The sequence below is a fragment of the Bidens hawaiensis genome, unplaced genomic scaffold (assembly GCF_021521415.1).
Source record: "Bidens hawaiensis isolate Kalapana, Puna unplaced genomic scaffold, B.hawaiensis_p1.1 tig00002617_1, whole genome shotgun sequence".
Taxonomy (NCBI): domain Eukaryota; kingdom Viridiplantae; phylum Streptophyta; class Magnoliopsida; order Asterales; family Asteraceae; genus Bidens; species Bidens hawaiensis.
Window position 1 is genome coordinate 2713305 of NW_027491142.1, and position 66565 is coordinate 2779869.

General features: G+C 37.6%; 4 protein-coding genes across 4 annotated transcripts; all 4 read right to left on the reverse strand.

The window, feature by feature from the left end:
• Nucleotides 1-21612: 21612 nt before the first annotated feature.
• LOC143620618 (uncharacterized) lies at nucleotides 21613-36693 on the reverse strand. The gene is made up of 6 exons (XM_077092274.1): nucleotides 36493-36693; nucleotides 35853-35948; nucleotides 35569-35781; nucleotides 35391-35487; nucleotides 22116-22178; nucleotides 21613-22042 (listed from the first exon to the last, which is right to left on the reverse strand). The coding sequence occupies exons 1-6, from the start codon at nucleotides 36691-36693 to the stop codon at nucleotides 21849-21851; spliced, it is 864 nt and encodes a 287-aa protein (XP_076948389.1). The 3' UTR covers nucleotides 21613-21848.
• Nucleotides 36694-37626: 933 nt separating this feature from the next.
• LOC143620619 (uncharacterized) lies at nucleotides 37627-38883 on the reverse strand. The gene is made up of 6 exons (XM_077092275.1): nucleotides 38761-38883; nucleotides 38604-38666; nucleotides 38477-38524; nucleotides 38340-38390; nucleotides 38174-38234; nucleotides 37627-37993 (listed from the first exon to the last, which is right to left on the reverse strand). The coding sequence occupies exons 1-6, from the start codon at nucleotides 38881-38883 to the stop codon at nucleotides 37890-37892; spliced, it is 450 nt and encodes a 149-aa protein (XP_076948390.1). The 3' UTR covers nucleotides 37627-37889.
• Nucleotides 38884-56717: 17834 nt separating this feature from the next.
• LOC143620577 (uncharacterized) lies at nucleotides 56718-58536 on the reverse strand. Its single transcript, XM_077092243.1, has one exon. It carries the CDS (start codon nucleotides 58255-58257, stop codon nucleotides 56866-56868), a length of 1392 nt encoding a protein of 463 aa, XP_076948358.1. The 5' UTR covers nucleotides 58258-58536; the 3' UTR covers nucleotides 56718-56865.
• A 310-nt stretch (nucleotides 58537-58846) lies between these two features.
• LOC143620578 (uncharacterized) lies at nucleotides 58847-60742 on the reverse strand. Its single transcript, XM_077092244.1, has 5 exons — nucleotides 60684-60742; nucleotides 59647-59751; nucleotides 59426-59548; nucleotides 59250-59352; nucleotides 58847-59165 (listed from the first exon to the last, which is right to left on the reverse strand). Exons 2-5 carry the CDS (start codon nucleotides 59739-59741, stop codon nucleotides 58929-58931), a joined length of 558 nt encoding a protein of 185 aa, XP_076948359.1. The 5' UTR covers nucleotides 59742-59751; nucleotides 60684-60742; the 3' UTR covers nucleotides 58847-58928.
• Nucleotides 60743-66565: the final 5823 nt, after the last annotated feature.

A 66565-nucleotide genomic window follows, 5' to 3' on the forward strand; every position in this document is an offset into this window, starting at 1 on the left:
CTCAACCTTTTTATAGAGTTAGTACACCTAACCTTTTTAATATCGTGAATATGTGAAATCTTTTTTAAAAGTATATACTCTTCTAGATTATGAAGGGTTATCTATATGTAAAGAGTCAGAAAAGTATTTACATGAGGGTTGGTTCAAATCCTCTAAAGCGTATTGATACAAGGTAGTATTATACACTCAGGATAAAATACACATGTGTTTGGATCCTTACATATATGAGTTGTAGCGGGCACACTACAAACATACTGACCATGAGGCAAGTAACTATCTCTAGGGCGCATAACCATCTACTAAGTAGTCTGTGCGTATGTTTAGTTCCGATGAGATGGGATTGAGACCCACTGAGTCATTGAATGCTGTTGGTGATTGTGTCATAACAAATTATGAAAACCTTTTATCGAGTCAGCGTTATTCACCAACATATAACGGACGTATTTTTAAAAGTGTTTTCAGATAACCAGAAGTAAGGTATAGAAGTGAATATACCCGGTGGAGATAGAAGATCGCTAGGCATAGAATACAACTGATGGCTTAGCTAAGTTTTGTAAACGAATCATATGTAAAACTTATTTTAAAGCAAGTGCTTTTGTAAAATGGCTAGGCCCATAAGGCCATGTGTGACAAATGGTTTCCGGTGAAACCATCGAAAGCTTGCTCAGAAACAGTTCTGTTGTTAGCCATTTGAATGTCTGGTAAACTTCTCGGGCTTGATAGTGATGAATTTTCCAGTGTAGAAGTAGACTCTGACGGTTGTTTTTCTGATGAACTACAAGCCTCAGAATTCAACGGAGAAAATCCAAGATTATTCAGTGGTGGTCCTTGCGAACGAAGATGTGACATATACCTGAAAAACACAAAAGACCAAATAAACAAACTCGAAAACTTAAAAATAAAACAAAAATAAACTAAACTTAAATTAGACTCCTACAACTCAAACAAAACAAATAAAGCAAATAGTACATATGCAGCGAGTAAATCTAATCGAAGTTAATAACGCAATCGTCAAGAATCCCCGAAAGTAGTCAAATAATTATTAACTAAATTATGCTAATCTAGACACTAAGTAATACTCTAGACTCTTTAAAACTCGACTAAACTACTGACCAGCAAGTGAACCGATCGACTCTAGTATAGCTAATTAAGTCCGGATATCGAACTATTGAGACTCTTTAAATTACGTATATTAACTAATTAGACTTAACAAACTGACACGACTATTCATTTTATAATTATTAAAAGGGGTTTTTTAATTAATAATATTAAACTGATAATTAAACTAATTAAGAAAAGACAAGTACTAAAACACAAGACAAATTAATTTGACTGATTTAGATGAGAAAGAAAACCACCTAGGCTAGAATCCCCATAAGTTGTAGTTATCGATTAATTGGAAAATACTTGTAATGGAACTAGGATTGTAAAATAGACACTTAAAAGAATATCCGAACATGACCCTTGACCCTTCTCAAGAAGACACCTATGGGTTTCTAATAAGTTGAAATTATGAACGAGTTGAAATATTAAACTCCCTTATGGTTATTTAATTAATTATGAACGAGTACCTTGATAACGAAATCTTACCTTACAGCGCGTAAATCAAAGGTAGCCAAATAAACTTAATTGACTCGCTAGACAATGTTAATTAGTCAAACCTAGACGGACTCCTTACGAAGAACTAAATCTAGCAATCTTAATCAACAAAGATCTAACAATAACCTCTCATCTTACAGCTTTTTAGGTTAGCAACACACTTTTATTCGTTTGATTAATAATATTATTCCTATAATCATATTACAAATCTATCATAAACTAGTCAAGAACACACAGTAAGGGGCTATTTGTTTACATCTGAATGGAACCATTCAGATGTAAACATCTTATTCATTCAGACTTCAAACTGTTTGGTTCCAAACAGAAAAACATATAAATGGTTGAAATTATGTCTGAATCATTCAGACTTACTGTTGTTGTTGAATGGGACAGACGTTCATTCAGATCTGACTCATTCAGAGTCAGATCTGAATGAACCAAACATCCCTTAAATGACCTAACAAAATCCTATTATATGGCAGCCAATCACCAAGGATAATATGGAACAATAAAACTCATCAAACAAAACCAAGCACACATATGCATCAATTAAATAAAATCAAACTGTTTACTGATTCATAAACCATAACGAAAAGCATAATCCAAATAAAATCCAACTTTAACAAAAGTTCATTGATAGCCTAGGCAGTCTATAATGTTTTGCCTGGCATCTTAAAATCAAATAAAACTATAATAAACGAAAACATGGTGAAAATAATATAAATGAAAGATTAAAGGCGATAAAACACGTAGTCTTCGATCTTGAACGTTAAGCTATTCACCGGGTGATTCCTTGCCTTCAAAACCGCCAAATAAATCCAAAATAAGCTCCAAGAAACTCCAATTCGTCTGGTAGTCGGAGGGTATCCTTCAGGTTAAGGTTAAGGTTAAGGGTGCTTATATAGTGAACCGGGTCCAAAACCTAACAAAATTACGAAACTTTCTGGAAAATCTGGGCTCTAGGCGACGCGCTACTAACTCTAAGCCCCCTGGCCGCGAGGCGCGACATACTCAAAAGGGGGGCCGATCCGACCGGTTCTTCTTCCGGTTTCTTTCCTGATGCATTCTGGCTTCTCGTTTAAGCTTATTTTGACTCGTTTTTTTTGCCTTTTTCAACTACAATCAACTTCCGGAACCTACAAAACACAAATATGTTAGTAGTATACAAATCTTAACTAAAAACAAACAAAAACTCTTAAAATATTATATTAAAATACACAAGGGATATATATATATATATATATATATATATATATATATATATTTATCATTATATTACTTAGACGAGAAACTCAGGATACAGTGAACCAATTTGGCTTCATGCCGGGGCATTCCACCACAGAGGCAATACACCTTTTAAGAAGATTGATGGAAAAGTTTAGGGAGAAGAAGCGTGACCTGCACATGGTGTTTATTGACCTAGAAAAGGCCTACGACAGCATGCCACGACAAGTGCTCTGGGAGTGCTTGGAGGGTAGAGGAGTCCCGAAAAAATATATAGAGATAATTATGGATATGGATACCAAGAGTGCAACAAGTGTCCGTGCGCCCATGGAGGATACTGATTTCTTCCTCGTAGAGGTAGGACTTCACCAGGGGTCAGCATTGAGTTTGTTTCTTTTTGCAGTAGTCTTGGATAAGTTGTCAAAGTCGATTCAGGGTCCGCTCCCGTGGTGCATGATGTTCGCATACGATATTGTGTTTCTTGCTGAGAGAAAAAAGACCTAAACAGGAGGTTAGAGGAGTGGCGAACAACCTTAAAGACAAAAGGTCTACGGATTAGTCGCTCTAAAACGGAGTACCTCCACTGTGATTTCGGTGGAGTAAATGACAATGAGGACGCCCAGATCACCATTGAAGGGCAAGCGGTTCCGTAGGTAACGAAGTTTAAGTATCTAGGATCATTTGTTTAGAGCGATGGGGAATTAGTCAGTGATGTGACCCATCGAGTTCAGGTAGGATGGTGTAGATGGAAAGCAGCCACAAGTATTTTATGCGACGAGAGTTTCCCAACTAAACTAAAGGGAAAATTTTATAGGGTAGCAGTTAGACCTGCAATGCTATATGGAACAGATTGTTGGGCCATCAAGAAGGCACAAGTGCGGAAGATGGAGTTAGCAGAGATGAGAATGCTAAGCTGGATGTGTGGGCACACAAGGTTAGACCGAATAAGAAACATTGTGTTTCAAGAGAGATTAGGGGTAGCTAACATATCAGACAATATTAGAGAGCGGAGATTGAGATGGTTTGGACATGTGAAGAGAAGACAGACGACGAACCCGGTTAGATCCGTAGAAAACATTACTATAGAGGGGAGGAGGGTAGAGGACGACCTAAATTGACGTGGGATGAGAGGATTAGGCATGTTTTGATAGACCTAAATCTCTCAGAGGACATGGTTAGGGATAGGAATTTTGGAGAAGTAGAATTAAAGTTAAGGATTTTTAGAGAGAAATGAATACCTTAGGGGACTCTATTTACCTTATTTTTGGTCACACACCATTATGGTATTTTCTTTCAATATATATATATATATATAGTATTATCATTTTCACTACGTGCTACTATCAATGATACTATAGTTGAACTTTGATTTCCTTTTATATTGCCGCATACATATGTAATCAAGAGCTGAGGGTCTCTCTGAAAGCCACCTCTCTATCCCATTGGGGATAGAGGTACGGTGTGCCTACATCCCACCATTCCCAGACCCTACTTATAGTTTTACTATTGGTGTACTCCACTGGGTATGATTGATTGATTGATTATATCAACTATGTATCGTTATTTTGATTTTTACATAAATAAAGTAATCATTAGAAAAATAAAAGAAAAATGATTTTTAACCGTTATAACCAAACCCGTAAACCACTAAATTTTGGTTTGTCGCTCTCAAAAATCGTATTAGTGATTAGACCCAAATTTTTCATCAAAACCCGTTAGATCATACTGCTAGATAAGGAATCACCATGACTAATTTCGGGTATAATTAAGCCGAATGAAGTCGGATTATATGCATCACATAACATCTTAAAAGATTTAGAAATTAATACAGAAAAATACAAAATTAATGCTATTACACACTAGCATGATTCGCTTATTAGAAGGATACAAACTTGGTTCATCTAAAACTTGAGCTGTGTTTATAAATAATTTCTTAAGCTTAAGCTCGGTCATTTAGTATTTATTATCAGTTTAACTTTATTCATTTTTTTAGTTTGAATTTTAATAATATGAACACAAACCAAGCTACATCTGGATAATGGGTAAGCGAGCAACAAGTCACTGTGGACCACCTTTTGCATCCGCTCCAATGAGCGAACCGCCTAGGGAGCTAGGGATCCAAATGTGTCGAAGGAAAATGGAATGAACACGTGTTGATTCTCCAAACACGCTGCCTCATGCTTAGCAACCTTCCAAGATTCTGCCCTCAAAACAGCCTGTCCCGGAACGAGGCCACTGCCTCTCAGCCCCACCAATGGGGACACCTGAGTGAGGTCGACATACGCATGCTTACCCCTTGCCCAGCCAAACACAAGAACGTCTGCAAGATGCCGAGTAGATCTTCCCTCTCGCGGATCAGTCAGAAAGTAAAAAGGTGCCTCTTTCTTGGCTGAGATCCCGGCACGCCTAAGCATATCTCATAATACATCTCTAACCCAGTCGTGACGATACTTGAATCCCGGCAGTTCCTTACACTAGAGGGCATGCTCACCAAATCTATCCAAACATGCTTTTATACAAATGGGGCATGCTTCGTCTGGAGGAAAAAGAGGAATCATAAGCTGGTATTTAAGGATGACTATGTATTCAACTGTCGACATCCGTTGCCCAAGACCTTTAATCGGCACAACGGTCAAAATATCCTGGGCATGAGCCCCCTTGAGACAAGCAAAAAACTGCATTTTGTCTTGGTGTCATATCAAATCGATCCACCAAATCGTGTACATGTTTACCATAAAGAGCACTCGCCAAGGTTTGTTAAGGTTTCTTGGGGGCGGTTTCCTTATCAGTAAAACCGCCTAGATCAAGGTCCGGGAGAGTTGTTCCATTATTGCCAAGTGCAATGGAGTAGTCAGGAGCTACCCCCATAACACCAGCGCTTCGCAGGATGTAGTCCTGCAATTTTCACGACTGGGCCCTGGAAGCCACAGAGGCATATGCGGAGACATCCTCCGCCAAGAGAATTCCTAAGCCTCTGCAACGCATAGCGAAGGAAGCCAACCTCCATTGGGGGTCCTCAAAATGCGGTCCCCCACACACAACAATATCTTCAATTCCCTCCCCCCCACCGCAGACCCGTATCAAAAATGGAAACAGCCTCTTTGACATGTTCAGGTTGACAGGTCCGAAGCCCAAACACTAACTTAGCAACCCTCATGCACGAGCGCAACAAAAGGAGCTCACTTTGGGGTCCCTCAGGTCCGGCAGGCGTTTCATAAGTTCAGCCGCCCTAAAAGCTCTTTTAGTTGCCAAAGACCAAATAAACCCTGCATCCCGACTAACCGCTCCCCCCCAGGAGTTTAACTCCCCTCACAGGCCTGCTAATCTCGCTAGGGAATAAACCCGGAACTTTCTTCGAACCATTGCAGGACGAACAAAAAATTTCCGTTTTCTGAATATTAAGCCTAAGCCTCAGAGACGCCCCCTCTGAGTGAATAATGCCCAACTCCCTAGAAACCTCCTCCGCCTAACCAATGATAGTGTCATCGTCTAAATACCAAGTATGGAAGGGCAAGGAAAATGTCCCCTGCATTCTAAGGATGAGCGGATGGAGGACGAGCGCAAAAAGAAGAGGGCCAATGGGGTCCTCTTGTGGTACCCCAGTAAAAGCCCCAATATGAGTATCCCCCACATATAACCTGGCGGGCTAGGCATATAAAAACTGGACCCATGGGAAGATGGATGGACATCTGCAGTTAACTTCCCTGAAAAGGTTCATCCGGTCCACCTCGATGAACGCGTTAGAAAAATCAACAGTGAGGATAGTGTAACACCCCGGCTAAAGCGGAAACGCCTGAGTGTGACGTACAAATTGCTCAAAACACATGTGACACTATTAAGTGACAATATTGTCATTAATTCATTCCAAAGCATCAAGTACACAAGTTATTTCAAATGAACAAACACAAAGAAGAAGGAACAAAAAAAATGTCTTCCTTGTTATTATTTAAATAACCTAACTTCTAGTATCTTCGCTAATTCATCCTCTAACGAAAGTACCTGTAGCATATATATATAAAATAAAGTCAACTAACAGAATAGTTGGTGAGTTCACACAGTTGAAAATAATATATAAAAACCATACAATTCCATGAAAACTTGTGAAAATCACATAAGGGTTCTTTACACTAGAAACAATGGTCCATGAGTGTAAAGAATAAATGAAGGTCTTTTCCAGTTGGGGTTGTGCACCAACGTACTCAGATCGGAGTCCCTTTTCCACCAGAAACAAATGGTCCATGGGTGCAAAGGGGGGCGTATGATCATACTTATCGAAGAAATCCATGCACGTAATAATTGAGCAAGTAACAAGTAAACACACAAGTCCTTGATGCGAATTGTAGTTTGTAGATAAAAAAATAAATAAATTGAATTTTTGATAGGATAAATATATGCTACCCCCAAATTAGTTAAAAAGAGTAAAAAGGGGGTGTGAGAAACTCACCTTGATGTTGAAGACAAACTTAAAATAAAACCGGAAGTACGTAAATGAAATCGAAGCAATTTGAACGTCACGAACTATAATTAAAAAGGAAATACAAAATTTAAAGACTAACTATTGGGATTATAAATGTTAAATAATATTAGTTTTAGGAATGAGGCATTAATTTTAGTATATATATTTCATTAACCTATGAAAAATGGGGACTTGGGGATTTGTAATGAGTTTAACAAAAATGAATAAAGTTTATATAAATCATTTGATGCTTATTAGTTGAAGAATGATTTGTAAATAAATAATTATAACTTATTAATATAAGATTAAATAACAATATTAAAAACAATTTATAATTAAACAATTTATGTTTATTCTAGTAACATAATTAATTAATTTACTAATTAATTAACTTAATTGTTTTGCATGAAATTCTTTTAAAGAAATTATAAATATTAGTTTATGTTGAAATAAAAAAAAACAATAATTAATAAAATTATTAATTTAAAGATATGAAGTATGCTATGTCTATTGTAAAATATTTTAAATAAAAGAAATTTTTATAAATCATTATATTTAAAAGAAAGCATATAAGTTTATGATGATCAACAAACCAAAAGATTTAGATAAATTTATATTCATGCTTGTTCTTGGACAATAACTAGGTTTTATCCAAGATTTAGAAAAATCAAAGTGTTTATTTTGGATATCCATGATCATAATGATTCTTAAGACCAAAATATAAAATTTTTATGATAAAAGTAACATGATCACGAAGAACAAATTATGAACATTCAACGTTAAATCAAAACAAAACTATAAAATGCATAGAATTATAAAACTTACTTGTTAGTGCTTTCAATCTTAAGAAAATAGTGGATTGAGGTGTGAAAATAATGGAGGATTTGTCCTCCTTTTATAGTAAAGATATGACGTAGTTATGTCTTATGGGATTTATGAAAATTAATCATATTTAATATAATTAAAACCAAAAATTAAAATGGTTTAAAAGGTTTTCTAAGTGTTTTAACTCTTTTAGTAAATTTTATTTAATTAAAACATTAATTGCTTTATTTTTATTAGTTAATAAAAAAATAACATATGAAAAAGATGGTAATAATAATAATCCAAGATTTATTCTAATGATTAGCATGGGAAAAGTTCATGAATAAATAATCTTTAAATGAGTATGCAATACTACAAAGATGGTAAAAAGTGTATTTGCATAGAAATGATCACATAAAATACATATAACGAAAATTGAGATTAATTAATAATATTATTAAAGTATATGAATTTAAATAGAAATAAAACCGAAAATTTAAAATGGGTCGGGTTTTCGGGTTTGAAAAGTAACGAATATTACAGGACTTACAACTTTTAGAAATTACGTCCCGAAATTAAAAAAAAAATAAATAAAAGAGAACAACTAATAAACGGAGTTGTTGGAAATTTTAGCAATTTTATACATGCATAACTAAAATAAAATAACGTAGATCTTTGAATGACCCGAAAGAACGCCACAAATAGGAAATATGACAAGGACACTTATATATAGGATGTACCAGCGGCGTATTGTAAGGCCCCGTCCCGGTAGCCCTACTTTAGCGTCGGATTTACTCATAAACACAGTTCTACAAATCAGAGTTTATTAAAACTTTCGCGGAATATAAAACATCAACCATCTGTTACAAAACATTTAATATTTATTTTAAAACCATAACATAAAACATCATATTTAAAACATCATTTCTTCTATCTTCAGATGCCAGCCGTTCAATCCATGCCACGTGTCATCCTCATGCCATCTCGATGAACATGTATACCTGCGTGCATACTAAAAGTCAGCTACGCTGAGTGAGTTGTAGTTAATCAGGCGACACACAATACACACGTATATCATACATACATACATACCCGAAGATACATATCCATACTTAGTCAATTACCCTACTACCATACATACCTACATATCTTCAATCACTAACCTCAGACTACCGAGAGTACATTCATAGTCCGCCGTCTATACCTGTACTCAAGGTCGTGAACACGTAAAAGGTCCACAGTCCTTACCTATGTTCACAAGTTTTGGTACGTGCAAGGTCCGCAGTCCTTCCCTGTACCATCCTATTATAACAACACGTACAAGGTCCTCAGTCCTTCCCTATGTTGCAACCTAAACCATAGCACGTATGAGGTCCACAGTCCTCTCCTGAGCTACCATAACACAAATATAGCACGTATAAGGTCCACAGTCCTTTCCTGTGCTGACGCCTATCTACAATACGTATAAGGTCCGCAGTCCTTATCTACGTTGACGTCCATTCCTACAACACGTATAAGGCCCACTGTCCTTATCTACGTTTACATCTATCATCTATATCACGTATAAGGCCCACAGTCCTTAACTACGCCATCACCTGCCAAGTCGATGTCCAACAGAAGTTAGAGGGATTTGCCATCCTAACTTACCACGTCAATCGTAGAACTCACGTACCATTTCTGTCCCTGCATAGACTTACTTCGCATATACAATAAACACATCATAGCATAAGAACACTCTAGGCATTCCTCAAATCATTCAATTAACAATCATGCTCCTTGTCGGTACGTGCAATATCCGAAGATAGTTCACGCCCCGACAAGCATCCATTTATAACGATCATACATCATTCATATATAACATTCGTATCTTCATTTACAACCTGACAGTACGCGAAATATCCGAAGATCGTTCGCATATTTAAAGTCAATCATTCATATCTATCACATATATTATATACGGCATACACTTACCACTTAAGGTAAGTGTATTAACTAAACACATCGAGTATGCTCACAGCCCCGAAAAACATAACAAGGAGTGGGGCTAGAAACTCACCTGAACCCGGTTACTTCTTCAGTTAATGGTTACTTCTTCCTTGAGTAGTGCACGACTAACTGTGTAACAATTACACGTATCAATTAACTATCACTACCCATATCGTATTTCTAGTTCAATTATTACCCACAACGAACGGGGGTCCGGGGGCAGCGGGGTTCTAGGGGCGGCAACCCCTAGCGGGGTCCAAGGGGCAGAGCCCCTGGCTGGGGTTAAGCTGCCAGGTCAGCTTGGAAAAATTTTATTTCCGTTAACTGTCTTAACACATTTTTCACTAGAATTTTAAGTTATTTCTCAGCGAGCTTAACTTTTGGAGAACTTAATATTAAGCGAATTTAACATTAAGCGAACTTATTATCTTAGCGAACTTATCATTTAAGCGAACTTAATCTCCAGCGAAGTTAAGCATTCAGCGAACTTAGCTCAGACGAAGTTAGCATTAAACGAACTTATCACCAGGCGAAGTTATAGCTTGGCAAACTTACTCAGCGAACTTGGCTTAGCGAACTTGGCTTGGCGAACTTGTGCAGCGAGCTTAGCTGCAGGCGAAGTTGCCCAGCCGCAGCCACTGTTCACTCTAATCCCCCCCATAATCATCTCCGTTTAACGCGAAATCCATGGATATGGTATCTAACTAACCCGCGACTGTTCCTATGGTCGTTTTCGGGTAAAACACGGCTCGGAAAAGTATAAAGTTTGAGCCTTTAAGATTAAAACGTTCAATAATAGGTCTAGGGTTTATTTTAAACGATTCATACGCAGCCGCGAGTTCTTTAAGTTCGTTTCTAACATCAAGTTCGCTACTTTAATACTCGTTTATACCCGATCTATCCTAGGTTCGGGTTTCAAGGCTAACCGTTCATAAAAACGTGAACTTTAAGGTCAAGAACATACCTTTACGTGTTTTACGGTTTAGCTTGGTTACGAACTTTAGGTCTTGTATCTATCTTGCACTATGAGGATCTATCAAGAATCGACGTTCGTTTGGCTCGGATCTCGCCTCTCTCTCTCGGCCGTATATAGTGGTGTAGGATGTGTGTGTGTTTTGAGTGTGTAGAGATTTATGAAAGATGAAATGATTGTTAGGGTTTTAGGATGGTTTAAGGGGATATTTATATCCCTTAAAGCCCATTGACCTAAGGCCCATTACCCTTTAATCCACCATAGTTAATCCAAGTCCATGATCTTTCTTCATTTAGTATTAATTAAATATTAACACTCGTTTTAAATCATAGGCCTCTTTTATTTATCGTTACAGAATTCGGGATGCTACACGTATCCACCATGCCCTTATCATATTGTATTTGCCCCGTTCTCCAAAAATCATTCCAAGTTCCGAGTTATATCACACAACCGGACTTATTATATTTTCCACGCGAGAACTTTGATAATTACGTGTCGACCCATAATTACCTCTATCGTCGGATGGTCCATATAACTTGCTCTATTATGTGGTTTTAAGACATGGACTTTATAATTACATAAAATTCTCATATAGAATGTTGAAAATAAAAAAAAAATAATGAATTTAAAGGGTAAGCATTACTAAAACGTATTGATAGACCATTCAGACCAAGGACGACGCGAAACACTAAGTCAAGTAAATAAAATTATCGAGTCTAAACCAAGTAAACGATTTAAAAAAACGAAATAAACGAGGTAATGAAGTTAAAAAATGAAGCATTTAGAATTATGAACATCGTAACATGCGATTGAAATAATGGGGTCGAGAATAACGTGGTATGTAAACGTGGCATTTAACCAACGAAATATGAATATGTAACTTGATAACGCATTAGGTTCGAGAATAGCTTAAATAAACGAAACTTTTAAGTATCAAAATATCATGATGTTTAACAAATGAAAATCTCCAATAAAACATAGACGTGACCAATGGCAACGTCGAGATGAATAAACAATTATATCTTTTAAACATGTAAATTGGTAATAACTCGAAATGAAATGGATAAACGAAATTTTAATATTAAAATATTGAAATCGATTAAGTTTGTGAAAAGAAAAATTTTCCAATAGTAACTTTGTGCTTATCAAGTATATAATTAGAACTTCAAAATTAAAATAAAGTATTTGTCTTAGATTGATGAAATCAAGAACAATATATTGGTTCAAATAAAACATTGAGATGAAATAAAGTGAACATTACAACATATAAATTAATAATTTGAAATAAAATAGATAAACAATATTCTATTATCACAATATGGAAATCCATTAAGTTTGTGAAAGAAAAGTTCCAATAGCAACCTTGAGTTTATCAAAGTAAACAATTGAAATTTCGAAATCAGAATAAAGCATTTGTTCCAAATTGATGAAATCAAGAACCACAAAATGGTTTAAATAAAACATCGAGTGAAAGAGAAGTACACGAATAAACAAAACAATTTGTGTAAAAATATAACGTAACATAAACTCGACATGTACATGGGACACAGTTCAGGGTTCTAAGTAAACGAATTCGTTTGGGGAGAACCGGTCACCGATAGTAAAATGTAGAAATAAAAATGAAAATACGGTTTCTATTAGGTAACTATGTACACATACATGTTCACAGTCCCAATTTCCACTTAAAGATTACATTGATGGGAAATTGGTCATAGATCCCGAGGTAACAAACGTAAACCGATTCACAAAATGCGACTAAGGATGATGTACGAATTTGCGTTTCGTAAAATACAAGCGAATATGGATCAAAGATTAATGAATAATCGAAATAACTTCATAAACAATATTCTAAAGAAGTGGACATAAAAATCACTTTGGGTAAGTTCGAAACATACGTGAAGAAGAAAATAAAGAAAAGTAAATGTAGCTTTCGACGTTTGTCTTCTCAAGTGTCGGTTTGTTTGGGGTATGAAAGTTGACGTGAGAGATGGTGCCATGATTTCTTAGCCGAAACTCATTGGCGTTAATGAAAGGGAAAGAAAGGAATGGACGCAACATATATTTTAATTTACAAAAATCGGTTGTAAATCGTGATGCCTTTTTTTTCTTTTTATTTTTTTTTCAACTCATGATAAAATAAAATTTATTCTATTTTACTTAGGCAAAAAGTTTTTAGCTATCGCTAAGATTTGTAAATTTTATGAAAGTTTCACATAAAAACAAATGTTTTCTTTTGGCCCGCGACCTAGGTAGAAAGGAAAGAAATGATCGTCAAAGTATCCGACTTGTTGAATGAAAAATAGCCTTATAGGGCTTAAGACTTGTTTTGAAATAAAAATTTACTTTAAATATGGTTTGAAATAATAATTACATTATTATTAGTGGTGATGATAATACTAGTAATAATAATATTACTAATCATAAAAATATTATTTAATGAAAAATAGTTTCAAAAGGGCTTAAAACTTGTTTGAAGCAAATATTTTACTTTAAATATTATTATATTAATAGTAGTGACGATGATACTAGTAATAATGATATTACTAATAACGATAATAATAAATATATTAACAATAATAATAACAAAATTTTTTTAATAATAACCATATTAATAATTACCGTAATAATAATAATGATGATGACGGTGATAATACTAACAACAATAGTAGTAGTAACATTAATAATGATAGTAATATTAATAATTTTAATAATAATAATAATAATGATAATAATAATAATAATAGAGGAAGTAAATTATTTTTAAAGAAAATCCATTTGACTGAAGGTTAAAATAACTAAGGATTTGAGATTAGGCGTGAGGTGTTAGTAAAAGAAATAAAATGTAGGAAAGTATGCAAAAGAAAATGTAAACAACTTTGATGAGTTTTGTAAAAAAAATCCAAAGTATTGAAACCGAAAAATCGCATAAGGTCGACAAAGGATGCGGGGTTAGGATATTGCATGGCGGAAACAAGTTAGGCCTTCCAATGTATGGCAGGTGTGCTAAGGTCACCACAATGTTAGTAGGCTTGAAGCATGAGGTTAAACATGCGATTGAGACAAATGGTTAGGTACAGGTCTTGCAGATGGGTGAGTGGCGTTGAGTTTGGGTAGATTTTGTCATTAAGTGGTAATTGAATCTACCACAAATAGAAGTATATCAACGCTTCAGGGAAGTAAAGTGGTGGAGTTTACACATACTATACAAAGGGTGTGTTTAAGTGCGAGACCTTTCGGTTGAGCTTAGTTTGTGTTTCCAAGAATGGTGCTGGGTTTGAATTTGAATTAACTATAGCGATGAAGGTAGGTGCGGTCAAACGTGGGGTGATCGGGATCGCGGAGTCCATTTACTTGATAACTTGGATTGTCATTTCGCGAGTTGAGTGTGACAACTAGGAAAACAAGGAAGCATGATACGAAACGTGAAGAATTCGCGTGACTTGAGACGTAAGTATGAAAACGACTAATAGATACAAGTAAAGAAAAGAAATCGCATGAAACAAATTTGAAATCGAAATTGGAATTCCCATGAAACGTCATGAGTTTTCACCTTTCAACAAACGAAAACCTCATAAATTATTGAATAATCATATGGAAAAAATATTAACCTTACAATAAATAATGTTCATAAACCACCATGACTTTTTAAATTTTCACTTCTAAAACATAATAGTAAAATAACAAAGGAATCTTTTGAAATTCGGTTATTACTTTGCAATCTTTTAAAAGTTTAAGCCGTAAATGAGCGTATAAATAAAGAAAACGTGTCACAATTTTTTTTAAACTTAATTATTCTCGTATAAAAATGCGTAATTAAATCGAACCGAAAGCTGGGTATTCGTCTATGGACTTCCAGTTAAAACACATTGTAAAAGATAGAGGAGTGCAACCATATTCTTTTCACAAAGAGAACATGGTCGCGTTTGAAAACTTAAAGTTGTTATTCATATGGCGTTGAAAGTGGTATGCTTTGGCTTAATAGAGTTCATGCTCTTTCCTAACTCTCCAGGTAAGCAACCGGGTCCAGTGTCTAATTAGGATTTATACGCATTGCTTATCCTTAGGTTTCAATAACCTTGGTGTCAAGAGTTTCGGAAAACAGGCACGTCCCCCTTACAGTTTACTACATACCCGCCATATAGAACCATCTTTAAGAAGAATAAATATCGGAACACCACAATAAAAATCAATAATTGAAAATGTTTGAAAACTCTTTGTTTTAGTCATAAGCCTTGGACTTGTGTGTGCTTATGTAATTGAAGTACTTGAATCATCAGTATAATAGTATTTGCGTACATGAGGCATAAACAAATTAATAATAACCAAATAATGTGCATTGAACAATCAAATTAGGCTCACATAATTTCTAATCATGCAACCTAAACAATTAAGCAAATAAACTATAACCAACTAGAACACTACGTCTAATGTCCTAACTTATAGTCACGGCTCTGATACCAATCTGTAACACCCCGGCTAAAGCAGAAACGCCTGAGTGTGACGTACAGATTGCTCAAAACACATGTGACACTATTAAGTGACAATATTATCATGAATTCATTCCAAAGCATCAAGTACACAAGTTATTTCAAATGAACAAACACAAAGAAGAAGGAACAAAACAAATGTCTTCTTGTTTATTATTTAAATAACCTAACTTCTAGTATATTCGCCAATTCATCCTCTAACAAAAGTACCTGTAGCATATATAAAATAAAGTCAACTAACTAAATAGTTGGTGAGTTAACACAGTTGAAAATAATATATAAAAATCATACAATTCCATGAAAACTTGTGAAAATTACATAAGGGTTCTTTACACTAGAAACAATGGTCCATGAGTGTAAAGAATAAATGAAGGTCTTTTCCAGTTGGGGTTGTGCACCAACGTACTCAGATTGGAGTCCCTTTTCCACCAGAAACAAATGGTCCATGGGTGCAAAGGGGGGCGTATGATCATACTTATCGAAGAAATCCATGCACGTAATAATTGAGCAAGTAACAAGTAAACACACAAGTCCTTGATGCGAATTGTAGTTTGTAGATAATAAATAAATAAATTGAATTTTTGATAGGATATATATGCTACCCCCAAAATAGTTAAAAAGAGTAAAAAGGGGGTGTGAGAAACTCACCTTGATGTTGAAGACAAACTTGAAATAAAACCGGAAGTACGTAAATGAAATCGAAGCAACTTGAACGTCACGAACTATAATTAAAAAGGAAATACAAAATTTAAAGACTAACTATTGGGATTAAAAAAGTTAAATAATATTAGTTTTAAGAATGAGGCATTAATTTTAATATATATATTTCATTAACCTATGGCAAATGGGGACTTGAGGATTTGTAATGAGTTTAACAAAAATGAATAAAGTTTATATAAATCATTTGATGCTTATTAGTTGAAGAATGATTTGTAAATAAATAATTATAACATATTAATATAATATTAAATAACAATATTCATAACAATTTATGATTAAACAATTTATGTTTATTCTAGTAACATAATTAATTAATTTACTAATTAATTAACTTAATTTTTTTGCATGAAATTCTTTTAAAGAAATTATAAATATTAGTTTATGTTGAAATAAAAAAAAACAATAATTAATAAAATTATTAATTTAAAGATATGAAGTATGCTATATCTATTGTAAAATATTTTAAATAAAAGAAATTTTTATAAATCATTATATTTAAAAGAAAGTATATAAGTTTATGATGATCAACAAATCAAAAGATTTAGATAAATATATATTCATGCTTGTTCTTGGACAATAACTAGGTTTTATCCAAGATTTAGAAAAATCAAAGTGTTTATTTTGGATATCCATGATCATAATGATTCTTAAAACCAAAATATAAAATTTTTATGATAAAAGTAACATGATCATGAAGAACAAATTATCAACATTCAACGTTAAATCAAAACAAAACTATAAAATACATGGAATTATAAAACTTACTTGTTAGTGCTTTCAATCTTAAGAAAATAGTGGATTGAGGTGTGAAAATAATGGAGGATTTGTCCTCCTTTTATGGTAAAGATATGAAGTAGTTATGTCTTATGGGATTTATGAAAATTAATCATATTTAATATAATTAAAACCAAAAAATAAAATGGTTTAAAAGGTTTTCAAAGTGTTTTAACTCTTTTAGTAAATTTTATTTAATTAAAACATTAATTGCTTTATTTTTATTAGTTAATAAAAAAATAACATATGAAAAAGATGGTAATAATAATAATCCAAGATTTATTCTAATGATTTGCATGGGAAAAGTTCATGAATAAATAATCTTTAAATGAGTATGCAATACTACAAGGATGGTAAAAAGTATATTTGCATAGAAATGATCACATAAAATACATATAACGAAAATTGAGATTAATTAATAATATTATTAAAGTATATGAATTTAAATAGAAATAAAACCGAAAATTTAAAATAGGTCGGGTTTTCGGGTTTAAAAAGTAACGAATGTTACAGGACTTACAACTTTTAGAAATTACGTCCCGAAATTAAAATAAAAAAAATAAAAGAGAACAACTAATAAACGGAGTTGTTGGAAATTTTAGCAATTTTATACATGCATAATTAAAATAAAATAACGTAGATCTTTGAATGACCCGAAAGAACGCCACAAATAGGAAATATGACAAGGACACTTATATATAGGATGTACCAGCGGCGTATTGTAAGGCCCCGTCCCGGTAGCTCTACTTTAGCGTCGGATTTACTCATAAACACAGTTCTACAAATCAGAGTTTATTAAAACTTTCGCGGAATATAAAACATCAACCATCTGTTACAAAACATTTAATATTTATTTTAAAACCATAACATAAAACATCATATTTAAAACATCATTTCTTCTATCTTCAGATGCCAGCCGTTCAATCCATGCCACGTGTCATCCTCATGCCATCTCGATGAACATGTATACCTGCGTGCATACTAAAAGTCAACTACGCTGAGTGAGTTCTAGTTAATCAGGCGACACACAATACACACGTATTTCATACATACATACATACCCGAAGATACATATCCATACTTAGTCAATTACCCTACTACCATACATACCTACATATCTACAATCACTAACCTCAGACTACCGAGAGTACATTCATAGTCCGCCGTCTATACCTGTACTCAAGGTCGTGAACACGTAAAAGGTCCGCAGTCCTTACCTATGTTCACAAGTTTTGGTACGTGCAAGGTCCGCAGTCCTTCCCTGTACCATCCTATTATAACAACACGTACAAGGTCCTCAGTCCTTCCCTATGTTGCAACCTAAACCATAGCACGTACGAGGTCCACAGTCCTCTCCTGAGCTACCATAACACAAATATAGCACGTATAAGGTCCACAGTCCTTTCCTGTGCTGACGCCTATCTACAATACGTATAAGGTCCGCAGTCCTTATCTACGTTGACGTCCATTCCTACAACACGTATAAGGCCCACTGTCCTTATCTACGTTTACATCTATCATCTATATCACGTATAAGGCCCACAGTCCTTAACTACGCCATCACCTGCCAAGTCGATGTCCAACAGAAGTTAGAGAGATTTGCCATCCTAACTTACTACGTCAGACGTAGAACTCACGTACCATTTCTGTACCTGCATAGACTTACTTCGCATATACAATAAACACATCATAGCATAAGAACACTCTAGGCGTTCCTCAAATCATTCAATTAACAATCATGCTCCTTGTCGGTACGTGCAATATCCGAAGATAGTTCACGCCCCGACAAGCATCCATTTATAACGATCATACATCATTCATATATAACATTCGTATCTTCATTTACAACCTGACAGTACGCGAAATATCCGAAGATCGTTCGCATATTTAAAGTCAATCATTCATATCTATCACATATATTATATACGGCATACACTTACCACTTAAGGTAAGTGTATTAACTAAACACATCGAGTATGCTCACAGCCCCGAAAAACATAACAAGGAGTGGGGCTAGAAACTCACCTGAACCCGGTTACTTCTTCAGTTAATGGTTACTTCTTCCTTGAGTAGTGCACGACTAACTGTGTAACAATTACACGTATCAATTAACTATCACTACCCATATCGTATTTCTAGTTCAATTATTACCCACAACGAACGGGGGTCCGGGGGCAGCGGGGTTCTAGGGGCGGCAACCCCTAGCGGGGTCCAAGGGGCAGAGCCCCTGGCTGGGGTTAAGCTGCCAGGTCAGCTTGGAAAAATTTTATTTCCGTTAACTGTCTTAACACATTTTTCACTAGAATTTTAAGTTATTTCTCAGCGAGCTTAACTTTTGGCGAACTTAATATTAAGCGAATTTAACATTAAGCGAACTTATTATCTTAGCGAACTTATCATTTAAGCGAACTTAATCTCCAGCGAAGTTAAGCATTCAGCGAACTTAGCTCAGACGAAGTTAGGATTGAATGAACTTATCACCAGGCGAAGTTATAGCTTGGCAAACTTACTCAGCGAACTTGGCTTAGCGAACTTGGCTTGGCGAACTTGTGCAGCGAGCTTAGCTGCAGGCGAAGTTGCCCAGCCGCAGCCACTGTTCACTCTAATCCCCCCCATAATCATCTCCGTTTAACGCGAAATCCATGGATATGGTATCTAACTAACCCGCAACTGTTCCTATGGTCGTTTTCGGGTAAAACACGGCTCGGAAAAGTATAAAGTTTGAGCCTTTAAGATTAAAACGTTCAATAATAGGTCTAGGGTTTATTTTAAACGAGTCATACGCAGCCGCGAGTTCTTTAAGTTCGTTTCTAACATCAATACTAGGTCTACTTTAATACTCGTTTATACCCGATCTATCCTAGGTTCGGGTTTCAAGGCTAACCGTTCATAAAAACGTGAACTTTAAGGTCAAGAACATACCTTTACGTGTTTTACGGTTTAGCTTGGTTACGAACTTTAGGTCTTGTATCTATCTTGCACTATGAGGATCTATCAAGAATCGACGTTCGTTTGGCTCGGATCTCGCCTCTCTCTCTCGGCCGTATATAGTGGTGTAGGATGTGTGTGTGTTTTGAGTGTGTAGAGATTTATGAAAGATGAAATGATAGTTAGGGTTTTAGGATGGTGTAAGGGGATATTTATATCCCTTAAAGCCCATTGACCTAAGGCCCATTACCCTTTAATCCACCATAGTTAATCCAAGTCCATGATCTTTCTTCATTTAGTATTAATTAAATATTAAAACTCGTTTTAAATCATAGGCCTCTTTTATTTATCGTTACAGAATTCGGGATGCTACACGTATCCACCATGCCCTTATCATATTTATCTATCAAGGCTTTGAATGTATCCCCTCCCCCCCCCCCCCCAACAGGCGCAACCCCGGATGAACACAAGACTTTGACCGCCGCTGTGTAATGGTCATCCGCTACCTTCCGGAGGCACTTCTTAATATTGTCCTGTCCCTCTTCTTTAATTTGGTCTCCCACATCACAGGGAGTTCAAGGAAGGGTAGCACTAATTCTTCTAAACCTGCCCCATCTTTGCAAACAGCCAAAGCCCACATAATGGAGTTACATTGAAGCGATTTCATGTTACCCGACCTTCGTTCCTGCCTAGTGGCCGGTTTGACAACACGTAACGTGCACCGAGGCAACAACAAAAGTTTAACCCAAACCTCAATAGACCTCGAGGCAACCACACTTTACGGAGCCCCCTAACAAAGCCTGGGCAAAAGCCATGCGGCACACGGGCGGGATACTCTTGACAGTAGCAATAGGAAGGGCGAGTATGCACTCAAGGAGAGCGACATCTACTATGATCATCTCAGACGGACCACTCCTAAGTTCCACCTGCGGATCGCGGGGTTGAGGGATCCCCACAATAAAATCAAAGTCGCCTCCTGCACGTGAGGTGCATTTAACCGCTTCGACAAAACCTATTCAAGGCATGCATGGCCATGCACTCCCCGCATAGCCAGTTCTTAAGCAAGCGCAAGGTTTCGACAACGTCATTGTAGAGTTCCAAGTCCGAAGCCAAATGCTCCTTTAACTGATCTATCCTTTGCTTTACATTGAAATGATCCCGCTGGAAATGCATGAGTAACCTAGAGTACACCTTGTATCATGGCATACCATCTTTGCAAAAATGAAAATTTTTAAAGGGGCAACACCAAATCCCCGTGGCCGAGCTAGGACCAGGCCCCCCACCACAAGCCCTCGTAAATCACTTAAGAAATTAAAAACTTTTTTTTTAGAAACATAAAAAAATGATGTTGGCATTTAATCAAACACTTGGCATGCATTAATAGCAAAACCTCCAAGCCAATATCGTTCATAACAAATCACCCAGAAACTGAAATGCTAGAAGACCAAATAAGCAAAAACCGAGAATGGGTGATGACGGTGGTAGATTATAATTTTGTTTGTATATACTTATGAATTTAATTTATATATAGTAAATACATTTATAGATTTATATAAATAATAGGTTGCTTGCAATACTAGTCCGACCCAGATTATGAAGCTTCAGCGTGTTTATACTAGATTATGAAGCTTCAGATTATGAATTTAATTAGGATGTCTTCTAATGTTTCTCAACTTGTGTGTATAATTGATCATCAGCACACAAACTTTTTGCTAGCTCCCTTTTTCTTTCCAAAGTTTATTTGACCAGATGTGTTGAGACAAAACACATTCCACTCATCACCATTATGCATCATTCACAACCATGGCAATGGGTGTGACCACATACCACATATTAAAAAAGATGAATTCCACTACTAGCAGCAAGCCAACAATACAAACAATTACACATACTTTCCTTATTTATAAGCAATTCCATAGGCATGAGGATTTATGAGTGATGCAGAAGAAAGGAAAACTTTCTTTATGTCGGTACTCGAGAACCCTGCTGCAGAAATACTGTCTCCGGTTTCCCTTGTAAGATGGCATCCATCAGCAACCGCCTGTTGCAGCGGATCTAAAGCGCGCTGTATAAATTTAAGAAACGTTCCATCTGCTCCAACAAACTAAAATGGTTACTTTTGCAACTGAAAGTTGTTAATAAGTAGGTTCAGTTTAGTTAGCACCTTCAGCAGCTACATGTTCCACAAATATGTAAAGCCCACCTGGTTTAAGCACCCTCTTGATTTCTGTACACAATGAAAAAAAATTTTTAAAAAATTGAAACTACTCTATTCCAAATTATCGTTTGGCTCGTTTAAAAGTAAAGCTCAAATTTTAATATATATATATATATATATATATATATATATATAAACTATAACCCAAATTTAATACATATAAATTATGAATTCTGCAGTTTATAACTTCTGCATTAATTATGTGTATGTTACTTACATGTATTATTTTTAGATATGTACATCAATATGTGTAAAATACAAAATAATAAGAATAATAGAATATTTAAAAACAAACGAACCGGCTTGACCAACACGAGCTGGCTTGAGCTTTAGACAAGCCTAGCCATAATTACTCTATGATGTAATTACATAATTACTCTACTTAATCCTCACAGTTAGCATGTGAAGAAACGTGGATCGACCCACTGGTAGACGATCAACTTTCCTCGGGTATGAGTATGCTATTTCACCGATGGTTCTCCGGAGTATGGATTCTTCCACCTACAAAACGAGCAGCACCGTGAACTTACCCCTCAGAAAGGGACAAAGGGGTCCTCTTTGGGGTAACCCTCCGGTGTGAGAATAAGAGATTGTAGGAGAAGATAATAATAATCTGAGAGTGAGTAAGGAATTGGAATGTATTTTCTTGCTTACCTCCTCTTGTGGAGGTGGTGTTGTATTTATAGTGCTAGGGTTTCCAATGATTGGGCTCAGATCCCATTAGGGCCTTTTTGGCCTCCTCCTATTGCTTTGCGCCACGTGTCCTTAGGACACCTGGTGCTTTTTCATTGATTATTCTCTGACCCAGGTATTTCACCTGACCCATGTGCAATCACGTGGTAGCACATGGGTTTTGCTGAGTTGTCCACCTTTCATTGGCAGCTGTCAACATCAGCATATTCTTATTCCTTAAAGGATACCTTCTGGAAGGTTGTCTGACGTGCACAATCAAGGTTGTCCTTATCCTGATTTGGATAAGGACGAGGTTGATTATGTGCATGTGTGATATGCGCCTATCCTGAGGATGCGCGAGGTCTTCTCTTTATTCTCACGCGCAGATGTGATATGCGCAAGCATATGTAATACGCGCCACGCGCAGATGCGCCACGCGCAGATGTGATATGCGTGAGCATGCGCAGATGCGCCACGCGCAGATGCGCCACGCGCAGATGTGATATGCGTGAGCATATATGGTGCGCGAGCATGTGATACGCGTGAGCATTTGTGATGCGTGAGCATATGTGATATGCGTGAGCATATGTGATGCGTGAGCATATGTGATATGCGCCATGCGCATAGGTTTTGGCTTTGTGCCTTCATGATATCTTGATTTCAAGCCTCTTGTTTATATCTTGTGGGTTGACCCGCTCCGCTCGATGTTAAGGCGGGTACATACCTCTTCAAGCCCCCCCAGTCTAATGTGTGTCTTGTCTCACGCGAGCGAGGTAAGATAGATATTAGACTTAATAGTTTGCTCTTTTAATAGGGTTTGTCTTTTCTTTTTATTTCTCATCGTTGCGCGAAATTCTATCCTTTTGGTTGAAACGAATCGTCCATGTACGTGGTTGGTTGGTGCTGACATGCGTCAGAGATGCAGACGTGTCAGACTTTTCGTGTGCTCGAGGTGCTACAGTTGCCTTTCATGTCCCCTCACACAGTGTCAGGAACACGTGTCGCGCTCGTGTTGGCCTGCACCTGCGAGTGGGGGCGCGTGAACTCTGATCAGTACCTGTTTCGTTCCCTTTCATGTCCCCACACACAGTGTCAGGGACACTTGTCGCGCTCGGGTTGGCCTGAACCTGCGAGTGGGGGCGCGTGAACTCTGATCAGTACCTGTTTCTCTCTCTCCTGGGCCTATAAAAGCAAGCCCTTTGAGTTATTATTCTTCATCTTCCTTGTTATTTCAGAGCTTTTTCCTTCCTTCCATTTTTATTCCGATTAAGTGCCTGTCTTTTGCTTCCAGACTTCCGTTCTTGAAGTAACCTCTGTTTGATTTACAGTTGTATGTCTGATAACCCAGACACCACAATCTCCCCCAGCAAACGCCGTGTAAAGTCATTAGTCATGTCTACTTTGAAGAAGACCGGCAAGGGGAAACGGGCTGCCGAGGCCTCGTCGGAGGAGGTGGGGAAGGTCAAGACAGTGAAGAGGTGGGATGAGATTCCCTGTAAATTGAGACAGTCTGATTTTGACAGTCTCATCGCCTCTCAGGGTTTTCTCCCTGAGTACGGCTGTATGCTCCCGGCGGCCGGGCAAACGGCGGCGGATCCACCCACCGGCTATATCTCCTTATATTGCCATTTTTTCACTCACTGCAACCTTCGTCTCCCGATGACAAGGTTTGTGGGTGCGCTGCTTCAATTTCATGGGATTCACATATCCCAAGTCCATCCTTTTGGACTTGTGCGCATGACTCATTTTGAGTTCATGTGTAAAGCACAGCGCGAGGAGCCCACCCCTCGGCGCTTTCAATATTTCTATAAGCCAAAAATCCAAGATTCTTGGTTCTCATTCGTTCCTCGCAGTCAGAAGGTCAAGTGCTGCACTGTTTCCTTCAAGAGCCTTCATGACTGGTCTGAGAAATTTTTTTATATTAAGGCTGGTGTGATTCCCATCCGCATGCCCATGCGCGCGATCACTTCTGCGCCCGCGGATGAGAATGTTCTTAAAAACCCAATTGGCGCATGGGTTAATAAGTTGACCGCTGAACCATCTCCCGCCAAGAATATTTGCGAGGAGGCGCTGGTGGGGGTTGGTATGAGCAGGAGGTGGGCCGACAGCGCGACTGAGCCTGTTATCCAAGTTGACGGCTTATGTGAGTTATTAGCTCATTGCATTATTTCTGCGCGAATATAATTCGTTTTGCTGATATCCTTTGTCTTGTTTTGTGCAGTAAGCAAGGAGTACGTCCACGCCGCCTATGATGAGCATATGGAGGGTAGCTCTGTCGCGCTGGGCGCTGGGGAAGTTGGCTTCCCCGATCGCTTCGATGACATGTTCATCCCTGTTGATTTGGGATTTTGCTTTGACAGCGATGCGCCTGGTAGGCCTTTGTACTTATGCTTATGCCTTTAGAATACCAAATTTGGTTAACATTTCTGTTGCACGTAATGTAGATGCGCTCGAGAACTATGAGCTGGAGCTCGCGGAAGAAGAGGTGGAGGAGGAAGCTGAGGTGCCCCAACTCAAGCGTAAAGCTAAAGGGAAAACTGGCGCAGGGGCCAGTAAAAAACAGAAGAAAAATGATGCCCCTGTTGCTCAGGATCCTCCTACTCAAGCGAAGGGACTTGAGAAAACCCAGGAGTTTACCTCCAAGTTTTCCTTGTCTTTGCCTCAAGGTGTGGGCAGACCTCCTGTCCACACGAGGTATGGTGCCGCCACCTCCTCTCTTCGCGCGGCGGAAAAGGGAAGCGGCGCTGCGCCTGCTGTTTCCTCTTCAACAGGTATACTTTGTTTATACTTTATGGTTTTATGAGCGTGATTCCGATAGAGTTATTAATGAATCTTTGCTCACTCAAATGTTTGTAGAGCCGGCGACCTTGGTGGATCAACCTCAGGCGCAACAAGGTACCGAGGCTGGGCCGAAGGTTGCTTCGAAGTCCCCTGTTTTACCCTCAAAAAGGGGGAAAATGGACTTCATGGCGATGTTTAACTCGCGAAAGGCGGTGCGCCAAGGTATATATTGCGCTTTTATTTTCTGACTTTTTTCTTTTAAATCAAGTCCTGAATCATCTCTTTGTTGGTTTTTTCATATGAATTATAGCTGGCACACAAGCTGCTGGCGGCACTGCTGGCGCCGGCGCCAGCGCCGTTGGTTCTGCTCCTGCTCCTGCAAGCACTGAATCTCCCCTCATTGGGATTACTAAGGAGCAAGAGGCTGTTTTACGCGCTGATCTAGCGGCGTCGAGACCTCCCTCACCTCCACCTGCGCGCAGCCCTCCTCGCGGAACTGGTTTTGATTTTTCCAGGTCGCAGGAGAAAAGGCCTGTTACAGAGGAAGATGAGGAGGTGCATTTTGAAGACTCCGATGGCGGCCGCGCAAGCCCTGTAGCGCCACGAGATTTCGTGGCCCTGACTTTTCTGCTTGCTCCCCGCAGGTATAAGTTCGTTTTGCTCCGCTGCGCGGACTTCCATATTAGTGTTTAAATGACTAGAACATTGCTTTGTGTTTGCAGGAAGCCGATCACATTTACCGCCCGAGATGGAATATTACTGAGGATAGCTCATTTCAGTCCATGGGTGTGTGTGAAGACTTCTGGGCTCATTCTGTGCCTCCAGCTGAAAGGAGGTTTCAGGAGGACCGCGCTCGCGTGGACTTGCTCAATGACCATCTTTTCGCTGGGTCAGCGTTCTTTGCTGCCTCCCAAGAGCTTCGCTATGATTACGTAAAGGTGCGTGATGCTCTTGCGGAGGCCAAGCAAGAGGCTAAGGTATCTGCTTGGAATCTTTCTGACGCTCGAGAGAGAGCTGAGAAACTCCAAGCAGAACTCAGCGAGAACCGAGCAAGTGCCAACGCTGCATTCGTGAAGCGCGGGCATGAGCTGCAGGCTGCGCGGGAGAAGCTGCAGGCAGCAGAGGCGGACGCGGCCAAGTACGCGCGGCGAGTGCACGAGTTGGAGCTGGATGCAGAGGCGCATGACCAAGCTCTTGTGCAGTCTATCACTGACAAATCTTCATTAGAGAGTGAGGTTGCGCGCCTGAAGAAAGAGCTTGAGGCCGCGCGGGCAGAGAAGGATGAAGCCCTGGCGACGGCAGCGTCTAGCCAAGAAGCGCTCGATGCTGCGCGAGCGGAAAGGAAACAGGCCTTGGCGGCAGCAGCGTCCGACAGAGAGGAGCTGAAACAGACCAAGGAAACTGTTGAGTTGTTAAACTCTCAGATTCCTGCTCTTGAGACGTCCGTTTCTTCCCTCGCGCAGGATCGCCAATGGCTAGTCTCACAGGGTATGACTCGTTGCGCTTATGCGATGAAATACTCAGACGAGTTTCAGACCCTTGTGATGGATTGTAACGCTGCCTCGCGCTTGGTGGGTCGAGCTGAAGGGTTTAAGGATGGCTGTGAATATAGCATGCTGAAGAAGAACCCATCCGACTACCCTTACCAGCTCGACGTTGTCTGCGCGGACATGGCCGATGTGGGGGAGAAGTATTTGAATACTCCCATTCCCATCCTTGAGCAGGTATTTTAACCTTAATGAGTTTACCTTGACTTATTTTCCTAGTCTTTTTGTACTCACACTTTTCCTTATGCTTTGCAGATAGCCTCGCTTGCTGATCAGCCCAATCTCGGCACTCTAAAGAAATTACTTGACGAGTGTGAAGGGGCTGGTGGCGGCAATGATGGCGCGGGCAATGCTGCCTCTGCTAGCGGCTCTGGCGTGGCCAAAGGACCCGCTCCTGACACTATTGTGATAGAAGACGACTCCGAACAGCTTGACTATGGGAAGTTTGGAGATGACGAGGAGCGGGCTGCGCCAGATGCTGAGGGTGGTAATGATGAGGGCGATGAAGAGGCTGACGTTGATATAGAAACTTGAGAAGCCCTTCATGTTTTTTTTTTATTTGTAGTTTGTATCTCATCATATTGTAAATTTGTAAACTTCTATGTTTTGGAATGAAATTTTGTTTTTCCCTTATTCGCATCTTGCGCATTCCCCATTCATCTCTTTATATTGCATGTTTGCTTGTTGAATATAAGATATGCTTGCACGTTGAAATAAGAACAAGGTTGTAAGGAAATTATTTTACTTAATCCTTGTCATATTTTAAGTGATTTTACAATATCCTGACTATGTTGACACGTGCCTTAGCGTTTCATTATTCCTCTTTTGCGCGACGTTATCGCGCATTTATTATAGGGAATTATGAGTTTTTTAGCCTTTACGTGTCAGTGTGTGTTACTCTGATATCCATTACAATTCCATGCGCGACCTCGACCTGAGACCTTAACAACTACGTTTTGGCATGTGCTTTGCCTTAGTTGTGCTTAGGTATTTTTATGGTCAGGCTGCGCAGCATGTAGGATGGATGTTGTGAGTTATTTGAGCTAAGGCTCATATTATTGGGCTAAGGCCCTGAGCTAAGGCTCATATTATTGGGCTAAGGCCCTGACGTTTTAGAGTTAAAACTCGTTAACGCGTTTGAGCTTGAAGCTCGCGCATGTATGTTTTACTTCGTTTTATTTTTGTTTTGATGTCAATACAATGTTGTCATATTGCTCAAAATTAATAAAGGGAAGTGTGAAACATGTATGCAAAAGGTAATAGAACACACATTAAGAGAAGATAGCGTGTATCATTATTCATAATGGCTTAAAAAGCCTTGATTACAAACTTGACAATTTTTACATGAAACATTTTCTAAGCTGTGCTGCGTTCCATGCGCGCGGGATCTTCTTTCCATTCAAATCTTTTAAAGCGTATGCGCCTTTTCCCAATTCTTCCGAGACTTGATAAGGTCCCTCCCAATTGGGGGACATCTTTCCCGGGGGTATCGCGCGGCTAGCTTCATTGTTTCGAAGGACAAAATCATTCTTCTTGAAGTGGCATTCTTTCACGCGCTGATTGTAATATTTTTCCAGTTTTTTCTTGTATATGGCTTCACTGATGATAGCCGCCTCTCTGCGCCCTTCAAGTAAGTTGAGATCCAACCTCCTTTCGCGCTCGTTATCAATCTTACTCATCATGAGCACTCTATGGGATGGGCATCCAATTTCTGCTGGAATCATAGCCTCCGTTCCATAGGTTAGGCTGAACGGGGATTCGCCATTGCTGGTTTTGCTTAATGTCCTGTGCGCCCACAGGACATTTGGTAGCTCTTCGACCTAAGAATGGGATTCTCCCTCCAACCTTTTCTTCAGCCCATTTAGCAAGCTTTGGTTCGCGCGCTCCACTTGGCCATTCCCCTGAGGGTGGTATACTGAAGTGAAGATTTGGTTGATGCGCAATTCCTTGAGCCAACTGGATATCTTCCTGTCGGTGAATTGTTTGCCATTGTCGCTCACAATTTCCATGGGAAGGCCAAAACGGCATATGATGTGGCTCCAAATAAATTGCTTCATCGCCTCGGCTGTGATTTTTGCTAGTGGCTTGGCTTCAACCCATTTTGTGAAATAGTCTACTGCCACTACCAAAAATTTTACTCGCCCTTGCGCTTGCGGTAGGGGACCCACAATATCGATTGCCCATTTGTGGAAAGGCCATGCGGAGGTCACCGGAATCAAGTTGTTCTTTGGCCGCATGGTGTTTGGTGCATAGCTCTGACACGCTTTGCATTTTTGGATCTCTTTTAACGCGTCCAAGTACATGCCTGGCCAATAGTAACCTGCGCTCATTGCCTTGGCAACCACCATGCGTGGGCCAGCATGTATTCCACAGATTCCTTCGTGTATCTCTCTGATCACATAGCTTGCTTCCTCAGCATCTAGGAATTTCATGAGTGGTCCAAGATAAGAGCGTCGATATAATGTACCATCAAGCAGTTCATAGTTCTGCGACTTGTGTCTTATCTTCCTCGCCTGTGCGCGATCGTCCGGTACCTTTCCCTCCTTCAAGAATTCCATTATTGGAGTTATCCATGATGAAGGTGTTGTATGAGTTACAAGGACAGACTTCGCTCCCACCGACGGGTTGCTCATTACTTCCACCCTGACATCTTTGCCAAAGTGATCGAAGCTGGTTGATGCCATCTTGCTCAGCGCGTCGGCAGATTTGTTTTCACTGCCTGGAATATGTATGATTCTGAAGCAGTCAAATTGCTCGATGAGCTTTTTCGCCTGCTCTAGATACAGAGGCATGGTGTTTTCCTTGGCATCATAAAGGCCATTGACCTGTGCTGCTACCAAGTATGAATCAACATGGGCCTCTAGCTTTTTAACTCCGAACTTGTGCGCGATGCGCAGGCCAGCCAGCAGGGCTTCATACTCAGCCTCGTTGTTGGTGCTCTTGAAATCCAACCTGATTGCATAAGTATACTCATGATTTTCTGGATCCACCAGTTTGAGGCCTGCGCCGGACCCTTCGTTGTTTGAAGCTCCATCAATGAATAATCTCCAAAAATTTTCTTCATTATTGGCTCGCGGAGGGTCTACCTCGCGCTGAGCCTCTTCAATTTTTCCTTCAGGGATTTCTGCAATGAAATCAGCTAAGACTTGTCCCTTTATTGCTGGACGGGGCTTATAGGCGATCGTGTGCTCTCCTAATTCCAGCGCCCATTATGTCAGCCTTCCTGAGAGCGCGGGACGTCGCAAGACTTGCTGGATGTTGTAACCAGTCAGAACTTCAATAGGATGACCATTGAAATATCTATGAAGCTTGCGCGACGCGTGTGTTAGTGACAAAACTAACTTTTCCATGATGGAGTAGCGCGTCTCAGGATCTGTCAGCACCCGACTCACATAATATATTGGTGTTTGGATTCCCTTGCGATCCACCAACAACACTGCGCCGATGGCGCGCTCTCCTGCTGACAGGTACAATGTTAGAGTTTCGCCAGGAAGTGGAGCTGTGAGCGCAGGCAGATTTATCAAACATTCTTTTATCTCACTGAAAGCTTGCTCGGCCTCAGGCGTCCACTTGAATTGGCTTTTCTTTAGGCAATTTCTCAATGTGTTAACAAATGGGGTAGATTTGCTTGCATGGTTCGCTAGGAACCTGTTAATTGATACCAATCTACCATTCAACTTTTGAACTTCCTTCATGGTGGATGGTGAGGGCATGTCAAGGATGGCCTCCACCTTCTCTGGGTTCACCTTGAAACCATCCTTGGTGACCATTACACCTAGAAATTTCCCTTCTTGTACGCCGAAAGTGCATTTGCTCGGGTTGAGCTTCATGTTTACTTCCTTTAGGCGCCAAAGGGTTTCTTCGATGTCTTTGAGCATTTGTTTTTCCTCCCTGCTTTTGATCACCAAATCATCCACGTAGACTTCTAGGTTTCTTCCGATTTGCTCGTTGAAAACCGCATCCATAAGTCTTTGGTAGGTGGCTCCCGCATTCTTCAAACCAAAGGGCATTTTTGTGTAACAAAAAACACCCTTGTCGGTTCTGAAGACAGTCTTGTCCTCGTCTTGTGGTGCCATTTGAATTTGGTGATAGCCCTTGTAGGCATCCAGGAAACATTTGAGCTTGAATGGCGCCACAGAGTCCACCTTCGCGTCGATGTTTGGGAAGGGGTAACAATCTTTTGGACATGCTTTGTTGAGGTCCTTGAAGTCAATGCACATCCTCCATGACCCGTTGCTCTTCTTTACCATCACCGGATTGGCTACCCATGTCTGGTATCGTATTGGGCGGATGATGTTTGCGCGCAGTAGATCCTCTACTTGCTCATTCATGGCCTTCGCCTTCTCATCCCCATGACTCTCTTCTTTTGAGCAATTGGCTCTACAGACTTGAACGTGTTGAGAGAATGTTGCGCCAGGTCTCGCGGAACCCCAGTCATATCAGAATGTTGCCACGCGAAGACCGACATATATGTTGTGAGCAATCTTTTCATTCTCAACCTCGTGTCGTCTGATATCGTAGCTCCAATTGTGATTGTTTGCTCTGGGAATTTTGGGTTGAGAATCCATTCCTCTGGCGCGTTGTCTGCCATTGGAAGTTTCATTCTCCCTTCCCGCGGTATACTTGTCACTGCGCACAAATGATCTCGGTGTACAAATGTTACACCTGTTGGTGTTGGGAACCCCAACGCGCCGTGCGCTGGCAACGTTATGGCGTTGAATTGGGCAATCGTTCCTCTACCCAAGATCATATTGTGGCATGAAGTGGTGGGCAAGACCAAGAAGTTGACAATTTCGGCTCGCTTGTGTTTCTCATCCCCCATAGTTAGTTCAAATTGTATCTGACCTAGGGGGTGAATGATTTCATTTGAAACACCAGAGATTGGTGCATTCACAATTTCGAGCCTTGCTTGGTCTGCTGGATCCAACTTCCTGAAACATTGCTCATACATGATGTCTGATTCACTGCCAGTGTCCACCAGGACTTTTGACACTTCATAATGAGCAATGTGTGTAGTGATGACTAGAGGACTGCTGATAGAAGGGCCTCCCCTGATTCTTGGGAAGATTACTTGTTGCTCGCGCCAATCTCCTTGGACTTGCGCGCTTCTCTTTCTCGATCTTTGCCCTTGCCTTCCTCCCTCGGCTACACAGATTCTTTTGAACTTTTTACTGGCTGAGGCTCCCTCTGGTTGTTCATTCTCTGGTCTTGGGTTTTTCACAAGGTGAGCCAACTTGCCTGATTTCACATCTCTTTCAATCGCATCCTTCAAATGGTGGCATGCATCGGTGTTGTGCCCTGTGGACTTGTGAAACTCACAATACTTGCCTCTGTTTGGTGGTCCCTTATAGTGTAGTGGCTTGGGGCTTTTGAACTGGACATTCTCTGTGCTTAACACTTGTGAAGGCGTTTTAGTGAGGGGAGTCCATATTCTTGGTAGAGGTCTGTTAGGCTCTCTGCCGCCTTCCCTCTTGTCACCCTCTCCGCGATTACGAATGTCTTTTTGGGGCTGGGGTGAGCTTGGTTGCGCCTGCTTTTCTGCGGGAGAAAAACTGGTTTGTTGCAACCTGGACCATACAGAGTTTTGTTTGCCCCTCCTTTCGTTGTTGCGCGGTGCTTCTGCTTGATGCCCTCTTTCTCTTGCTCTATCTTGGGCAATTTGTTTTTCATTTCGCGCGAAGACTCGCGATGCTTCCATTAGCTTAGCCCAAGTGGTTGGCATGCCATCTCTGCTCACGAGAGCTATGCGGAGTTGATCACTGCGCGCACCTTATATAAAGGCCACGCGCAAGAGTTGCTCAGTGATACCTCCAATTGCAAGAGATTCCTGATTGAAACGAGTTATGTAGTCTTCAATCGTTTCATCATTCCTGCGCACGCAGTGCATGTCATCAGGGTCGCGCGTGTGTCTGCGCTGCTGTACGAAGTGAGCTTGGAACTTTTCCAATAGCTCTTCGAACCCATCGATTTGCCCAGTCGGCAAGCTTTCGAACCAGACACGCGCCGCGCCCGTGAGGTAGCGAGCAAACATGTGACACCATGTTGGCATCGTCCAGCTTTCTAGGTTTCCATTGTTATAAAAACCTTGTAAGAAATCGTCTGGATCTGTTGTGCCATCGTACTTGCCCAACCCACTTGGCATCTTGGTTTTGTGTTGAATGGGAGCCTTCGCGATGCGCTCAGTGAATTTTGAATGCTTCACCAAGATGGCTGGCCTGTACGGTGTGGTTACGTCCACTTGCCCTCTCGCTGGTGGGTTGTACGGTGTGTACAGATCCAGATCGGCTTTGGCTCCAGGCGCCATGTTCATGTGCGCGCGGAGCTGTGAGCCTCCTGCATGAGTATCTCGCGTCTTCCTCATACTGTGCACTTCTTCATCACTAAACTCAGCGTGTTCAGTTTGAACTGAGTGACCATCTTCCGGCGCGCGCGCCCTTTTTGTTGTTCCTTGAATGGTTTGCTTATCAAACGCGAGCCTTTGTGTTAAGTCGGCTAACTTTTTGTGTTTGACCAGCTCATTGTATTTGTCCATTAAACGTCGTTGTTCGTTTATGAGCCATTCTTTAGGGTCATTGGTTTCATCTTTTGGACCCATTGGTCCTTTTTGTTTCGCGCCAGTAAGATTTTGGAACGTGAGATCGTCTGGATGAGTTTCAGTCTGGCTATGAGGAGTTGTGATGAAGGGATGGTTACTGGTGGTGCGCGCAGAATCACGCGGCACCCTCAGAAACTGCTGTCCCTCATTAACATCCTCACGCTCAATATCCTCCAGAACTTGATCGCTGTTTCGAACACCAGAAACCATGGTGAAGTTTTTCAGAGAGAACTGATAAGATTTTGTTGCCGTTGTAACAGGTGATGGCGCCAATGAAGAAACGTGGATCGACCCACTGGTAGACGATCAACTTTCCTCGGGTATGAGTATGCTATTTCACCGATGGTTCTCCGGAGTATGGATTCTTCCACCTACAAAACGAGCAGCACCGTGAACTTACCCCTCAGAAAGGGACAGAGGGGTCCTCTTTGGGGTAACCCTCCGGTGTGAGAATAAGAGATTGTAGGAGAAGATAATAATAATCTGAGAGTGAGTAAGGAATTGGAATGTATTTTCTTGCTTACCTCCTCTTGTGGAGGTGGTGTGGTATTTATAGTGCTAGGGTTTCCAATGATTGGGCTCAGATCCCATTAGGGCCTTTTTGGCCTCCTCCTATTGCTTTGCGCCACGTGTCCTTAGGACTCCTGGTGCTTTTTCATTGATTATTCTCTGACCCAGGTATTTCACCTGACCCATGTGCAATCACGTGGTAGCACATGGGTTTTGCTGAGTTGTCCACCTTTCATTGGCAGCTGTCAACATCAGCATATTCTTATTCCTTAAAGAATACCTTCTGGAAGGTTGTCTGACGTGCACAATCAAGGTTGTCCTTATCCTGATTTGGATAAGGACGAGGTTGATTATGTGCATGTGTGATATGCGCCTATCCTGAGGATGCGCGAGGTCTTCTCTTTATTCTCACGTGCAGATGTGATATGCGCAAGCATATGTAATACGCGCCACGCGCAGATGCGCCACGCGCAGATGTGATATGCGTGAGCATGCGATATGCGCCACGCGCAGATGCGCCACGCGCAGATGTGATATGCGTGAGCATATATGGTGCGCGAGCATGTGATACGCGTGAGCATATGTGATACGCGTGAGCATATGTGATATGCGCCATGCGCATAGGTTTTGGCTTTGTGCCTTCATGATATCTTGATTTCAAGCCTCTTGTTTATATCTTGTGGGTTGACCCGCTCCGCTCGATGTTAAGGCTCGTACATACCTCTTCAGCATGTTAATTGCATTTGTATTTGATCACCCTATAAAATATGACCCAAAGTTAATATATGTAAAATTATGAATTTTCTAGTGTATAAATCTGCTTTATGTGTATGTTACAAATATTACATTAGGTTTTATATAATATCAGTATGTGTAAAATATAAAAACAAATAAATAATTAATGAGCCGGCTAGAGCTGTTGATAAGTCGAGCCGAAGCTCAGCATTTCAGCTCGTTAAGATAAACAAGCTGAGGCGGTTCGATTACAGCCCTAAAAGATTATTTAAAAACTACCGTGACAGATTTTCTTACTCTCTCATATAAACATTAGTCAGTCATATTGATGCAGCTTATTAGAAAGAATCATAATGTGACAATGAATGGATAAAAACATAACCTGAAGAGTCTTGTTAACATCGTTAACCGAACACAACACTAATGTACCCACAACTGCATCCATAGAAGCATCACTTACAGGCAATGCTTCTGCAACCTGCATTAATTTCCCATTTTTATAAAGTTGTAACACAAGTTATATTAGTGATAACAAGTGAAGGTCATTAAGAAGACATACAGCATGAATAAACTTAAATTTGGTTTCAGTCAAACCGGAGGCTTGTGCTGCAGCTTTAGCATATTTTTCCATCTTTCTGTTTGGGTCAACACCGACTACAGTTGCACCCGAACCATAATATTTGAGATTAGGACCTGTTCCTATTCCAAGCTCTAGTATTTTTGCATTCTTTTCTGTTAAATTTGCAAAAAGTTGCGACTTATAACCTGCAATCTTGTTATATAATAACTGTCATTTACACAAACAAAAGCGAGTAATGATATAATTACTACATTGTTTCTAACCTCAGCCTCGTAAGATTTCATTGATGCATCCATTGCTGCAGCATAAAACTCTTCGTACCAGTCGGGTCTAGGAGGGTGAACCCTGTTCAGTACAGCCTTCATAAAGCATTAAATCCATTAAAAATCTCTTCAGTATTGATCAACAAAGTTAAATACTTGATACTTTGACAGAATTTGCTGCCTAATTGACCAAAATTAACTTGAACATGATTAGGGATGTAAACGAGCCGAGCTGGTCGTGAACTACTCGAGATCGGGTCGTCAAAAACTCGAATTGACCTGAGCTTAAACGAGCCTGAGCCCAAGCTCTAGTTTTTATTGAGGCTCAATTAATAAACGAGCTCAAGCCATATGTATCTCAAGTCTGCTTGCGAGCCTAACAAGCTTTTTATTTATATAACTTTTGTTTAGTATATTTATATAACAAGTATTATTATGTACAAAATTGTGATAAAAATAATTAAGTAATTTACATTATACTATATCAGATTTAAATATATAAGTATAAATATACGTGTAAAAATATATAAATATAGTAATTAAATAATTATTATGTAGAGAGTTATGATAAAAGCTTTAACGGGGTCAGGGGTGGTTTAGAAATCTGATGGAGAAGTAGTAATATGAAAGTGGTTGGTACCATGGGATCATCAGAAATGGAATGAGAGGCATTGGATTGGTGAAGTGGAATGAGAGGTGTGGAGATTACAAATGGTCTTCTGCCACATAAGCAGCTTCCTGCACATGATGATGATGATGATGATGATGGTGGCTTTGCATGGTTTCCGATTAATTGGGAGGAGGAAGATGGACCAGATGAAGATGATATACCAACAAACATTATCTACGCCTCTTTCCTTTCCTTTCCTTTCCTTCCCTCCACTTAATATATTCAATTCATTTCTTTAGAAGAAATTTTTTACGTGATTGGTTGGATTAAAGATGTGGCCCCACATACAGAGCCTCTTGCCCTGCTATTCGGGTAGTGATTTGCCGGAGGAATTTGTTGCAAAATGTGCGAGGTGGCTTGAGGAGTGTAGATCTACACTCAATTTCGCTCATTGAAACGATATAAGCAAAATGGAGAATTGCATTTTCCCTTTGAGTGAAAACCGCGTGTAAATTTGTGTTGATTATGAGAGTGACTTTGTCTTTGACAATGAAAGTGAAAGTTATGAGTGTTATTGATTAAATTGTCAACACTAATTATTGTCTGCCAATGAGTTATGCTTTATATTATTATAATCCAATTGGATCTAAAAGTTTAAATTATGTTCGTTTTAGGTTCTAAAAGGTTAACATTTACAAACAATCTATCTAATTTGTTAATGTTTGGTGTCCCTGTTTTATAAAAATAAACAATATATTGGATTGTTGGATATAAACAAACAATAACATACATGAACAAATCTTAACGGACATATTACAAAGAAAAAATATGTGTCGATGTTCGTTCATTTACCTGAACAAATAAACGAGCTTTAGTAATGTTTGCTTTAAAACACAATGCTTTAAGCATTATATCCAATGTTTCATTCCGCATCACTGTCACACCCTAATTCCTTTATACGAACTCAATAAAAAGCTAGAGAAAAACTTATAGCTTGGGAAAGATATAAAAACTAAAATAAAGTTGATAATGTGTTAAATTGCTAAAAGCTCTATGAATATTTGATTAAAACACCGGAAAATCGAGATTTGTAACAACTGATAGAAAAACTAAAATGACGGGTTCACGCCAAACTGCCTATCCATCAACGAACAAGGACCATACTTGAACCTAAATTCGATCCATTTTCCCATAAAAAAACAAACACCATACAACAGTTGCATTTAATATGAGTGAATAAATGAGAGAAGAAATTTATTCTGCCCATCATATATAAGAGACCACAAACAATATTCTGAAGATGGTAAAACTCTCAAGATACAAAAATGATAATAGTATCATCACTCAAGAATGTGTTTCTTGATTGTTGATTCTGAAACAATGGTACAAAACTCATGCAGATGTTATTCATACCAATCACAGAACACTCAGTTCGGATGGTCACGATCTTCAGAACAAGATTTGTCATCAATCATCACGTCTAAATCAGACCCTTGATCCTCTGAAGCAGCATGATCCGGGCTACCACCATCTACTAAAACAAGAAAAACAAAAAGATTCAATCTTTTAACAGAAAACTGCATGAAAAAACTGAAAAGATTCAATCTTTAACAGAAACCTGCATAAAAAAAAAGATAAAATATTTTATCATAAAACTACATTTTGAGTGTTGTTGGTTGCAGGGGCAAAAAGGTTATAAACTACAAAGTACCTTCGCCTTCATCTGCCGGGGCATAAGCTGACCTTGAACGAGTTTGGTGGTGTGGGGTCGGCTGCCAAGAAATATCAAGTCAGTAATATAATACACCTTTGACAAATTTTGGACCATTTAAACCTGTTTCATTTTTGCATTTATAACATGCCTAGTTATAAAGTACCTGTAATTTTGGGCGCAATGCTTCCAAAGGTCCTTTGCTCTTTTGTGAACCCTGGTGGCAACCATGGTATAAAGAAAGAAAGAAAGAAAGAAAGAAAACTAAAAAACAAATCAAAGGTATTAAAGTGCATTTAATACCTTTCCTAGCGCCCAATCTGCAGAATCAAAGAAAGCGCGATCATGGTCCTGCAAGAAAAGAAAGGTGTTGGTAACTAAAACTAAAAACCAAAAGAAGTAGAGAAATTTAGACTAGTAAAGAAATTACCTTTGAGATTAGTGGGGTTTTCCTTGGTAGTAACCCTCCATACTTTTTCTTTATTACTGCTTCCTGCACACATAGCAGCATTATTATTATTATTATTAGTGGGAGTACGCTTGTGTGTATAAACGCAAACCAAATATAAAAAAGAAGCGAAAAGTACCTCCTGGGCGGGTGAGGGCATGGGAATATCCTCTGGTTTTTCTTCTTGACAAGGGTGGTCATCAAGTTTTGGATCATTATCCGAGATATGGAGGTCTTTAGAACTCTCATTATTCTCAGACATCTTTGTGTGAAGGAACTAGCACAAGGCTTAATATTTATGACCTGACAGACATCATCCAATCATAAACAGTTTATCAATAATAAATAAACCTATCTATATATTTGATCAATTACTTTTAAGTTGAGAAATCAGAGTCATAGATGATTTAAAAATATAAATTACAAGATTTTAGCAAACAAAATAAACGGATTAGAAGAAGGAGATTGTGAAGTTACCTGAAAAGAAAAATGGTGTTGTGTTTGGGAAGAAAGAGAATCCAGGCAGACTGTGTTGTCCTGCGTACTTCAGAGGCTGTTTGCCTTCTTTTTTCAAGGACCAAAATATTTTTAATTGAGAATAAGCATATTATTGGATGCAATCTTATGTGCTTTGAAATTTTATTTGGTCAAATTTAATTCTAATGAATAAAAAAAAAAGAAAATAACTCTTTTAAGGGTGTGTATGGGAGCAGTGGCGAAGCTTGGACTTAGTTACGGGGGTGACTGAAGTCATGGACTCAAAAATTTTCGGGTCGAAGATTTGGTTCATGTCGGTGATTCGGGTCGGGTCGGATCAAACAACATGACATATATATATATATATATATATATCTAATTTTTCTTTATTTATTCAAACAATTGTTCTTACAATTAAAAAAAAAAGAAAATAATTTTTTAACCAACGAAGACCTAAAATATTAATGATGATGCGAGAGGAAGGGTGAGTAGGGATAAGCAAATTCGGTATTGATACCGATGTACATATTAGTTTTTTTTAATGGGAGAGGATCTCACGTGTAAACCTATCCCTTTGGAGTTATGTACAAAGTCGACTTCTCGACCGTATCCCTTGATGCAGGAACCGAATGAAATTCGTAAACTCTCGCCCCGTGTCAGGTTCAAACCCAAGAATAAAGTCTTGATTCTTCCCTTCAACCAGATATCATTATTAAACGAACTGCTCAAACTTGTCTATCTTGGTTAAGCTAAAGCTAACTAGGTAGGGACGGCCCATGTTAGTTAGATCGGGGTCTCATGTGACATTCGTCAATTTCGGGTCACTTTTGTATTTGTTTTATTACCCGACCCGTTTGTAACCCGAACTCTTCGATATAATCAAAATGATGGATTTTATATTACTATATTGTTTTATACTTGTCGGGTCTCAAAACACCCTTTTTGATTAAAACGCTTGAAAACAACCCTGGGGGCCAAAACTGCCAATTTTTAAAGTTCAGAATTTCCACCAGGTGACCTTAGCGCCGCGCTAAGGTCAAGGGCAGAGACCTTAGCGCCGAGCTAAGGGAGGTCTGCACAACAACACGTTTTTTTGGCTTTTTATGCTTTCTTGTGATCATAACCAACTCATTTTCATGCAAGACTCTTTATACTTAACCATTTCAACTTATCCTATATATACATGACCATCTCCTTCAATTTACACCTGCTCATACTCCAAATTATCTCTCAAATTCAAAGATCTTAAGGTTGTTCTTCATGTTCTTGGCAATTTGACTTTCCAAAGTCAAATTGACCATAGTCTTTCTTTTAATCAACTTGCTAACTCTTATTAATACTTGAAGCTTGTTATACAACATATATATAATATACACTCCTTGTTACCTTTGGTGGTCACTTCTCCGATCTCGGTCGGTGGAGTGTCGGGCCTCGTAAGGAAAGACTTCATGGAGGACTTACGTGGTCCTTGATATATATATAATTATCTAACTTGTTTATGTTTACTAACCATGCTTAACTTCTTCTCATTTTAGTTTGTATATCATATTTATAAAGTTCTATAAATATGAGACTTTGAAGAGACTAGCCTCGGTTTAACCGTAAATAGCCCCAAACCGTAAACCGAACTTGTTTACTAGTTTTATTATATAATTGTATAAACATGATTTATGTTAGATATAAGTTTCTAAAATCATTTTTATAAGTTCCATGGTTATGGGTTTGTGAAATCTAACCTCGGTCATAACCCAAAACAAGATCCGAACCGAAAACCGAACTTTCATTTAAAGACTTTATTGTTAACTTTTTGGTTGTAAAACTTAAGTATCATCATTTATAAATTATTATACAAGTTCTTTGATGTTGGGCATGTGGTTAACATTCTTGGTCTTATTCCGGGTTGGAAACCAAACCAAAATGAACTAAATCGATTTCACTCGCTTAAGACAAACAAGCGTGTTTCTAGCTATCAAGACTTGTATATTTCTTTAAAAATCATTTATAAATTAAAGTACATGGAATGTTGAATCCAACTTGATCTTATAACAAAGTTTGGACCGACAAAACCGAACACTCGCTTAACGGACGTTATTAGTTCTAAAACAATAGAACTACATACTTGGTTAAGCCTTCTTAAATTTTATTGAGTTATCTTATAACATTCAATATTTTGGAAAGTTGACTTTGGGTTTGACCAATTATCAACACCCGAACCAACAACATGAACACTCATTAAAAACCCGTTTTAGTATCTATATTATAAAGGGACTTGCATTCTTGCATTTTTACCCACCTTATTACTTAACATAGGTTGAGCAAATATTAGGGCTATATATTTTAACCCGGTTTCGAGTAAACTTATATTTTTAAAGGACTATTGTTATAATTTCTTAAATAATTACATTTTAAACCTTAAACTTTAATTGTTTACATTTCTTACCATTTATTATTATTTAAAGACTTCCAAAGAAACTTTTCTAATATGAGACTTCTTTACTTTTAGGCTTTGTTCGTTAAACTCGTCATTCCGGTTAATCTCCAAATCACCAATCTTTCAAGTTTATTACTTGAACGTGAGTACTTTCATTCCCCGTTTTCTATCTTTCGTTTTGGGGGTGATATTGCATACCTATTCAAATTAAATGTTTTATACTTGAGTCTTAAACCACAAACTTTATTGTATACTTTACTTAAATAAATGCTCGATTTGGTGTTATGCTTACATGCTTAAATGCTAATGTGTTTACCGCTTTTGGTTGGGTGATTCATAAATCCGAGTATATTTGGCATCCCCTTTTAGAAAGGTGTCGTTAATGTATTCTTATTAACGATTTCATATAAATCCTAGACTATTTGGCATCCCATTATAGCAAGGTGTTGTTAATGTATTCTTATTAACGATTTCATTATCTAAATTGTTGCTATTATTTATTGTTTTGTATACAAGTTGTGGAATTTCCTATTATATACATATTGTTTCAAAACAATGAAATTGCTCACCAACCTTTGTGTTGACAAATTTTATTTTATGCAATGTTACAGGTTTGACTTTAGGTTGACTCGAGGCTTGAAGAAAAACGAAATCAAGACTATTAGGCTATTAGCAAAATGAACAATATATTATTTGCTACGTTTCGAATTCGGTTTTTGTATGAACATGTTATGTGACTTCTTACGATTTTGTGAAATTAAATGAGTTGATTAAATATTGTCACTTTAATAGTGTCTTGTGTATTTGGGCAATCGGTTGCATCTCGGCATGTTCCGCCGCCTTTGGTCGGGGTGTGACATCTGAAGACCCCTTTTTAAAAAAAAAGAATATAATAGAGACAATAGGTTAACATTTTCCAAAGACCCTATAAAAACATTTTGATGGATCCCTTTGTAACAAAGTTATCTCTTATGTAGTGGTAAATTCTTTGCTTTCATCCCCAATGACCAGTTTTTGAGTTTTTTAAAGACAGTTATAGAAATTAGGGATGGCTAAAAAAACTCAAGCCTAACGGGTATATTTGAAACAAATGGGACGGGTATACCTAAAACCTGACGGGTATGGGATTAGGATTTAAATTTGTTTGTCAGTATGAGCTGACAAGATGAGTATGGGATTAGATGATACCCTGTCTGATTACTCGAAACCACATACTCGTTTACCCTAAACGTATACCCGAAGAATTATAATTTTTTTTATTTCCCCTAAACCTTTGTATATTAATCCTTCATTATAATAGGTTCATAGATAAAAAAAAATATTTTTATATATTGTAACGCTTATGGATATGTAGTGTATCATATTTGTTCTATGAATAAAAGCTATAAAAGAATTATAATGGTAAAAAACGTACTTGAAAATACCAACGGGTATTTTTAACAAACTAATGAGTTTACCTGGCGTCCGTGGGTATGTCCGATACCCAACGGGTAATTACCTGACGAATACCCGACGGGTAATAGGCCATGTATGGGACATGATTGACAAAAGGGTATGGGCTTGGGATTATCAATACCTGGCCCGAACCCGGCCCGTTGTCATCCCTAATAAAAATATCATATATAAGTAACAAAAAAATTGAAAGAAATCTCTAATAAGGTTAGAAATAAAGTTTGAGTCATCATCTTCTTTAAACAATATACTAGTCCCGACCAGATCTGAACGGAGACCGCCCCAAAAATTCTAGCGTTGGGCTATGAAAAATTCACATCGAAAAAATGGACCCCACTAGAAAAAAAAAATCGTGGTCCAGCAAACTTGGTTTGTTTATGGCTTTTGACATGCCTTGTTCTAGTTTACAACTTCACGGTTGATCCATGATTCATGCATGCATTGGTCATCTAAGTTTTGTGCATAATTCTTACCATCTCCACATGATATTTTGATGCTTGGTCTTTGTTTATATTGAGTCTCTTGATATTAATTATGCTTAAAGACTTTTAACTCGTACAGTTGATGAATGATGTGTGGTTTTGGTCTATGTTCAGTCACTTGATATTATATTTGATGACTCCATAACTTACAATTGACGTGTGGTCAAATGCTTGCCAGTTTTGGATTTTCTTTACTTTTTAGATCTTGTGGACATTTGTTAGTAGTGATTAGAGATGTAAAAATATATTAGTATATTTCCTTTTTAGTTGTATTTTATTGTAGTTCTAATAAAAAGTGTTTATAAAGTGTGAGCGTGTGACCATGTATGGCTTAATTATAGATATCTTTAATTATAGATATCTTCCTTCTCTTTATGGGGTCAGTATCAAGTTATTAACTCATTCTACCTTTTCTTTATGGGGTCAGTATCAAGTTATTAACTCATTCTACCTATTTTTTTCACTCGATTTGCATGTTTTAACGCTCGATATAATGACTTATGACATTGTATTTATAACAAACCATAAAAAAATAATAAAGGAACAAAAAAAGGAAAATTCCATCTCACATTGGTGGAAGAAAGAAAAGGTGAGGATTCCACCATGATATAAATAGGATTATAAGTCCTTGTCATACATCGCTAAATTACAAAACTAGTGAGTTCTTTATAAGAAAGAAAACTCATATGTTAATGTTCTTATAAGACATATCACACCCAATGGTCCTAGCGGAGGGTGCGAAGCACCCGAACGGGCACGGGCTCGGGCGAAGTGCGATGGGCGCAATGTGGCGCTTTGATGGCGCACTTTGCGTATCGCGACGTGGAGGTTACTCAGACGGGACACGTAGCCATAGCAGGTCTAGGGCTGATTAGCCAAAGCTATAAGATTCTTCGCAATACGCGACGCCCTTTGCGTATGGCCATCGCGCAACTATAAATAGATTGGCAACGGGACATTCAAATCTCGCACCAAAAATTTCTCTCTCTGAAATCTCTGAACTTCCATACATACATACATACATATATATATATATATATATATATTAAGATAACGGTATAATACCCGAGTATCGTAAGGATATCCTATCCGATCATAAGAAACATACGCGAATCCAAAAGCTCTGCCTATTAAGGTAAGACATTGTGCCATCGTGTAAAGTTTCTACGCTCGTGATTATCGTTTTGATTATTGTTTTTATACTAATCTAGATATACTACATTGTGTTTATCCTATGTGCTTAATACCAAGAGGCGTTTTCTTTAATTGTAAACTTGCAAGGTGAGATATTCGAGTTTTTGTACCACTCACAGTTGTGTGAGACAGCTATTTTTCCCGACACTGTCATGATGATTTCAAAACCTATAAAACTCATGACAGATGGTCTAAATGATTCCAAATATATTTTTAAAAGTATTTTAAATACATTATAGTGATTAAGTCTCTGTAGACTTACGAGATGGTTACTACTGATATTGTGGGGTTTTGTATACAAGGCTTGCCTACTGGGCTATTACACGTTACTTATTGGACAAGTGTTAGTCAATAAGTAATATGACCACAGTCATAGATACGGTCGAGTGACAAGTACCTTTCGGTAAAAATATCTTAATGTTGTAATTGTAAAATGTGTCATTTACAAATGAATGTACTCACCAGTATTACTTGCTGATCAAATATTTTAAACATGTTTCAGGTGACTTGTTAGAGACAAAGGAATGATGCATGCGGGCTTCCATCTTAAATAAGTGGCTTGTCACAAGAATAAAGAAACGTGTTTTTGTAAATTAGGGTTTATCCCTATAAAAACTTATGTTTGTACAAAAGATTAAATTCTCGGTTTATTATAATAATAATCATGGTGTTTTTATAACTCAGGTCATTTTTCCTAACTACGGTTCTGATGAAATATTCCCCTGCAAAATAATTTAATAAACACCGATACCACCACTCAATGTTCACGGCTTCCCTCCCAAGGTATAGGGGTCGGGGGCTGTGACAGCTGAAGTGGTATCATAGCCACTGGTTTCAACAATATGGGTATTTTAATAATACCTAATCTTAAAATTAAGAGTTAAGAAATACATGCATTAACCTATGTGTTAACCATACATATAAGATTCTAACCACACGTGAAAATAAATACTGTTTTCTTTTAGAGTTCGTTGTTTTATTGTTTTTGCTTAACAGTATGAGCGAGCTCATAGAAGCATTTGAAAACATATCCGTTAACACTACGAATATATAAGAAGGACAAACCAGTGAACAACACCCTGAACCCATGGTCTTTCAAGCACAACAACCAGTTGAAAAACCAAAGCCCAAAAGAAGAAGAAGGCTCAAAGACTGGCAAAGAGGGTTGAGAAAAAATAAGAAAGGAAGAACCTCAGCCACACAACCACAACCTGAACAACCAACTCAACCACAACCAACTGAACCACCACCAACTTTACCACCACCCCCTTCAACAATTCCAATGCAGGAGCAACTAGGCAGATGCCTAGATGAATGTGAAATCTTTTAACCGATATTCAACGATATAGGTGCAACAAGTTCCAGCAACCAAAATATGCCATCTCAAAACCTAAATAATACACTACTCTGTGATGATATTATCAACCAAGCCCAGTTGGAAGAATGGTGGACAAATGATTGGCAATATCAAACAATGATGACAAAACCTTATGCACCATTCCAGGCTGAACCGCAAACTACCCCACCATGACACCGACAATGACGGCTGAGCTCCGTCATTACGGGGAAGAACTAATAGATACTGGGAATAGAATAAGAAATATGGGGGGGGGGGACTTAACCTGGAAAATACTACGACCGAGAACCATACATATAAACAATATATATAATATTTATATGTTCATTATCGTAATTTATTTAAAAAAACGTGTGTATGTATGTAAGAAAAGTGTGTAGTGACGCATATATATATATATATATATATATATATATATATAAGTGTGTAGATGTAAAATATAGTGATGCATATATAAAAAAAAGAGTAAATGTCACAAAGATCGACGATTTTGACATATTCTGTACCTATGTGTTATTTTATGCTTATGTGTTATCAAAATCTTGTTTACCTTATTATTTGACTATGACATTAATAATTTCTTTCTTATATGTAATTCAGATGTAGCACAATCGTGAAAATGAGCACAATCACGAAAATGAGCATAGTCACGTAAATGAGCACAATCACGGAAACAAGCATAATCATGAAATTCATAATCAAGAAAATCGTCTGAATATGAATGCTATTGAAAATATGATAGCTCTGAAAATCACTGAAGCAATTCTTTTAATTGCTGATGCTATTAGGCAACCCGTTTATGTAATTAGGCATAAGACCAAGAGTAATAAGCGTAAGTCTAACAATGAGGCTAGTCATAGCGTGAATGGAGGAAATAGCAACCCATTACCCAAAAAGTCAAAAGTTCTTGGTTGTACTTACAAGGATTTCTTGGCTTGTAAACCAATCAAATTCTCTGGAAATGAAGGACCTATTTCAGTACTACGCTGGTTAGAGAAGACAAAAGCTATAATAAGAATCAGTAAATGTGCTGAAGAAGATAAAATAATATATGCTTCTAAACTCTTCATTAATGAAGCAATGGAATGGTGGAATACAGTCCTCCAGTCAAAGGGAAGTCACATAGTCTATACTATGACCTGGGAAGAATTTAAAGAAATAGTAGAAAGGAAATTTTGTCCTCCTCATGAAAGAGAAAAGATTGCTACTATGTTCTTAAATCACAAGATAGAAGGTGTGAAGTGCCATGAGTATACGACAAAATTCTTCGAATATGCAAGAATGGTACCAGCTTTGGCTTCGCCAGAATCAATACTAATTTCTCGTTATATTTGGGGATTAGTAAGTGAAATCCGCGATCTGGTAAAGTTAGCTAGACCTCAGACTATTGAAGAAACAGTTGAGCTAGCTAATATCATGACAGACGGATTAGTCCGAACTCAAGAAGAAAATAAAAAGAAAGATCTAGTCCAGAAGATTACCCAAGAATTATGAAAGAAAGGAACAGGGCAATCTTATGCTTTCTCCTTTCTGTAAAATTTGCAGAAAAAGGCATTCAGGGAGATGCTCTTTTAAGAAAACTAAGTATTGCAATTATTGCAAAATGGGTGGACATACGGATGAAGAATGTAGAAGAAAAGAGAGTCGTGTTTGCTACAACTGTGGAGAACCTGGCCACATCCGTCCAGAATTTCCAAAACTGATAAAGGTGCCCGACAACAAAGCGAAGAATGCAGATGGACCAAAGAAGAATGCACGAGCTTTTCAGCTTACTGCTTAAGAAGCGACAATGATTCCAGACGTCATTGCGGGTACGTTCCTTATCAATAACATTTACGCTAAAGTATTGTTTGATTCCGGAGCAAATCAAAGTTTTATAAACTCATCAAGTTTGTACGGTAGAAATGGCAGATGCAAATTCCATTCATATTTATGAAGTACTTCAAGAAGAAAACATAAATGTACTAGGCCACAAGTTTAAAGCAAACTTACTCCCAATGAATCTGGCTGGATTCGATGTCATATTAGAAAAGGACTGGTTAGCAGCTAATCATGCTCGAATCCTATGTAATACAAATTCTATTGAAATCCGCACACCAACGGGAAAAACCATTACCACTCAAGGAGATAAAATGCTCAAGCCTAGAAATTTCATATCAATAATGAAAGCGGCAAGCTATCTAAGAAAACAAGGCGTAGTATATATGATTTATGTAATCATTAGCGCCAAAGGAAAAGAGATAAAAGAAATTCCGGTAGTATCGGAATATTCTGACGTCTTTCCAGAAGATTTACCTGGACAACCGCCTGATCGTGTAGTTGAATTTAGAATCCATATAATACCAGGAATAGCGCCAGTCTCTAAAGCACCATATAGATTAGCACCAACAGAGATGTTAGAGTTAAAGAAGCAATTGGATGAATTTCTAGGAAAAGGTTTCATACGACTTAGCTCATCACCCTGGGGAGCACCGGTATTGTTTGTTAAAAAGAAAGATGGGTCAATGCGCATGTGTATCGATTATAGAGAATTGAATAAAGTCACAATTAAGAATCGGTATCCCTTACCAAGAATTGTTGATTTATTCGATCAACTCCAAGGAGCTCGATATTTCTCTAAAATTGATTTGCGCTCAGGATACCACCAATTAAAAGTGCAAGAAGAAGATATTCCTAAAACAACTTTTAGAACAAGATATGGTCATTATGAGTTTACAGTTATGCCATTTGGTTTAACTAATGCACCAGCTGCATTCATGGACATGATGAACCGAATATGTAAACCATATTTGGATAAATTTGTAATCATTTTTATAGACGATATACTCATTTATTCCAAAACCAGTGAAGATCATGTCAAACATATTCATAAACTTTTGACACTATTGAGAAAAGAGAAGCTTTACACTAAATTCTCAAAGTGTGAATTTTGGTTACAAGAAGTACAGTTTCTAGGACACTTGATTAACCATGAAGGTATTCATGTGGACCCTGCCAAAATAGAAGCTATTATTAATTGGGAAATTCCTAAAACTCCTACAGAAATTCGAAGTTTCTTGGGATTAGCAGGATATTATAGACGCTTTTTCAAAATTTTTCCCGAATAGCAATTCCGTTAACTAAGTTAACATGTAAGAATGTCAAGTTTGAATGGGGACCAAAGCAAGAACAAGCTTTTGTAACTTTGAAACAAAAGTTAACAAATTCCCCAATACTTGCATTACCAGAAGGAACTGAAGATTTCACAGTTTGTTGTGATGCTTCTAAATCAGGATTGGGATGCATACTAATGCAATGTGAAAAAGTTATTGCTTATGCATCTAGACAATTAAAGAAGCATGAAGAGAATTACACAACACATGATTTAGAATTGGGAGCAATAAATTTTGCCCTAAAGATCTGGAGACACTATCTATATTGTAGTAAGTTTACTGTATTTACAGATCATAAAAGTTTAAAATATATCTTTGGGCAAAAGGAGCTTAATGATGTATATAAAAATATACATCTTTTTAGCATCAAATAATCTCTAAAAACTGCAACTTCTATCGTATAATATAGTTAAAACAACTACTTATCATGTTTAAATGTATTTTCAGGTAAATCCAAGCCTCAAACGAAGAAACGTAAGAAAAGCCAAAGAAAAACCAAAGAAAACAACAAAACATGGGGCTGTGCTTCAGGAAACATGGGGCTGTACTTCAGGAAACATAGGGCTGTGCTTTTGGAAACACGGGGTTGTGCTTTCAGGAAACACGGGGCCGTGCTTTTGGAAGCACAGGATCGTGCTTACCTTTCAGAAACGACAAAAAGAATTAGCACATATTAGTAAAAAGCACGGGGGCGTGCCTCAGGAAGCACGGGGCCGTGCTTACCTTGCAGAAACTACAAAAAGAATTAGCACATGTCACTAAAAAGCACAGGGCCGTGCTCATAAAGAACGGGGCCGTGGCCACATCACAGAAAAGACAAAACAAATCTGGCACATGTCTTAAAAATGCACGGTGGCGTGCTCATCAAACACGCGGCCGTGCTTCACACTCCAGATTGCCTATAAATAGTGGCTCTTGTGCCATTTGAAGAGTGTGCCTTGAGAAGAGTTCTATCCGGTTTTCACTTATAAAAACACACACTAACGCTCACATAGAAGGTTTAGTGAAGAGTTTGAAGGCTTGGAGATCACCACCATCAACCATCATCATCAACCATCATCACCATCATTAAGAAGGAAGATTCATATACATTTGGTTAGATCGTTCCAAGTTTAATCATGTATTTGTTATCATCATTCATCTTAATGTTTATCATTAGGCTCATTATGAGCTAAACTCCATTTACCATCTAAAATCTATGAAGAAGCTTTGTTTTACTTGATGATTATATAAAACATGTGATTTAGTTTGGTAAAGTACATGGTTATCTTACAATTATCTTTTGATGAGAAATGTTTCACCATCTTAAAATACTAATTCAAAGTTGGTGACTGTCAATTATATTGGCAATCGTTCATGATCGATTCATGTTCTTGAAAGATAGAAATACTTTGATACATTATCGAAACATGGATCCTTATATTATACTTAGAAATGATGAGATATAAGTTATGATATCTCTAAGTCTTGGTAATCCAAAAATGGCTTTGCTTAGGATATCATGCTAGTTAAAGAAATCATATGTTAATGGAATGTGTAATTATAACCTACATAAATCAACCAAGGGGAGGTTGTGTATGTTAACTACAACCACTCGAAGTTGTTAGGATTGGTATTTGAGAAATCGAAGTCAATTCTAATCATTCTACTTTACCAACTGCTTGTCTACTTAAATTGACATTCTCGGGGTAGCATGCTATTAAGCATAGGATGGACTTGAAAATATGCATGCTATTATTCATTATGTCATAGAATGTGTTCACTCAAAAATGAGGATCGTAATTCTATCATATATTATTAGGATAAGTCTATCAGATGTTTAACTATTAATCATCAAGGAACAATGGAGTGGATTCTAGATATTAGATGGTAACCTTCGCATAATTGAACAACTCGTTTAGAATCTCTTTTCTTGGTCACCTATATATTATATATAAGTATTTATATTTTATAAGAAGTTTGAAGAAAATTAACCCCAAAATGATTAAAACCTCCGATTAAAGTAAAACAACGATTCACTATTAGAAATATTTGTGTCCACGGATCGATACTTGGTTCTTACCAATACTATTCTACATATACGATAGGTACACTTGCCTATTTTGTGTGTGTTTAGTCTTTGTAGAAATCACTTTTATAAATTTAAAAAAAAAGAAAAAATGTCAGTTTAGGCTCCTTCCCTTCCACCGCATAGCTGCGGTAGCAGGTACTACGAGCCCTCTGTCCCACGCGGCTGGCGTGGTTCACCGGTTCCACCGAAAACTCTCATTTGTTGAAGCGGAGCATAGTGCGCTTTAGGCGCCGAGCGAGAAAGGTCTCTTCTTTCGTTTCGGTTTATTCACTGATCTGAAACTTAGCACTTGTTTTCTTATTGATTCCAGGGGCGGCGGCATAGGAACCACGGGACCCCTACTAGTCAAGGGAAAACGGAAGTGCGCTACTGCGCACCAGCTGAAAAAGCCCTTTCCCTTTTAATAAAAAGAAGGTAAGCTTCATAGCCATCGTAACATAACATATGTATCAACGATTCCAAAAAAGGACAGGAAATTGGATCCATCCCTGGAGGCATAGGCATAAACGAAGAAAGCAGAAACATAGGGGTAGATGAAAGCAGGGATTGAATGAGGGATGAATCTTCTGAACTGCTTGAGAGCTGGAAGATTGGGATATCCCGACTTCCAATTCTTATACCCAACACGATATTGTGCAAAAGCTAAATATCCAATCTATCATATTTTATAAGACGCACGCGCAAGCACACATCACTTAACATGAGGCAAAGACGCTGGATGGAAATTCTTAGCGACTATGATTGTGAAATCCAATATCGCGAAGGCAAGACTAATATAGTAGCCGATGCATTAAGCAGAAAAGAGCATGAGAAACCTAAAAGAGTGCGAGCCTTAAGGTTAGAACTTCAAATCAATTTAATTGTTGAAGTAATGAATGCTCAGAAACAAGCAATAGAAGAAAATAATGTTGCAGATGAGAAAAGAAATGGTACCATTGATCTACTTGTCAAAGGAAATGATGAAATTCTTCGAATGGGAAACAGGATCTGGATACCAATCATAGGAGGATTACGAGAAAAGATTCTTTAAGAATCCCATAACTCCAAATATATAATGCATCCTGGAAGAAATAAAATGTATCAAGATCTAAAGAAAATCTATTGGTGGATAGGAATGAAAAAGGACATAACTAGTTGTGTTTCAAAATGCTTAACTTGTTCACAAGTTAAAGCAGAACATCAAAAGACACCATGATTACTTCAACAATTAGATATGCCAGAATGAAAATGGGAATTTCTAACAATGGATTTTGTTACCAAATTACCTACCACAAGAAGAGGTAATGACACAATCTGGGTAATTGTGGATAGATTAACAAAATCAGCTCATTTTATACCAATGAATGAAACTTTCAAAATGGAACAATTAGTTAAGCTGTATGTAGACAAAGTTGTCTCATTACATGGAGTTCCATTATCCATTGTATCGGATCGGGATAGCCGTTTTACTTCTCATTTTGGAAAAGTTTCCAAGTAGCTATGGGAACAAAACTAAACTTGAGCACAACATACCATCCACAGACTGATGGTCAAGGTGAAAGGACCATACAAACATTGGAAGACATGCTAAGAGCATGTGTAATAGATTTTGGTGGAAATTGGGATGACCATTTACCACTAATAGAATTCTCCTATAATAACAGTTATCATACAAGTATTAATGCTGCCCCATTTGAAGCCCTTTACGGACGAAGGTGCAGATCTCCAGTGTGTTGGGCAGAAATAGAAGGAAAACAATTATCAGGTCCTGAAATCATTCAAGAATGTACTGACAAGATAAATCAAGTTAAGGAGAGATTAAAAACTGCACGAGATCGTCAGAAGAATTATGCAGATCATCGACGCAAACCATTGGAATTTCAAGTTGGAGACAAGGTGTTACTAAAAGTATCTCCAGGACGAGATTCAAAAATAAGGAGGGGAGACTATAACAAACCATAAAAAATAATAAGGGAACAAAAGAAGGAAAATTCCATCCCACATTGGTGGAGGAAAGAAAAGGTGAGGATTCCACCATGATATAAATAGGATTATAAGTCCTTGTACCACATCGCTAAATTACAAAACTAGTGAGCTCTTTATAAGAAAGAAAACTCATATGTTAATGTTCTTATAAGACATATCACACCCAGTGGTCCTAACGGAGGGTGCGAAGCACCTGCACGGGCACGGCCTCGGGCAAAGTGCGATGGGCGCAATGTGGCGCATGATATACATAGAAATATACATCTTTTCGGCATCAAATAATCTCTAAAAACTGCAATTTCTATCAAATAACATACCATAAAAGGCTACTTATCATAATAAAACATAATTTCAGGTAAAACCAAGCCCCAAACGAAGAAACAAGCAAAAAAGACGAAGAAAACACAAGAAAACAAAGAAACACGCCCCCATGCCTCAAGAAACACGCCCCCTGCTTCTGAACACAAGAAAAGAGAAAATCTGGAAGCAAAAGCACGGGGCCGTGGATGTCTACACAGAAAAGACAAAAAAGAAATTAGCACATGTCACTAAAAATCACGGGGCCGTGCCTCTCAACTACGGGTCCGTGGTCACCTTTCAGAAAAGACAAAATAAATCTGGCACATGTCATAAAAATACACGGGGGCGTGCCCATCGAGCACGGGGCCGTGCTTCACACTCCATATTGCCTATAAATATTGGCTCTTGTGCCATTTGAAGGGTGTGCCTTGAAAAGAGTTCTATCCGGTTTTCACTTATAAGAACACACATTAACACTCACTTTGAAGATCTAGTGAAGAGTTTGAAGGCTTGGAGGTCATCACCATCAACCATCATTACCATAATTAAGAAGGAATATTCATCTACAATTGGTTATATTGTTCTAAGTTTAATAATGTATTTGTTATCATCATTCATATTAATGTTTATCATCAAGCTCATTATGAGCTAAACTCCTTTTACCATCTAAAATCTATGAAGAAGCTTTGTTTACTTGATAATTATTAAGACATGTGATGTAGTCTAGTAAAGTACATTGTTATATTACAATTATCTTTTGATGAGAAATGTTTCACCATCTTAAATTACTAATTCAAAGTTGGTGGTTGTCAATTCTATTAGCAATCGTTCATGTTCTTGAAAGATAGAAATACTTTGATACATTATCGAAACATGGATCCTTATATTGTACTTAGAAATGATGAGATATAAGTTATGATGTATTTCTCTAAACCTTGGTAATCTAAAAATGGCTTTGCTTAGGATATCAAATTAGTTAAAGAAATCATATGTTAACGGAATGTGTAATTATAACCTACATAAATCAACCAAGGAGAGGTTGTGTGATGAACTACAACCACCCGAAGTTGTTAGAATTGATATTTGAGAAATCGAAGTCAATCCTAATCTTTGTACTTTACGAAACTACTTGTCAACTTAAATTGACATCATTGAGATGGCATGACATTAGGAAAGAGTGGACTTTAAAATGCGCATGCTATCTCCTTAGTGCCAAAGATGCTCACTTAAGGTTTAAGGAGCTATCTATCATATATTGCTATGGCAAGTTTATCACATGTCCAAATATTAATTATCAATGCTAAAATGGAGTGGATTCTTGATCTTAGATGGTAACCTTCGCGTAATTGAACAACTCGTTTAGAATCTCTCGTCTTGGTCACCTATATATTATATATAGATATTTATATTTTATAAAAAGTTCAAAAATTAACCCCAATTAAAGTAAAACAACGATTTATCATTAGAAACATTTGTGTCCACGGATCGATACTTGGTTCTTACCAATACTATTCTACATATACGATAGGTACACTTGCCTATTTTGTGTGTGTTTAGTCTTTGTAGAAATCACTTTTATAAATTTAAAACACGATCTTGTGCAAAAGCAAATCATTCCAACCTTTTATATTTTACAAGCCGCACGCGCAGCACACATCAGCGCACTTTGCACTTCGCTCGTATCGCCGCGAGCCGCTTAAGGGCCGCCTTAGTATTTTTGTGGTAAATTACAATTTTTAATAATCATTCCATCGCGATACGCGACGGGTTTAGGTTAGCCTCATCGCGTAGTGCAATGACGTGTAACATTATCCAGAAACTTGGCGGCGTAGCGATACGCGATAACCTATTAAGGTGACACATCGCGTATCGCGACGTGGAGGTTACTCAAACGGGACACGTAGCCTGCCACGTGGCGTGCCACGTAGCAGGTCTAGGGCTGATTAGGCAAAGCTATAAGATTCTTCGCGATACGCGAGGCCCTTTGCCTATGGCTATCGCGTATCGCGATGGGGTCCAAAATCAGCTAGAAATAGATTGGCAACGGGACATTCAAATCTCGCACCAAAAGTTTCTCTCTCTGAAATCTCTGAAGTTCCATACATACATATATATATATATATATATATTAAGATAACGGTATAATACCCGAGTATCGTAACGATATCCTATCCGATCGAAAGAAACATACGCGAATCCAAAAGCTCTGCCTATTAAGGTAAGACATTGTGCCATCGTGTAAAGTTTCTACGCTCGTGATTATCGTTATGATTATTGGTTTTATACTAATCTAGATATACTACATTGTGTTTATCCTATGTGCTTAATACCAAGAGGCGTTTTCTTTAATTGTAACCTTGCAAGGTGAGACATTCGAGTTTTTGTACCACTCACAGTTGTGTGAGACAGCTATTTTTCCCGACACTGTCATGATGATTTCAAAACCTATAAAACTCATGACAGATGGTCTAAATGATTTCAAATATATTTTTAAAAGTATTTTAAATACATTATAGTGATTAAGTCTCTGTAGACTTACGGGATGGTTACTACTGATATTGTGGGGTTTTGTATACAAGGCTTGCCTACTGGGCTATTACACATTACTTATTGGACAAGTGTTAGCCAATAAGTACTATGACCACAGTCATAGATACGGTCGAGTGATAAGTACATTTCGGTAATTTGTAAACAGGCAGATGTAAAAACATCTTAATGTTGTAACTGTAAAATGTGTCATTTACAAATGAATGTACTCACCAGTATTTCTTGCTGATCAAATATTTTAAACATGTTTCAGCCTTTCAGGTGACTTGTTTGAGACAAAGGAATGATGCCTGCGGGCTTCCAGCTTAAATAAGTGGCTTGTCACCAGAATAAAGAAACTTGTTTTGTAAATTAGGGTTTATCCCTATAAAAACTTATGTTTGTACAAAAGATTAAATTCTCGGTTTATCATGATAATAATCATGGTGTTTTTATAACTCTGATCATTTTTCCTAACTACGGTTCTGATGAAATATTCCCCTGCAAAATAATTTAATAAACACCGATACCACCACTCAATGTTCACGGCTTTCCTCCCAGGGTATAGGGGTCAGGGGCTGTGACATAATTACATTACACTTTGGGTGGCTTTTAATACATTCAACTCGTTTCTTCTTTCGATAAACTTTTGTTATTTTTTGTTTGAAATAAACTACAAATGAATTAGTTAATTCATAGTCACCTCTCATAACTTAACATCAACCAAGTGACAAACTAATCTTTTATAACCAGGTATATATAACAGATACTATACTAATCATATCATGTATCAAGGATTTACAAACCAAAAGAAATGTTACAAAAGAAACATAATTATTACAAATGAAATCCAGTCCATCTGCGAAAATTCTTAACATCATTTCCTTCAGAAACTGCCATTCCAATACCCGTATGCCCTTCCCGTCCTTCTCCTTTATAATACAGTCTCCATTCATCTTTCTCGCCTTCCATATGAACCAGACATGGCGACCCGACTCCTCCATCATCCCAACAACCATTCTTGAAACCAGGCTCCAAAACGGGCCCACCCTCGACCCGATGCCAATCTTTTAGCCCATTTGAAGATTGGGCCAACCCGATTGACCTCCTTCCATCCCCACCCACCCCTTCATAAACCATGAAATAACCTCCATCTTTCTTGTTCCTTACAACACAAGGATTCATCACCCCATACTCATCAAAATTACCAATTTGCCCACCTCCCATGATCTTCCCAAGCTTCACCCACCTCATACCATCGCGTGATCGGGCCAGCCCGATAGCAAAATGACCCTTTTCTGAATCAAATGAGTGGTAATACATCCTAAGGTCACCGCTGGTATGTAATACAACTTGCGGGGATGCTATAAACGTTGAATCCCATTCGCCTTTGGGTCCCGAATCAAACAAAGATCCACTATGATGCTCTCCTTCAATTCTTGCCCAATGCCTACCATCATGACTCATTGCTAACCCCGGCAATGACCTACGCATCTTCCCAAATTCACCATTTTCAAGATTTTCTAAGCCGAATGCACTATAATCCTCTAAAGATTCAATCTTTTCGCTACTAAAACCCGTGTAGTACAACCAGTAAAGCGCATTGCTCCCTCTAGTCTTGGAACTAGACATAATAACAATTCCACCTGGCATGACACCATTTGTATCAAATGCCCACCAATCATTACTCGATTTCAAGACCAAACCCACATCACTATTGGACTGAACAACACCTTTGCCTCTTTCCCAGTGGATCCCATTACTTGAAACCGCCAACCCGATTGAACCCGGATCCAAATTCCCTTCGGGTCTCCCATGATACCACATGTACCACCTCTCTTCTTCATCACTCAAGAACCTCTTAACCACAGGAGACCCAACTTCTAAAGTATCCCAAGAACCCTCTGAACCCAAATCAAGAACCAAACCTCTCAAAACCGAAGAAGAATTTGAGGGTGGGCTTGCAAGATTTGAGGGTTTTTGTGGGTTTTGGATATCGGAATTGGAATCGGGTGAAAAGGTTGAATCTTGGTCTTTGATAACATTGTCTCTGTCGTCTGAAATTGTGGGTTTTGTAGAACACTGGGTTAAAAAAATTGTTTTTTTATGGTGGTTTCTAGGATTGAGAAAAGATGAGTATGCAGGATAACCATGGAAGGAATTTGATCTTTTGAAAGGTAAGATAATTGAGATTCTTGAACTCGGAACAGTTGTGGCGGTTAGTTCCATGTGGAGATGAGCGTTTGTTGCTTGTTTGAAAGAAAATATGAAAATATCAGACTTACAGAAAGGGGTTGGCGTGCAATAAAATGATGACACGTGGGTTGTTTTGATATTTTCCTTTGAATTATCTTTTTATCCTTCGGAATGAGGACGGTGGCTTGATATGTGTAGACAAGAAGAGTGGCCCAACAAGTGTGACTGAGAATTGATGGAAAAAGAAATGCAATAAAAGCTAAAGTAAACTTTGAAAACCAAAGTTATTCCAGAATATATATATGACAATTTGGTTTAAAATTTTTAAAATTTACAAACTTAGTATCGGTTTCTCTAATCAGTTTAGGTCTTAATACTAAGAGCATCCAGACTCGGCCAAACCCCAAGGGTCGTCACATCGTATAAGCATAGTCAATATGTAGTAAATGATACATAACTTGGTGATAATGTACATACACCACATGTTAAATAAAAAAAAAATTACAACCCACTTCAATTTTTTTACTAAAAGTATAGTCAACAAAGCAATTTGACAGATTCTGCAAAACATGCAAAGATACCAGAAACCTAGGTCTTCAAGAAGTCCATATTTATGGCCCACAAAAACTTAACAGTCTTAATGCACAAAATAGTTATAACTCTGTTTTTTTAAAAAGCACGGAGTAACATACGGATATGAGAGATTACGCCCTGCCTCTATCCTGCATCTCAGCGGCCTGCTGTTCCTTGAGGTTGTCAACAATTTCCAAGATTCTTGGATTGAAGAAACGGTCATGAACATACTTCTTTTCTTCAGCTTGTATCTCCTTTATAGCACTTGGATACGGGTTTTGAGGCGGTGTTGTTCCTCTTAGTTTTGCAATTTCTTTCAGACGTTTGTACGCCTTCTTTTTGGCTTTTTTCTGTAGCCGATACTCCATCTATAAACATAAATGTGGTATCTTTAAAGTTTAACCTCCAAAATCATTTTATTAAAAAAAAGTATAAAGTTTGTAGATACTTACATCTGCCGCATTTACAGCTTCCTCTTCAGCGACACCTTGTTCCTTCAACTCTAGCACTCGGCAACCAAATATACGTGACGGGGTCGGGTCAAAATCACAGATTCTAATAAAATTTGTGTCAGTACTTGTCATTCAAATTAGTTTATTGAATAAGATTCAAGGGATAACAGACATACTTCAATGGGTCTTCATGCAATGATTCAGGATGCTTCTTATAGAACTTATTAACATAAACGTCCTCTGGGAGACATATACGCTCAACTTTCTTTTCAGCCCGAGGAAATACCGCAGGTGGGGACCTATAAAATTCATGTCACATTGAAGTCTAATATATACTAAAGATATAAAGAAGTTATAACCGAAATTATATGCAGGGTTCGAAAAACAGAGTACATACTTTTCCATAGCTTTAAGCCAAACAGGCTTGGCCATGGCCAAACCATTTACCAGCTTTCTTGTTTTTGTAAGCAAGTCACCTTTTGTAAACGACATAGCTTTACTTCTGCACCGCAGATTCAAGGTGTCAGTTTCTGGTATCTATAATAACATGAGGCTATAAACTATCCCATTCCAAAAATTAAAACAAGCATAAAACTAATTTTATACGAAAATTTGATTATATCAAGCTTTAAAAGAACCTAATTCTCCACAAGAAGCTTAACAACAAGCACAACACCATTAGTTCTAAATTGACAGAAATAATACCTTTCTGACCTTCTATATCAGTAAATGTCATTATTTGGTGAGTGTTCTAATTGATATGGTTGTTGCAACACAACTTCTATAAATCCATGGTTTACTAATCACTTATTTCCACACATACATATATTATACACTACAATTCAGTAACACAATAAAAAATAAAATACACCTATAAGGCCAAAGGGAGTAGACTATAATGTATCACCTAACTAGAATAAGCCCATCCTGAAACAAACACAATCAAAAGTTTATCAAAAAGAAAAAGATTCCAGATTTTATCCATACAATTAATGGAAGGTAAGATAGTCGTTCGAACGATAATTCATAATATTACGCAAAACTCAAAAATGATTCACAGAAACAATAGTACTTGAAGAAACTGAAAATCCGATAAAGTTGTTTTCAAAGATATCCGACTGTTGACAAGATTGTTGAAAAAAGATAGATCATTTTGAGTTCATATCATGATTTCATTCAGACATTTTATCAAACACTTGGTCAAGTGTGCCAATTACATCAAAAAAAGAAAGAATCAATTCATTGGTAGGGCTGCTTCATCAAACTTAGAACATCATAATGAAAAATAAAACAACCCTAAAACTACAATATTATTGTGATGAAACCTAATGATATGAGGGGAAATGTTATTCGGATCAAGTGATTGCTATAAATAATGATTATTATTATTACTATTATTATTATTATTATTATTATTATTATGAGTCTTGTTACCTGATCTGAGTCGCCGGTAACGCTGACTGAGAGTGTCCAACACCGAACGACAGCGGCACCGCGTAGGAGTCTTGTAGTCTTAGTCTTGGATACTCGATTGGGCTGAAGCCCGGTTCAAAATCCAGCACAACCTAAACCAACCGAACCTCTTGTGAACCGTCGTTTATACGCGCCCGTTTAATATGTGAATGGACATGAATAAAAAGTTTCAATCAATATGCTTAACGAACGAACCTAAACACAGGTCGACATACAGTGTTCGTTCAGTTGTGACCGTAAATGTTCGTTTATATGTTTGTTTAGGTCCCTTTGTTAAAGTTTTTTTATGTTCATTCATTTATGTTCGTCCGTTTACGCTCATTTACGCCCATCCGGTTACATATACATGCTCATTTAATAGTTCTTTATTATCACTATTTTTATTCATTTATTTATTACCATTTTTGTACAATTATGTTTATGGTTACTATACTAAGCTTTTTTCAAGTATTAAGTGGTACACTTTAGGATATTTGGGGAACTTTGTATTGATTTAATGATTATTGTTCTTAAATTAATATGTGTTTGTTTATGTTCATTTGTGTATGTTATTGCCTGGTTACAAAATTAATGAACGTACACGAATGAACACTAACATGCTCAATCTCTTGACGAACGAATACGGATACAATATTTGTTTGGTGAGGTGTTCATAAACCCTCTGCTTAACGCTTAACGGACAAATACAAGCAATGTCTCGTCTAGTTCAATTCAATTCATTTACAGTTCTACATAAGAGCCATGAGTTACTTAAAACACCTATAGTGTATTAATAATTGTACAAATTATAAGCCCATTAGGCTCATGGGCCTACTAGACCTCAACAAGCGAAACTTGGGCTGGTGCTCGTTTGTTAACCGGGTAAATTTTAGTATGCATGCAGATGAGTAGAATGAGACAGCTGACTTGAGCGGGGACACATGACAGAAGAATAAGAGTCTGGCATCTGAAGACCTGTCATGTTTTATAAGTTACTAGTTTAAGACCCGTGTAATACACGGGCAATTAATGAAAATTTTAATATTTAAACATTAAGCAAAATACAATCAATAACACGGTTGACATATATTGTTAATACAATTACAAATTACACTAAAATTACAAGGATTACAAAAAAAAAAAAAAACATTACACAAGTATTTTATAAATAAGAAAAAATTTCCTTGTACACAACATTTGTTGTTGTATTGGTCATATTAACTTGTTTATCAAGAATCAGAATCTTTAGCCCACACCTGCTTGTAACTCTTGACAAGGCGACGTATAGTTGTCCATGTGAAAACACGGGTTCTTTTAAGTACAAACCTGCCCTTGATAACGATTGACCTTAGCTTTTGTTTATCGTCATCGCGAAACATACTGCAAGGGGAAATTGTCGTCTTTGAAACTTGTAGGCTATTTTGTTGTCTGATGGAGTCAGTGGCGATCTATAAATCAAAACTCTATGAACAATGTTAGTTCCAGAAATAATTTTAGCTTCAACTACACGAGTACCTAAAGATATAATCTGTAGTCGAGTACCGTTACATAAGCCTTCTTTCTGGTTAAGATTTCTAAGAAGCATAACAGGAACACCAAATTTTAGCACCAGTTTGTTGTTTGGTAGTTCGGATATTCTTATAGGTTATACTATTTTATTGAAATTTTAACAATTTAAAGAATATTTCATGTATAACCATTAGTTATAGGTTTTTTGTTATAATTGAGTAGTTATAGAATTTTATTTAGTTCTGTTTAAACTGAAAATTTGATATTCACCTTACTTCGTAGACAATTTTGGTTAAGTTTGATGATCCAATAATTTTAGTAAAGTCATATTTTATTAAATATATTAATTTAAAATAGCTGAAACTGATTGATAAAAAAAACCTTAAATTTTGATGTTGTATTTCTTTTAGACTACATCATTTTCTAAAAAACATAACATATAAAAAAAACTTATATACATAATGTCAATATAACGGATTTATTAAAATTAAAGATATTGAAACCGAAAATAGTGTGATTTGTTAAATTTGATATTACGTGATATACTTTTTAAAAGTAATTTGAAACTGTTTCCTAAAAATCTTCATTTTTGGTTAAAAAATGAGTTTCTAATTTAAAAAACGAAATTATTTCCTAAAAAATCTGTTTATTTTTTGTTAAAATGAGTTTCTAATTTGAATGTTTTTTCCTAAAGTCATATGAGTTTGACCACTCATATGCCTACCTAAAATGAGTTTCTAATTTGTTTGACTAAAATTAAGAAAAGTTATAATAAAAACAACATTTTAATCGTAACCTAATAATTTAACCAAATATAATATGTTGTTTTTGTTTGAGACTACATCATGTCTATATAACACATAATATAACGAATTATATTGAAATTTAGAGATATTGAAATCCAAATTAGTGGGAGTTGTTAAGTTTTATATTTGGCAATATTTAATTATAGGATTTTATTTAATTTTGTTTAAACTCAAAATTGGTTATACTATTTTATAATAAAAAAATGAAATATTTTTTAAAAATATCTTTATTTTTGGTTAAAATGAGTTTCTAATTTGAATTTCTTTCCTAAAGTCCTATGAGTTTGACCACTCATAATTTTTGTTAACATAACAGAGTTTCTAATTTGTTTGACTATGCATAATGAAAAATTATAATAAAAACAACATTTTAAACGTAACCTAAAATACATTGACTTTTTTAAAATAATTTAAAATTCTTTTCTAAAAAAATCTTCTAAAAAGTTATTTGAAATTTTCCTAAAAAATATCTTTATTTTTGTTTTAATTATTATTTAAAACTTAACATTACAAATCGGAATTACCCAACAAATAAAAAAAACAACTTACTTCTTCAACACATCTGCTTCTTCATGGCATTACGTAGCATTTACCAACTAATATTTTCAGAGTCCGAGCTATTTTTCATCATCCACTTGGACACAGTAACCGAGATCCACCAGTCGATGAGCTTCTTCTGTACACTGCAATAAATATTAAATGAAAAACTTTATAGTTTATGAAGCAAGAAAATAGATTAACATTATAATACTCACATTCCAACAAAATGAGCAATGACATGTCACCTCATAGCTTCCACTTCGAAGTTCAAACTCAATTGCATGGTCACAGCCCGGAGCAGGACACCATTTTGTCAATAAAAAAAATAAATATATGAAAAAAATCCTAAATTGCAGGAGCCAGGAAGAAAGGACACAAGCTACTAACAGTTTAAAGTAAATGTATACCTTTTTGCTGTCCTCAATATAAGATCTAAGATGGTAACGTATATATTTATTTTTATCTTCGTCTGAAGTCAACATGTTGACCATGTCCACACCAACAGCAACACCACATGATGGAGTGGGACATCTTAATGTCAAGCATCCAGGATCATCACTGATAGATGTGCTGATGTAAGCTATAACAAAATGATAGAAAGATAAAAACTTTATTAAAAATGCAAGCTTTTCACTAATAATCAGATAATACATGGAATTTTTTTTTAAAAAAAATAAACCTTTCCAGGATGTATTGCAAAAAAGGATGGCCACAAGCAGCATATCTAATCTTATTAAGTGAATATGATTCAAAGTAGATCCCATAAAGCAGCTTCAAAAGATATAAACAGAAGACCACATATTACAACATCGAAACACATGTAATTGAATATTGCACAATCATATCTAACTCATCTAGTTGGATAATTTAACCTTTGTTATTGATACCAAAAGCTGGATAGGTATGCAAATGTTATTGATAGTTTAACTTTTAAGTTTAATGTATACCAATAAGGAGAGCAATAGGATATCAAATGAAGTCAATCATTCATATATGAGTATAATAATAACAATAGATGATTCAGAATGAATGAATCAAATATTGAAAGAAAAAAGGATAAAATATAGGGTTAGAAAAAGAGACAGAGATACATACAACGCCGGTGGCACTGACGGTGGAGACAGAAAACTTTTGATCCGTTATGTAATCCCTCGTTAACATATCTAACACAAAACATAACAGATGCAACAAATTAATTAATCAGGTCAAACAAACAAACAAACAAATTAGGGCGAACTGAATATGAATATAATAGTGAATCGAAATGAATTGAAATAACCTTTGGCTTTCTTACCGATATCGGAGAAGAGTCCCGGTCGGTATTCATATTTGACGTCGAAGGAGAGTTTTCAATCGATAGATGGATGGATGGATGTGTGGAAACCGGAAAGAGGTCGTGGAGTGGCGGTGCGGGCAGTGGCGGTAGTGGCGGCCGTGGAGGGGCAATAATAGTATTCAATAGTCGATATTTATAGAGGATCTTCCTTTCCATCATTCAAGGCTTGACTGATGGTTATTTGCTTAGGGCGGTTCATGAGATTTCGGTGCCGGCAGCGACCATGGAGAGGGGGATGGATGACGAAGTTGGGAAAGTTTTGTGATTTAGGGTTTAGAAAGGAATAAAAGATACAGACCCGAATAACATTACACAGGGTGGGTAATGACCCATAGGATTCATATTTTAAAAATGGGTTAAAAAGTCTAAGAATTGATGAGAGCTTGACAAGTGGCACTTAGTGGTAGTCTTTTATTAGAGGAGTAAGATGTTTTGATTTTGAAAGACAATAGGAATGTTTTAAGACATGTTTACGATTTGATATGTGATGTTTTATGAAAGATTTATATTCCGCGTAAAGTTTTAATTAATTATGATATTTAGAACTGTGTTTATGAATAAATCCAACGTCCAAAGTAGGGCACCGGTAACGGGGCCTTAAAAGCACCATCAGTGTATAGAGTCCACTTATCTTTGGTTTGTTCAAGTTGTTGGACTTCCAAGTCTGCCACCTCTTTAAGTTCCCTGGTGAAATCAGCCACAAATTATGTTAATGCCTGGGATTTGATGGCAGTCCTAGGTTCATATGCTATATCATATGCACTTAGTTTTACAGCCCATTTTGCCATCCTACCTGACATTTCTGGTTTTCTTAAAACAGACTTAATAGGGTAATTAGTTTTAACACATATAGGGTGAGTTTCAAAATAGTGTCTAAGTTTAGTAGATGCCATAATAAGTTCTAAAATTAATTTCTCAAGATAAGAATACCTGGTTTCAACATCCAATAGACTTTTACTTACATAATAGATGAGATGCTGCTGACCTTCGAGATCCTTTGCTAAAACTGCACTCACAACATTATTTGATACAGCTAGATATAGAGATAGAGGTTCACCTTCTTTGGGTTTTACCAGTAGAGGAGCAGAGGAAAGATAAGCTTTAAAGGACATTAAAGCTTCCTCATGCTTACTGATCCATTCGAACTTCTAATTTTTTCTCAGGATATCATAAAATTCTTTGCACTTTTCTGAGGATTGGATATGAATCTGTTGAGTGCCGTTATCCTGCCAGTAAGCCTTTGAACATCCTTGACTGATGCTGTAACATCACGGGAATTTTGGGCCAAAAATGACAAGTGTCCAAAGTATAGGGATCAATTCTGCCAACTTCCAAACTCCAAGGGCTAAAATGAAAAATTTGATTTCTTGTCCTATCGCCGTACGCGACGGGACAAAAGACAAGCCCATCGTGGTACGCGATGGGACTTCGTCAAATGTTCTAGAAGAAGCCAATAGCGTACGCGATCGCTGTTGAGCCTACGTCATCGCGTACCGCGATGACGTGGGCTGACACGCCTGACACCTTTTCACCACGTGTTCACATGTGGCACAACGGTCGCCACGTGTCCCGACACGTGGCCACCCGTGGCATATCGTCCGGCACGTGTTAACACGTGGCACAACGCCTACCACGTGGCGACACGTGGCTGACCTACTGTTTGCGTCATCAGA

Coding starts and splice junctions, on each gene's coding strand:
- LOC143620618 (XM_077092274.1), bottom strand. CDS start 36,693: ATGTTTGTTGGTATATCATCTTCATCTGGTCCATCTTCCTCCTCCCAA. Junction 35,488..35,568: donor AATTTAAGTTTATTCATGCT/GTATGTCTTCTT, acceptor AAATTAATGCAG/GTTGCAGAAGCATTGCCTGT. Junction 22,179..35,390: donor TGTTAACAAGACTCTTCAGG/TTATGTTTTTAT, acceptor CATTGTGTACAG/AAATCAAGAGGGTGCTTAAA.
- LOC143620619 (XM_077092275.1), bottom strand. CDS start 38,883: ATGTCTGAGAATAATGAGAGTTCTAAAGACCTCCATATCTCGGATAAT. Junction 38,391..38,476: donor CAGATTGGGCGCTAGGAAAG/GTATTAAATGCA, acceptor GGTTGCCACCAG/GGTTCACAAAAGAGCAAAGG. Junction 38,235..38,339: donor CATTGCGCCCAAAATTACAG/GTACTTTATAAC, acceptor ATTTCTTGGCAG/CCGACCCCACACCACCAAAC.
- LOC143620577 (XM_077092243.1), bottom strand. CDS start 58,257: ATGGAACTAACCGCCACAACTGTTCCGAGTTCAAGAATCTCAATTATC.
- LOC143620578 (XM_077092244.1), bottom strand. CDS start 59,741: ATGTCGTTTACAAAAGGTGACTTGCTTACAAAAACAAGAAAGCTGGTA. Junction 59,549..59,646: donor TGGCTTAAAGCTATGGAAAA/GTATGTACTCTG, acceptor TGAATTTTATAG/GTCCCCACCTGCGGTATTTC. Junction 59,353..59,425: donor TTGCATGAAGACCCATTGAA/GTATGTCTGTTA, acceptor AAATTTTATTAG/AATCTGTGATTTTGACCCGA.